This window comes from Microcebus murinus, chromosome 3 (genome assembly GCF_040939455.1).
Source record: "Microcebus murinus isolate Inina chromosome 3, M.murinus_Inina_mat1.0, whole genome shotgun sequence".
Classification (NCBI taxonomy): Eukaryota; Metazoa; Chordata; class Mammalia; order Primates; family Cheirogaleidae; genus Microcebus; species Microcebus murinus.
This window is the reverse complement of record NC_134106.1, coordinates 100,554,165-100,626,253: the sequence shown is the minus strand read 5'-3', so window position 1 is coordinate 100,626,253 and position 72,089 is coordinate 100,554,165. Positions and strand designations below refer to the sequence as shown.

Sequence of the window (72,089 nt, the reverse complement as noted above, 5' to 3'; positions counted from 1 at the left end):
TGTATGCTCATCAACCCTTTAGTGTTGCCAGAATGTTTAATTTTTTGCCAATCTGATGGGTAGGAGATAGATACTCATTGCTCAGGACTCTAGGATGCTGAGCGCTAGGAAATGTTTGGGAGGGAAGGTTGCTGACAGTTTGCAAGGACCTACTGTGGGCAAGACACTTCAATATCATCTGCTTAAATCGTGTTTGTGAGTATATACGACACTGTGTATCCTAGAGCAAAATCATAAACACAAACTTGCAATGGCCTAAGTACCCATCAGCAGGAGAATGGATAAATAACTTGTGGTGCGTTAATCCAGTGGAGTTCTCCACAGAATTCAGACATGAACCGCCTGGCCCACAGCTCTCTGCCTCAACACTGGCAAATCCACAACACATAACATTGACCAACAAAGAGAGCAGCTTGCAGAGATGACATAGAGAGTGATATAACTTCTAATTTATATATACATCATTATATATTATTATGTACTAAAAATTTTATATTATGCATGTTACATCAACTTTAAAAACATATAAAGTAATATAATTATTTATGGAGACAATATTTGTAGTGACAACATAAAATCACGCGCCTGGGAATAACAACCAAGTTCAGAGGGAGGGAAGAAAGAGAAGGAATTGGGGAAGGCACATCGGGGACTTTAAATGTGCCTATAACACTTTGCTTCTTTTTCCAAAAAAGAATCTGAAGAAAACATGGCAAAATGTTAAAATGTCATAAACCTGGGTAGAGGTACGTGGTACTCGATATATTACTTGCTATGCTTTTCTGCTTGCTGAAATCATACCTAAATTTTCAAGGTCTCTAAATAACTTATGAATTTCATTCTGGGATCCTTAGGCTCAATATTTTAAATCACCCTTTAATTAACTAACTTGATTAGCTCGTTTCTAATCGCTTCCAACCTGCTCCCCAGTCCTGCCCTGCCGGTCTGCAAGAACACTCTTGGGTTCTCACCTCACTTCCCTGAAATCCTGGCACATCCACGTGGTCCTCACCCCACACCCCGGAATCTGGGAGCGCCCACTCCAGTGCAGGCGAGTGTTTGCTTCCGTTTGTTTTAAGAACCGTCTGCCACAGGGCCGGTCCCGAGGACATTTGGCACGCTTCTCCGTCACCTCTGGAGGGGCTTCAAGTACTGTAAACGGAGCAGGAAAACACTGTTTTCCTCACAAGGTGGCTCTTCTCAGCCACAGGCACCAGGAAGCCTGAGGACACTTGCCCAGAATCAAGGGCTTTCCCGGTAAGTGCCACTGAGCCACTCTCAGAAGGCCTGAGACACTTTGTCCAGCAGCCCTGGCTCCTCTCAGGGTCCTGCCTGACACCCCAGGAGATTTCGGGGGGAGGAGCTGCCTGCCTTTGCCAAGAGCAAAAATGGACTCCAGGGGGTCTCGAGTTGCTCAGGAGGGGCAGGGAGCCGTTGCCCCTCTGAGTTATTGCCCAAAATCCACACTAAAAGGCATTTAAGGAAATAGCTAACCAGCTTGGGACTTGATGAGAAAAAACAAAATCATCTTTCATTTTTTTCTATATTAGAACTGCCCCCGCCCATGCACAAGGAGCTCCCCTCCGAGTCCCCAATCCCTTCCGCCAAGTCAAGTCTGGGAAGACTCAGCTGGAAGCCTGGAGGGTGGGCAGGTGGTCCTGGTCTGGCCACCCCTCAGCACTGGTCTCCACTCACTGTTCCATGAGGGCACCTCTGCAAGGCTGGGCCCTACTGTGCCCCACACCGAGCACCCACAGCGGAGCCCTCCGTGCCGGCCAGACGGCAGCGAGTCGGGCAAAGAACCCCCTGACCACACCAAGCTCACACTCTGGTCAGGGAGACGGATGATTTACAAGTCAACCAGCGATCACACCATATCATTGCAGGCGGACATGTGCTAGGCGGAAAAGCAAGGCGAGAGAACTGGGGCGGGGAGGCCAATGCCTCATCTGTAGGACCAGCAGGCCTTTCTGGGGAGGCAGTTCTGAGCAGGGAGGCATCTGAGCACAGGGTGAGAACCAGGCATGGAGATGTCTGGAGGAGAAGAGGTCCGAGAAGAGGGACCTGAAAGGAGGTGGTAGGAGATACAGGGGGTGAGACAGCCAGGGGTGGACCTAGTTACAAAGCTGTGAAAGCAATGTCATGGCTGTCATTTTACAGAAGAAGAAACAGAGGGTCTGGGAGGTCATGGAGCTCCACGCCACCAGCATGTGCTGGCTGAGCCAGGTCATCTGCCTCTGAGAGCTGCACCTCAAGCCACTCCCCTCTGTCTCCCTGGCCTGGGACACACACAGGTTCATGGGCCTCATGCCCACCGTGGACCGCCTGTGGGCTGGGATCCAGAATGCTCACATTTCAGAACGCTCGTGCAGGGCGGGGGCAGCCGGGTCTGCGCGCCGCCGTTAAACATGCTAATACGTCTGCAGCAGGATGCAGCGTGCTCCACGCTCAGCGGCAAAACGAGTAATAGCCTCAGTTCACAGGAGGTGTTGCCACTAAATTCAGGCTACGTTTTGCTGCCGAACGAGTTACCAAAACAAATAAAAAACAACTTTTGGTCTTTAGAGTCTTCTGGATTTCCACTAAAAAGCACCTTATATCAAAGTTAGAAATTCTGAAAATGATGGCTTTGTGAAAACAAAGCCAACTGGAAACGAGGTCACGCACACTTGACATCCTGGCAGTGCCCAGGATGCGGGAAGAGCGGCCAGGGGCACGGACCTCTCGGGTGCCAACTTCCTCCTTGGCAACAGAGGCAGCGGCAGCTCCCGAGCTGCGGTGACAGGCCATGCAGAGGTGACGCGGAAGTCCAAGTCCCCTGGCTGGGTTAGAAAGGCGGGGTGCAGCCCAGCCACACAAAAGAAGCCACTCAAATAAAAGCCTCCATTTCAGTTCTTCTCGGACCCTTGCTAGACCTGGGTTGGGCTTGAAAACGTGGCCAGAGGCAGAGAGGTTATAGGTGGGAAAGACAGAAAAGCATCTTAATTTTAAATTAAAAAGAAAATCACTTTAGTGCTGAGTCTTGTATCCCTTCTGAGAAATGCAAACCAACTCAGAGGCCCCTTCCTGGGTCCCCCCTCCCGGCTCTGCCTTGGCCCCCTGCTTTCCTCTGCTCGGCCCTTGGAGGGGCCAGAACCTAAGTTCTGGGGGACCCGGGGGTGCTGGGCAGATGAGCTGGGCTTGGGGCGACATAGCTTGCTGGGGCCCACCAGATCCAATTCAGCACGTGTGGGGCCGGCCTGAGACCCCGCATTTCCAACACGGCCCCAGGTGGGGCCGGTGCTGCTGGTCCCGCAACCCCGCTGACCTGGAGGATGAGGACGCAGAATCTGACCGCCTCGCATGGCTCCTCGGCTTCCAGCCTGCCCCGCCAGCCAGCTCGTGGGGATCAGTGCAGCGGGCTCCTCTCGGAGGGCTCCCTCCTCCCGCCCTTTCTCCCGACAGTCGGTCATTGACACAGCCGTGAGTGCGTCCTCCGCTACGGAAATCAGAGCATGTCCTTCCTCTGCTTGAACTCTTCCAGCGGGGTCCCGTCTCCCCTAGAGAAACCTGCAGGCCTCACCATGTCCTCCAAGGTCCTATGTGATCTCCCCTGCCTAGCCCCTCCTCCCCTCTCCCCTGCACACGCCTTCAGGAATAAATCTATCCCAGATATTCTCCTGGCCTCCTCTCAGCTCATCCAGATCCCTTCTCGAATGCCCTGCCTAACCTAAAACGATTTATTCCCCCCTCCTTCCTTCCTTCCTGTCTAGCTCCCTAGCCTGCTGCACTTCCGTAGAAGCTGCACCGTTGCTGAGATCAGCTTGCTGCCCACGTGTTTGTCTACTTGGTCATCGTCTATCCTTCCCTGGCCATCAGAGTGGGAAACCACAAGGGCGAGGACTGGGTGTTGGTCAGTGCCCACGATGACGACAGCACGTAGGAGGCCCTCACTCAGTGTCTGCTGAAAGAATAAATGACATTGTAACCTCCTAGTAGGGCACATGGTCTCCCCATGACCTCTGCCCACTGCTCCAGCCGGGTTTCTTGTCCCTCTCCCCAAGAACACTCCAACCATGCTCAGTCCAACGTGCGAGTCGGGGCAGGTGACCCAATCATTGACACCTCCAAGCCCTTGCACACAGTGCTGTCTGTCAGAAATGTCCCTCCTGACCCTGTCTGTCTGGGAATGACTCACCCCTACTTCCAGACCGAGCTCCAGGGCCACCTCCTGATGAAGCCTTCCCAGCCCCCCCCCCCCCCCCAGGCAGAGCTGCCCTCCGGCTCCTTTGTCTGTCCCCTCTGCTCTGTGTCCTCCTCAAGTCACTGCAGCCTAGGGTCCCTTCATCTTGCATCTGTGGGAGCCAGCATAGGGCCCGTATACAGCACGTGCCCGGGGAATGTTGGCTGAACAGAGGACAGAATCAGCAAAAACCAGCCAAATCTCCTGAGCTTTGTTTCCTCTTAATATGACCCTTAAAATTGTAGGAGTAATACTTGTGAATTATTTTTAATGCCGACGCCTGAGTACAGATAATGAAAAGTGAAATCTCCTAGATTTGCTAGGACTCTCTTGAGCTGGTGCTGACCTTCAAGCGCTTGCTCACAGGCAGCGTGGTGGAGACAGGCAGCGAGCTGGGAGGCCAGGGCAGCGGGACCATACCCAGCAGCTTCCCTGCAGGGCCCACCTGGGTGCCGGGCAGAGGCGGGAGGGAAAGGAGAAAGGGAAAGGGAGAGGAGGCTTGAGGCTGACTCAGCTGACTCCAGGGTTGACCCCTTCCCTCTACGGGAAACCTCTGACACCCTCTGCCTTCCCCTCCTCCAGGAATTGAGAAAATATGTGAGGATACCGCTTTCTTATCACTGCAGAGTTTGCGAAAGTCGGACTTTTCCAGAGAAGTTGGTAACATTAATATCGGTAACATGAATTTGTTGAATGTTCAGTCTTGGGTTTTTTTTTTTTTCTTTCTATTTTTAGCCTTATCAGAAACTCTGGAAAATAGACAGGCGCTTTCTCAAGCTGGCCCCTCTCTGCGGCCTGACAAAACCAAATGCAGTCACCCAAGCGTGCTGACGGCTGGGCCCCCACAGCTCAGCTCCCGGCATGGCCCCAGTGGGTGTGGGTGAAACAGCCAACTCAGGGGTTAGAAGTTGGCACCTCGTGTAACTTCACTACAGAGAAAAGACGTCCTGGTTGGTAGACGCTGGCTCTGGGTTGTCAGAAAATTATATTTCTGATTGTAAATTGTGATTTTTAAAGGCAATTTTTTCACCCCTAAAAGAGGGCAAGGAGATAACAAGACTAACAGACAGATAGGTGAAAACTAAGATTAAGGTAATGATGAAGAAGATGATTTTTTAAAAGCAAAAGAAGTAATGTCAGGCTTAGTTGCTTTTCTCAGGCCTACCGATGGGAATTAGAGCTGCAGGCACCATGAGATAAGCTAAATATAATAGGGACCAGTCGGCTACCCAACCAAATGTATGCCTCCCTCTAGCGGCCAGAAGAATTTCTGCAGTGGCCGCCTTACTAACAGATATACAGCTTCCTGCTTTTGCTGCAAGTCAGCCAGGAATTGAGACGTGGTTACTGGCTTTGCAGAATCTACTCCTTCTCACTCTCACCTCCTTCTCTCTTTTACCCAACCTCTGGCTCCAAGCTCAAAACTTTACCAAGATCCTCTTGTATAGGTTCCAAACCTTAACATAAATAATAATTTGCATGTGTCTAGTAACCTAAAGTTTACAGTTTGCTTTTGCATCAGTTATCTGAAACCTATCCTTGTGGGGCAGTTATACTCATTTTATAGGCAAGAAGATTGAGTCTCAAAAAAGGCAAGAGACTTACTCAAAATTGCACAGCTAGTTAAATATAGCACTGGGAGTTAAACTTGGATAGTCTGAGCCCAAATCATGAGCTTTTCCATTTACACTGCAGCAGTTTCCATTTATACTTCCCTGCCATCCTCAAGCTAAGACAATAAGCATTCTCTGAAAAGGGGAAATTATCTAGTTGATTTGAAATACAGAGAAGTAGAAGAGCGGTATTACATTTCATTACTTTCATAAATGCCACACAGGGGGCTAAATAGGCTTAAATGAAACTAAATGTAAGTAGTGGGAATTACTCTGCCTCCTACCAAACGTGTGACTTAGGCCCCAAGGAACCGATTTATGTAGGTTCAATAGTGCTATAGTCTACGGCCTATAGGGTGTTATACAGCCAAGGTCTGCTAAAACTGGAGGTGGGAACTAGAAATTCAAATGGCCCATGGCAAACAGCAGCCTTCTGTGAGCCAGACTAGGCTCACTCCCCGACACATTCCTTGTGTTTCCAGCATACCTAAGAGATAGAGAGCTCCTGGCAGGCACTGTGTCATATGAAGGAATTTCTCAGCTGTGCACATCTCAGAATAACATCCTAGTGATCCCAGAGTCAGTCCTGGCAGGTACCAAAAGTCTTCAGTAAAATGGCGGCCACCAAAGTTCTCTCTGCTTCACTTGGGTCCATCTCTGGCCTTCATCCCCTTCCTACTTCCTGGCAAAACCCTTGAACAGGCTATTCAGAAAAGAGGATTTACAAATGGTCAATTAACACAAGAAAATGCGCTCAATTTCCTGTGTCATATGGAAATGCAAGTGAAACCATACTGTGCACCAAACAGAATGGCCAAAATGAAAGAGACAGGCAATACTGAGTCTTGGCAAATAAATGGTGCAAACTGGAACACTTACACACTGCTGGTAAGAGTGTAAATGGTGCAACCATTTTGAAAACCAGTTGGCATACACCTTATGACCCCCTCCTAGGTATATAACTAACAGAAATACTTCTATATTTTAACCAAAATAAAGGTACAAGAATGTCATAGAGTTTATTCCTAATAGCCCCCAACTGGAAATACCCCAGCATCTATCGATAGAACAGATACATAAATTGTGATATATTCAGACAATGGAATATGATAAAGCAGTGAGAATAAACAGATTGTTGCCACATATAGCCAGATGAACCTCACAAAGACAATGTTAAGAAAGAAACTAAACACACAGACACAAAAATACATGTGTAGTAGATACAGATCTACTTATATGAAGTTCAAAGGCAGGCAAAAGTAAAGTATGGTCAGCATAGCAGTTTTCCTCTAGGAAGGGGCTTCTGGGATACTGATAATATTCTGTTTCTTGACCTGATGGCTCATTATCTGTGTGTTTTCACTTTATGGGCAATTTGTCAAACTATATGATGATAATTTGCTTACTTTTCTTAATGTATATAATACTTTGATGAAAAGATTTTAATACTCTATTATTTTAGCCTGTAATCCTAGCACTCTGGGAGGCTGGGGCAAGAGGATCACTTGAGTTCAGGAGTTTGAGACCAAGCTAAGCAACAGCAAGACCCTGTCTCTATTAAAAATAGAAAAATTAGCTGGGCGTTATGGTGCACGCCTGTGGTCCCAGCTGCTCGGGAGGTTGAGAGAGAAGGATCACTTGAGCCCAGGAGTTTGAGGTCGCTGTGAGCTATGATGATGCCACGCACTCTAGCCAGGGTGACAGAGTAAGACTCTGTCTCAAAACAAAAAACAGGCTGGGCGCGGTGGCTCAAGCCTGTAATCCTAGCTCTCTGGGAGGCCGAGGCGGGCGGATTGCTTGAGGTCAGGAGTTCGAGACCAGCCTGAGCAAGAGCGAGACCCCGTCTCTACTATAAATAGAAAGAAATTAATTGGCTAACTAATATAGAAAAAAAAAAATTAGCCGGGCATGGTGGCACATGCCTGTAGTCCCAGCTACTCGGGAGGCTGAGGCAGCAGGATTGCTTGAGCCCAGGAGTTTGAGGTTGCTGTGAGCTAGGCTGATGCCACGGCACTCACTCTAGCCTGGGCAACAAAGTGAGACTCTGTCTCAAATAAAAAAAAAACCTATTATTTTAATAGGAACACAGGATAAATATTATTTTAAATGGCGGTGTGTCGGAACAGTATGGACAATCTGGCATATTTCAAGTTGGCTGAGTAGCCTGGTTGATGACTAGAGTTACTGGTAGCTGGAAACAGCTATAGACCTATGAGCCAGGGTATTATAAATAGGAACAAATAGGAGTTCAAATAAGAGTAAATAATTAGAGAGGATGGCAAATGGCAGGAACAGTGTGTGGTTGGCTGTCGGCCTGGACCAAGCCTGCACTTGTGGATGTGGACCACAGTCATGAGCCTCCTCATCCGTCATAAAGGAAGACTTTTTAATGGACCCCACGTAAGTCTCTGCCAAGGCAGGTGCCTGCTGCCATATCATATTCATTTACTCATCTTGTATTCACCTATCCATCCATCTGATGCACTGTTTCTCAAACTGGGCCCAAGGATATCCCAAAAGTTCACCGATGGAAGATTCTTTGGAGGGGGGTCTATGAAATTTTTCCTGTAGAGGGGGCCATGAACAACTTGAGAGACCTTGAACAAGAAGCTCAAAACTTTGCTCTAAACATCAACAAGAGATACAAAGATATCTAAGATAGAGTATCTGGGAAATCATGTCACAATATACTGTTAAGTAAAAGAGCAAGGTATGAAATAATATGTATTGCATAATCTTAATGTTTTTAAAATATATGTGCATAACAAAAACTGGGCGGAAACATATACAAATGTGTTCTCTCTGGATAACAGGATGGGGGGCCATGATATTATTATTGCTTTTCTGTATACCAAATATATATTACTTTGGTAATTAGGAACAAATTAAATGCAAATTATTAAAGGAAGCAGACCATCTCTTGCTAGAAGGTATATAAAAATCACACAGCTCCTGGCTAGATGTACTTATGCCCTCGTGTAAATAATAAAAAAGACTTAGACATGTGCCTTTTTCTATTACAGCTTTTTAAATCTTCAGTCTTATCTTCAGTCACTGGAATGGAGGGGAGATGAGGCCACTAATCCTATACTGCACCCAGCTGACTGCCACCTAAAGGAAGACCCCGGTGTGCAAAATAACCACCATCATGGTCGCAGAACCAGCCGCTAACCTCGGTGTGTCTGGCAAATGCCAGGTTCTGTTATAAGCACCTTACATTAAATGTTTTAACTCATTTAATATTCACAGCAGTCTTTGCAGTAGGTAGTATTATAGTCCTAAATGCACAGACGAGGAAACTGAGGCATGGAGAAAGTAAGTAACTTGCTCAAGGTCCCGGGCACCGTGCGGTGGAGGAGAGGTTGAACCCTGGCAGTCTGGGGCTCAGGTTCTCTCAGCCTCAGTTCGCAGTGGCTGTTCACACCTCTGAGCACCCTTCTTGTAAGTGCAAGGAGCCCTGCTAAAAGCTTTATGAATATATCCATTATTTCATCTAGTTCTCTGAAAACCCTGTGAGATTCTGTTATTGGTCTTCCCATTTCACAGTCGAAGCAGCAGAGGCTTCACGATTTACCCCAGATCTCACAGGAAGTGGGAAGGGGCCGGGGCTCACCTTGGGACAGTCAGGGTCTGAAACCACCCACACCACAGCCTCGCCTCGCGTTGGCTTTTGCGTACCACTTGTCCAGGCGGTGGGACTTCCAAAGCAAGCCTAAGGCCAGCTCTTTTCACCCAACTTTTTTTGGAGGGGAGGGGAAGGGACAAGGAAAATCTTGGGACTGTAGCTGGGGAAGGGAGTGAAGGGAAGGGACAGTCTAAGGTCCCTCTTTAGCTCAGTCTATAATTACCTCGAAACCAAAGACCGTGACTTCCCAGCTCTGTGACAAACCCCCGAGGAATTAAAGTGGGTCTGAGAATGCAAAGCATTTGACATTTCCTCTTAAAGCCGGACAGGAAGTATTAAGCCTTGTGACTCAAAGCAGCGGTGCCGAGCTGCTCCGTCGGAGTGAGACTCCACGTTCATTACGAGCGACAGTGCGGTATTGAAGAGGAAAGCGGCCCGCGCTGGAGGCTGCTCAGGTGATGGTGGGGTCCTGCGGAGCCTCTCACCAGTCGTGTGGCTTTGGGCAAGTCAGTTTACCACTTTGAGCCTCAGTTTACTCAGTTGTGCTGTGAGGATCACAGTATCGTCATGAGGCTTAAGGATGGTGTTCACAAAGTGCCTGGCACCCAGACTGACCCCCAAGAGGCAGGCAGTAAATACTGTCAGCGGCAGCGCAGTGATGGGACAATGAAGGTCGCAGCGCCCGCAGGGGTAGATGCCCGAGTCTTACCGGGTGTATGGAGGAGGGGCAGGCGGCGCGTGGAAACGAGGCACGCGTGGGTACAGGCGTCTGCGTGTCTCGGCAGCCTAAGCCTGACTGTCGTGGAGGAAAATGGACTTGACAATGAGAGGCAGAAACGTGGGCTCTGCTGATGAGCCACCACCTGCCCCTTAGGGTCACTCACTCCCACCTTCCCGGGTGTCCCAGCATCTGCCCTGTCAACCACTTTTCCTCCCGGCAAAGTGCTTTTCTGGCAGCCGTGCCCGAGGGCTTTCCCTTCTGGGTCTCCTGTATGGGTTCACCCCTTTTCCCGGGTCCCAGTCTGGGAGGCCTGTGGCCAGGTCCTACCAAGGCCCTTCTCACTCTCTGCTCTCTCATAAGGTGACCTCATCACACTCAGAGGCAGGTCTCCAAATTTATATTCCAATTTAGATCGGCGTTCCGAGTGCCCCCAGGTAGCAGCCACCGCACTTGGGTATACGAGAGACACCTCCAATCCCATGTGCCCAAATTTGAGCTAAATATTTTTCTGTCCCCATCCTCACTGCTAAACAAAATCAACCTCAGTCCACTACCCTGCCCCACCCCTCCCAATCTGGGAGTCATAGAAATCTCCCTCCCCTTTCGCCAGCTCAATTCTGCCCCTGGATACCTCTCAGATCCGTCCCCTTCTCTCCTTCATCTGAGTCCAAGCCGCCATCTCGGCTAGACTCTGGAGTAGCCTTCTACCTGGCGGCTCCACGTGCACTCCTGACTCCCCACCTCAGTCCCCACAGCACACCCGGAACTCTCTAGAGAATGCCGATCCGATCGTCCCTCTGCTCCTCATAAATCCCTTGTTAACACTCTTAGAAGAAAATGCCAAATCCTCAGCATGGCCTGCAAAGTGCCCTCCCCACCCCCCCATCACTCGCCGTCTCTCTTCCCGCCCCAACCACAGAGCTCCCCTTTCGGTTTCTCAGGCCAGCCAGTCCCCCTGCTTATTATGATGAGAAAAAAAGAGTAATTGCGAGACTTCTGGTTTATAACGGTGGCAGGTTAGGCATATACATTTTCCTCTATCCTGTCTAAAATCCCACTAAAATGACAGTATGAGGAGTTTTAAACAAACACATGACTTCACAAGGCCAAAGGGGACAGAGCCAAGTCGTCCCAGCCAAGGCCATCCTAGACCAGCCAGGCCCCAGCCAACCCATGGCTGATGGCAGACACGAGAGTGAGCCCAGCTGAGATCAGCCACACTTGGGCCTGATCACAAGAGCCACCCAACCAACCCATAGACTAATGAGAAATAATAAGTGGTGGTTGTTTTAATCCATCACGTTCTGGAGTGGTTTGTTACACAGCAATAGCTAATAGCTGACAAAGGGCTTCCCCAGTAAAATGGGGAAGATCGTACCACAGTGAGGTCCACACCAACAAGCCTCCATGCATGCAAAGAATGTTCCAATCAGATTTTTTGTGCTTCCTTCTCAAAAATGAGCAAATGTCAGCAGATATTTGAAGGGAATTTCTTACATGAAAAGAAAAACAAACAAACAATAAAAGCAACTTGGAACCTGACAAATGCACAGAGATAAAAACTAAACACGCACACAAACACAATTCCGCATATTTTTAGGAACATTAGACGAGGTATTGCACCACAAAACAAGATCTATAAGAAGAAGGAGGAGAAAAATAATAATCGTAGTCAAGAAAATTTTTTTTTTTTTTTTTTTTTTGAGACAGAGTCTCGCTTTGTTGCCTAGGCTAGAGTGAGTGCCATGGCGTCAGCCTAGCTCACAGCAACCTCAATCTCCTGGCTCAAGCGATCCTCCTGCCTCAGCCTCCCAAGTAGCTGGGACTACAGGCATGCGCCACCATGCCCGGCTAATTTTTTTATACATATATATATTAGTTGGCCAATTAATTTCTTTCTATTTATAGTAGAGACAGGGTCTCGCTCTTGCTCAGGCTGGTTTCGAACTCCTGACCTCGAGCAATCCGTCCGCCTCGGCCTCCCAGAGAGCTAGGATTACAGGCGTGAGCCACCACGCCCGGCCTAAAGAACAAAGGTCCCACCAAGATAAGAAAATTGAAACTTGAAAATTGAAACTAGAAAAAATAAAAATCAAAAGATTAGAAGACAAAGTCAAGGAAATCTTTCAGAGAACAGAACAAAAAGACTAATAGAGTAAAAATAGGAGAGAAAAGATAAAAAATAAGATAACCACTTCACACAAATTTCGTGAAAAAAGAACAGAGAAAGTGAAGAAAAAAAATAAAAAAATAATTTTTAAAAAAATCCAGAACGGAAGGTGATCATTCCAGTGGTGAGCTGGAGCTATCTAGCTCTGGTTCATAAGAGTCACTTTTTCAATTTTCCAGATTTTTTTCAAGCTGGTTATTAGACACAGCTACTATTAAAAATTATATAAACTTATAATTAAATAAATTATATTAAAAACAAATGTAATGAATATGTAAAATCATAACTTCTGAACTATTTTACAACGTTTTACTACATTTAATAGCACGTTAATATTATCCATGTGTATCTGTGAGGGCTGAGATATGTCACTGTTGTTTCCCTTTCACCTTACTCCTTAACACAAACAAAAATATCAAGTAACATTCATGTCAGAAATCCACTCGTTCATCAATGACATGAACAACTTCTTTGCTGAATTGGATAGTAAACGGTGTTAATAAATAGCATAATCTGTGTCAAATCATGCTTGAATTGCAAGCTTAGGTTCGTTACAGTACAGGGCTTCAATAGGAAATAAAACAGGAAAAGAAATGAAAGCAGTATGTGAGACTCCATTGGCCATAGAGAACTGACAGCAAATATACAGGATTGTATATCATTATTATTTGTAAATTGTGGGCACAACTTTTTAGACTGAGATTCACTAAGGGCCCAGTAAATAAACAAAAATAGGCCCACAGGAAGAAACATTATTTTGAAATCTCACAATACTGGGAAAAAAGGCATGGTCCTAAATACATCCAGAGGAGAAAACAAAGACAAGGACAAAAATGAGGAAGCTGAAGGGCAGGACTGGGCCACACTGGTAGCTAGGGTGTAAGGGAACAACGCCTTCAATATTCTGAGAGAAAACGATTTATAACCTCAAAATGAGCTTAGAAAGTAACCAAACTCCCAGTGAACATAAGAACAGAATAAAGACATTTTTGATGACAAGGTATCTCAGAAAGTTTATGGCCCATGCACCCCTTCTCAGGAAGCTTCTGGAAATGTGCTTTCCCAATCAGGGAAGTTGACTTACAAAGAGGAAGGCCCGGATCCAGGGACAGGGGAGGCGGAGGGGGGGGGTGCCAGCTCTGGCAGCTCCCCTGCCAGAGGCAGCAAGGCTGCCCGCCCGGGGCAGGCCAGAAGGCTTGCCTTGTTTTGTAATAAATTTTCTATGGTTTTCTCCCCCAGGGATTTTAACAAGACAGTAATGTCTGAAAAACACTTGGGTCAAAAAGTGGGGTTTGGTTCCATCCAAAACAGTGCATTTCCATCTGGCGTTCTGGCTCCCGACTCAGGCGTGCTCCGGGTTCCTGGCGGCTCTCGTAAGGGTGGCAAGCACGGAAGACGGCGACGCTGGGACCAGGTTACCAGGAAAGCAGGGCAGTGGGGCACGCAGCCAGGCAGAGCCCTTTAGTGAGCGCTTACTGTGTTTCTCTGGCCACTGTGAACCAAGATGAGCACCAATTGTTTGCAAAACTAGCACAAATGCATTGTCCCATGAGTCACCCACGTGGGTGTCTGCCAGGCCCAAGAGTCTTTAAACTGATGGGCGGAGTAGGGAGGATGGCGGGGAGAGTGAGGCACAGCGCCCACGGCTGTGGCTGCTGCTCAAGGCCATCTACCGTGTCTGTGGCTGCTCCCCAAACGCTCTGCTTTAGCACTGCAACCAGACAGCAGAGGGACTTCATCCAAAAGACCCTTCGGAACTGTGCGTGCAAGTGAGCCCTTCACCTTGCAAATAGCCACCTTGGGAGGCCACACGCATACACACTCCAGCCCATCCTCCTGTATTCCAAACGTTTGGGAAAGGCGTCCTTGGCAGCTGCCCAGGGCCCCTGCGGCATATTCTCTTGAATAGCCTCAGTGAAGAAAGTTCTCATCCTTTGAGGGGTTGGAAGGGATTCAAAGCCAGAGCGTACGTCTTTGGTGATAACTGAACATGGAAATTTGCTTTAATCAGAAAGAAAAATTTAACCAGAGCAATGAGGTGTGGGCAGACACAGGGCTGACCATGTGAGTGAGCAACAGCAACACTGGCCGAGTTTCCCAAGTGTGGTCTGGGCCCTCGTGTGCTAATCCCTTTACATGGATGTTATCTCGTGTCCCCATTTCACAGATGAGGAAAATGAGGCTCCGAGAGGTTAAGCAGCCTGGTTAAGGTCTCACAGCTACTAAATGTCAGTGTTGCCTCGGTGTCCTGTCCCCAGAGCTTTTGGTTGAGACTGGGAGCATGGGGGACATGAGGGATGGCTCCAAGATGGCTGCCCTGAGCACGAGGTGACATGCACCTGCAGAGGGACTGGTCTGGATGGAGGGAGGAAGGGAGTGATGAGGGGAAGACTGGGCGCCTACTGTGCCGTGAGTGGCAGGGAAAACAGAAGTACAGCACAGCCTCAGCACTGCAGTCTCAGGGCTGAAAAAGCCATGCTGCTTTTTGTAGTGAGCCCAAATTAGCAAATCTTGATAACATGATTTGGTGTGCTTGCTTTTGAGTATCTCAGGGGACACTGACAAAGCTAAGGCTCGAAGTAGACAGCTGGAAGAGCCACTTTCATGAACAGCAAAGTGTTAGGTTTGTTCTGGGTGGGAACCCAAAAATTATCACAAAGCCTGTGAAACAAGAGGCGCAGGAGTCTGGAAGGTCCACGGTTGTAAATCTAACTCCGACCACAGACAGCTGCAGCCACACCGGCATTCCTATCCCCACTGACAGGGACAAAGCTACCCCCTCCCCATCTCTGCAGGTGTTGCTCACTCCCCTCCCCCCAGAAAAGAAGTTCTATAAAAGCCAAGGCTTTCCCCTCCCTTGGGGTGGACACTTTTTCGCCTCCACCCATCTGCACCCAGATGCTCAAAATAACCAGCATTTTGCTACACGTGAGGCTTCGTGTCTCTCTTTCTTGGCTCCAGACCTAACACAAAGAATGCACTGAAATTAAATTTTATACTTAAAAGGCAATTGGTTTGTATAACATAGTTACCTTTAGGTCCTTGAAAATATTGCTCTTGACAGATTAAATATTGGCCACGCCTCTGCAAACTTTTTGCACAGTACATTTACTTAGCAGGTATTTTTTTTTTTTATTTTTTCAAAAACAGATCAAAACTTCCCTATTTAAAATTAACAGGATGTGAATTTGTGAGATTTGACTCGAGGTAGACATTTGTTTCAGCCTGCGTTCCCTGACTCCCCGCACTGCCCAGAGGCCCTGCCACGCCGACATGGAACAAACGCAGCTCCCACCAAGGAAACAGGCATGTTGGCAAGGCCGCCCTTAGGGAGGTTCTCCAGGATGTTTGACCCCGGGTGCCACTCAGAGGCCCTAGGTATTTGGTACAAACCATCTCCCATTCTAAGTAAAAGTCTGAAAAAGCTGCAGCCAGATCGAGCTGCAGCCCAATGCTACCAAGCAACAGGAAAGTTTCCTCCTTCATCAGCCTCAAGGGGACCCCAGGAATGCTACGTCATTTGCAAGGCCAGATGTAAAAGGAAAATGCGGGCCCCTTGCCTTGCTAAGATCTCCAGACAGTGACAGCGAGTGCGAGACTGAGCATTCAAATGCACAGTAGTCAGACCTTACATAAGAGCAGAACTCCCACCCATCACTTGCCCAGGAAAGCCACTCTTCTCTCCTGTGACCAGCCTGGGAAGCCAGCCTGCTGCAAGTCATTCTTTAGGAAATCAGGCTGTTACCTCCAGGAACAACCCAGGAAGCTAAACAATAGCTTCTGTAGCAATCGGCCCCAAATGCCCAGGACTTGATGAATAACTGACAGCTTCCCTAATTTTTGCCCCCTTTCCAACTTAAGGCCAGCCAGAGAAAGCCACATACAGAGCCCTAACCAATCACATAAGGTGCCCTGATTCCTGCTAGCCGCCTCCAGCTTGCCCCGGCCAACAGCCTCCCACCAGGGCACGCCTGGAGCCTTCCCTTTGCCCCCTTTCCCACTGCAAGGCTTTCCCGCTCCTCTGCTTGCCTATAAGTCTCTGCCAAAATACAAGTGATCATGACTGACTCCCTCGCTGTCACAAGCTCTGAAAAAAGAGCATTTGCCTGTCCTCATCTGGTTGGTCTTCACTTATTTCCAAAGAGCATGAAACCCAGCATGGGCCCTGGGAGCCCGGCCCTGTGTGACTGCACAGGTCTGTGTGGCCCAGGAAGCCGACCTTGCAGGAACAGCACAGACAAGCAGGCTGCTGCCCTCTGCAGGGAGTTCCAACTGTCCTCCAACCTTGCAAGCCAAGACCTCAGGAATCCCCGAGTCTCTCTCGCTGGGGAGCCTCCCAGACGGGCTCGCTCTTTGGGATGTGCTCCTCCCTGCCTCCACGTCCAGACCTGGACTGCTGGGCCTGGTGGAGCTCCCCAGCATGAGCCAGAAAGCCTGTGTCATGCCTGGGTTCTTGGAATGAGGCATTCTCCACTGCCCCCTGCCTTCTAAACCTGCCACCAGCCTCTCCCACAAGCCCCCTCCGAATCCAGCACGGCTGCAGCTGGGAGGGCGGCTCCCTCCTACCTTGGGCAGCGCCCGCTGACGGGGCCCAGGGGCTGGGGAGGCTGTGGCATCGGCCTGCTCAGGGCTAAAGGTGACTGCTGAGGCACCAGGGGGCACTACGGCTCCCAAAAGGGACTCGGGGGGCACAGACTCATCAATTTGGGGAGCAGGGTGCCCACAGAGCACAGATATTAGTGAAGATCTACAACTAGGCACCCAGGGTTACCTGTCCTCGATTCAAGGAGTTCACATGCCAGAAAATAAATGTGCCTTATCCGTAAGTCAAGGGAGCAGGTGATAGATGTCCGGAATGTACAGTGTATGACTGAGAACTTGGGCTCCACCTCTCACTAGCTCTGTGACTTTGGGCAAGTTACCTAACCTCTCTGCGCCCCTCTGTCCTCCTCTGCACAAAAGGATCAATTAACACCTCCTTCCTCATGGGAGGTGGAGTGGGGGCCGCTGAACAATACCTACCCTCCTTTAGCCTAGGCCCTCGCCCATGGCCAGGGCTCCATGAACACGGTGGTTACGTGAGAATGTTTAGGCACAGATGTCCCAGCCAGGGCTGAGGTGGCGTGCTCGGAGGAGTGAAGGTAGGCTTCTAGGAAGCATTTGAATTGGACTCTCGGGCAGGTGGATAGAAGGCAAGGGACAAAAATATCTTTATTCTGGACACATTTCGTACACTTCTCCCAAAGCAGCACCACTCCTGTTCTACTTCCATCCAGAAAATATGACCATCTTCCTTTTCTAATGATTTGCATAATGTCACCTACTCAACCACCTTACGGCAGCAAACCATCATCCATCCCCTTTGGAAATGGGCCGGACCAGGCAGTATGTGTCATCTGCCTATTGCCCAGCCCAGAGCAAGACTAGTCGTAAATTAGCACATTTAATTAAACATAGATGGGGCCTTGCAATAACTTTGAAACTGCAGGGATTGAAAAGTACTGGACTAGAAATTCGAAAGATCCAAGTCTCATCATTTAGCTGCATTGCTGAGTTGACTTGCAAATTTGCTCCTTCAATTTCCATTTCTCAAATGGAAACTAAATTATTACATTTCTTGCTCCATTCCAAGACTGTCTCACCCCATCAAGTCCCTTTTACATGTTGGATGGATAAATACGGTATTTGGCTTCTGATGTTCTATTTGGTGTAAAAACACAAGATGTAAAATTATTACTTATTTTCTCACTATGTTATCATAGTTCCTAGTTCCCAATTAACAGACCAAACGTGTACTTTGGTAGTCTGTAAGTCAGAGTCACACAGTCTCCTTATGGTGTTCAGGGCTTAGCATTCTCTGATTTTTAAGTTTCTCTGTTGCAAACTGCAAATTTGCCATCTTCTTCACCCATGTATTCATTTTGAAGATTATTTCTTTTCCTCTCTCCAAGCTTAGCATCTTTCTTGTGAACTATTTTACCCAATGGAAGTTTATAAACGAACAAGATGCAGAATAATCCGAAATGCAAAACTATGGTGGGAAACCTCCCCTTCGTTTTGCCTGACGAGCTGGTAGCCTCTCTGGGGGGAGAGCAAATCTGGTCCCAGCTCTACCGAAAACCATTTCCATGACTGCAGGGGGGAAAAGCACCACTCTCTCTCACGGCCTGTTTCCTCACAGAGCTGAGGGTGACTAAGAAGAATGAAGGTTTGCTGTCACCGTTGGCCTGTGCCACACAGACACTCGGCAGCCGCAGGGAGCCCGTGCTCAGGTCGTACGGCCCAGGGCGAGGCAGCCGGGCGGGCGGAAGAGCGGTGGAGCAGGAGCACAGACCAACAGTGCGGGTCCCGCGGCCAGACCACCTGGCTGCCCATCCCAATCCCACCCTACTGCCCTCGTCATTATCGCGGACAAGCTGGGAAACACCTCTGTGCCCCAGTCGCTTCACCTGCCTAATGACGTCAATAATAATAGCACGCACCTTATAGGACTGTGGCGAAGTTTCAGTAAGTTATCCGGGGGCTGCGCTTGGAATGGTGCCTGGCTCTCGCTAAACAGCCAGTGTTGATTAGCAATTATTGACATCTGCTCTGCATCCTGGCCCTAACGCCTACCAGCTGTGTGATGTGGGACACATCAAACCCAACCTCTCTGAACTTTTTTTTTCTTTTCTGCAAAATAAGGTTAGTAATTCCTTCACTGCAGGGTTGCTCAGAGAATTATATGAGATATGAGAATTATATGATAATGTACATAAAGCATCTTGCCATCTCTCTCATGCTCATTTCTTTTCCATGAGAGACTTCTGCATAGGACAACCTTAAAAAGCCAAATGTAGACAAGGAGAAAAGGAGAAAGTATTGGGGGGCGGAGCAGAGGTAGGTGGGGGGGGAGGCAGAAGCAGGTGGAGACCCTTTCGTCACCAAGAGCCATTGTCTGGCCTGACCCACAGGATTTTCAAGTGCAATTTGGCAGATCCAGAGGTTCCCAGGTCCTGGGCCTACTGAGGAGCAAGCTGGAACCCAGTGCCAACTCCAAGGGGCCTGGGAACCAGGGCCAAGCAGAAGCCTGTCCTGCCTCATTCCCCAAATGGCCAGAGCCACCAGCACTGGGCAGGTCCCCTTCACCAATGCTGCAGACAATCTAAGCGAGGCTCACCGATTTGGACCACACTGACCCAGAGCTGGGGAGGCACGTTCACACGGGGGAAACTGGCCAGTTCATCCTGCCTTGGCCAGCGTCCTGACCTGGGCCTTGAGCAAGGGCTGGCTCGGGCCCACTCTCCTAGCTGTCACCTTGGGCTGTCTGCACCCTGCGCCACACACAATTGTTTCTGTGATCAGCAGCGCACTAACGATCAGCAGGACAGCAACCACAACCACCCCATTCCCAGTGCCCTCAGGGATCGCCGCTGATTCCAGATTTAAGATCAAGTCAAAATGGATCTCCACCTCCAGTCCAGCCTTTAACTCATCTCCCAGATGTAAGAGTACCAACCTGTGGTGACCACATTGAAAGGCACTGCCACGCTTGCATATTCTGCTGTCCTTTACAACCACAGGTGTCTGGTAGGAACTCCTGTAGGGCCGTCCGCACGCGGCTGAGGAGCAGGGCTCTGTCTCCCACCGGGGCTTAGATCCCAGCCTCGCTACCCACTAAGTGACCTCAGTGAGCGCCCCGCCCTCCTCTTGGCTTTTTGAAGTCAGGAGTCTTGGAAGCACAAGCAGCTTTCCTTCTCCTCCCACCCTTCTCACTGCTGGTCTCACTGTGACCTCAGTGTAGGGGACCCAACTCACTGTTATCTTCTCCACCTTTACCGCTGTCAGCTTTTTTGGAGACTGTAACAGCCACACAGATGAGCCACCCAGAACCCTGGCCGTTAAGTTCTTAACCTACCTGGCTCCGGTGCCTTACTTCCTCCTGCACCCAGCAGCAGCCGCCGACCGCCATAGCTAGTTACGCCCGCCATCACCGACTCAGCGCCTCTGCCATAACCCCGGCCAACGTCCTTCTCTGGCTGTAGCCTCTGCCTGTCTTTCCGTCCCTCTGAGTCTAAACCTCCAGAGTTCTCCCACCTTCCAGTCTGACAGTCACAGGCCTCCCCGACTCCCATGCAAACACCCCTTGCCAGTCTCGCCTTGTGGTAACGGTTTGACAAAACTCTAGCCCCAATTAAACCCAACGTGCCAACTGATTCCCTACACCTGAGCAGCTAGAGAGACTGACACCGTTAATTGGACTCACTTTAAACGTAAACTACAAATCTCCAACAGGCCCTCAACGCTAACGTTTTGTAAATTCACTCTCCGTTCTGGGGCAACTATTTCACAGCTCTCCACCGAGACCCCATCACCTCCTTTCCTAGGGAAAATGCACCTGCCGCGAGGGAAGGCAGGCCACGCCCACCAAGCCCTCCAGTGGCCACTGGGTCTTCACCTTCTGCTTTCAAAGATTTTCCACTCTCTCATATTTTCCCCTTTTCTCTACAATGGCCAACTTCGCCCCCTGTAGTGGGTCACTATATTGATGAATAAATATGCCTAATATAATCTTTTTTTATAAAACCTCCCTGGCACCATGTCCCCCCACACCATCTCTGTGCCCCTCTCACAGCAGAATCCTCTATAAGTGTCCTCCACTGCCTCACCTCATGTCTGTCCCACAGCCCATCCCAATAGGGCTCCTGCCCTCAAATCTCCAAAAGTGTCTATCAGGGTCACTAATGACCTGTAGCTTTTTCAAAGAAAATAGCCAGTTCTCCATCATTCCTTTTCTCGGCTTCTTGGCAGCACTTGACACACCTGACAGGCTTCCATTGAACCAGTCACTTGGGTGACCTCCTACCACCTGGCCATTCACTCTCCTCTGATGGCCCCACACTTTGCAGGGCCTTAGAACGGTGGTCCGTGCTCCTTTGCTATCCATACCCTAATTACTCAATCTGGGCTTTACATCCCAAGAAAACAAGGACCACACCATACGTATTTTTTATCCTTCATACCTCTTTCTGCAATAATTTGGCAGGACAGAGGAAGTGGTGGAAAGGAAGAAGAGAAGTGACATATTATCAAGGTTACAAGGTGTTGCAGTATCATGAAAATGTTGACAATCACCATTATAGTTTATAGCAGTTGGCCACTCTTTCAGTTTGGTCTCCTAAACACTCAGTTTTACTATCTGAACAGTGGATAGAAATATTATTTAAAATAATAATGTTCACTCTGTAAGAGGAGTCAGAAATGCAGAAATAAGAAAAACGGTCCCTAAAGTTTTCAGTAGTAAAGTTGATGACAGGAGGCACAGATAACAAACTTGGCTCATTTTAATGTTTAAAACACATGCAGCTGGTAAACGTAAGTTTCATTTATAGTCACGTCATGGGACAGATTTATCATCCGTACAGCTATAACTACACATTACACCTCGTGTCTTGGGGCAGCCAGTTCAGTCTGACTGCACGCACCAGAGGAGAGGTGACACTTACGAACCGTAATGGCTTATTACCAGCATGGTCCATACATACCCAACCTGGCATCTACCACTTGGCTGAACATAATCTCGTTAGGGCTGAAATGCGCCCCGAAGGGACTCATTTCTACATGCTGCAGCGCATACAGAGAGTGGGGCTACAATTATGCTCACCACCGTTTAAACAGATTTATGGAAGTGTGGGCATCTTGCATGTACAATTAACCACCAGTTAGGGGCATTTTTAAAGAAAAAAATACATCAACTGTCAATGCATCTAAGGGAACATCTTATGAATGCACAACTAAAAAATTATAACCATCCAATTTCTAAAAAACAGCTTTCATAGAAAACAGTTCTAAACCTTCATGGGCATAAGAATAATCAGGTGAGTTGATTAAAAATGCAGTCCTGGGTCCCACTCTCAGATTCTGACTCAGTGGACTTAGGGTGGCATTCATGAATTTGCATTTTTAATTACGGGCCCTTGCAATTCTGGTGTGGTAGTGCATGCTTCACTGGAACTCCTGTTCTAGACATTCTCATTTGCTCAGAACAAGGAAAAAGGTGTAAACACGGACTATCCACCATACTAACAATTCATTTCCTAGAACTATTTGTAACAATTGAGAGTTTTTAAACTGAATATTCCTCATAAGAGATCATTTCTGTGCTAATATATTCCTTGCTCTCCTAAGATTTCTGTGACCTTGACTTAATATAATCCTAAGTATTATCTCCCTATGCTCAGTGAGAACTGAAAATACGTTGGACAGTCAAATGTAAATTCTAGTAAACAGTCTATAGACAATTGTCACAATATCAAAGTGTCAAAAAAACTGATTTTCTCCTGATAAAATCATGCAGCCCATGATTTCACTGGTAGCAGCCTCTATAAATAAGTATTTAGCACATACTTGCAAGCTGGACATCTCTCAAGAATGCAAAAATATTTAGATTAACTCAGATACATATATATAAATTCTCCTAGTTATAGCATCATAAACTCAAGGATAAACCATAATAGTTTTCTTCACATTTATATTCAAGCACTCTGAATTAAAAAATAGAATGTTTTAGCATTTTGCTGAGTGTAAATTTTTATTTTGGGGGAAAAAAAATCAAGAACAACAAAAAAATTACAAAGCCAGAGAATTAGAAAGACTACTGTCACCATTCTATTAAGTCTGTCAAAAGAGAAACGATTTAAATTTCTAGAACACAATTTACCTTGAAAAACAGAATATTGTAAATAAGAAGTGCTTGTCTTTATCAGGTATCTCATATGTGCCAACCACAATGCTCTACAAGCACCCTCATTTAGTCCTCCAACCCTGAGCAGGCACTCAAGGCGCCGTGCAGTCCCCAGGGTCTTCCATATCCCCACATTTCACTTTCCATCCACTAAATTCAAAACTCAAATTCAGCATGTGCAGCTAAACATACTAAAAATAAAGTAACAGTCTGTAATGATCAGACTGACCCTAAATATTAAAAGCAAAGTATCTAATGATACAAAAATTATAGCATATTTCTAAACAGCAAATAAACAGAAAATGATTTGTTCTACACACCTTAAAACTTAAAAAGATATTCAGATATCAATTTAAACTTTTTTCAGTTTGATATAATTCTAGTTCCTAAATATTTGCTATATACATTAAAAGTATTAATGAAAAACAATTCTCCCATTATTAGGAATGAGTCACAGTACTTAATTTATTTAATTCAACGTTAAGGGAGAGCTAGTATATCCATAGAAGTATTACTGATGCCTGGTCAAGACAAGGGAAGAGTCTGAGAGTCTCAGTTTCAACTTATGTCTGTGCTGGAACCACAGAAAGCAAATGTGTACATATTGAAAAATCTTTACAAATCCAATGCTGAAGTCACATGGGCCAGATTACTAATAAAAAACTGGTTGCTTATTGTAAAACTGTATATCATTCTAGGAATAAGCTGTAATTATTTGCCCTAAGATCCATTTAAGCTCTTTAAATGTTATATGGTAAATTTGTACAATTCATTCATTCTCAAAATGGCATACACACCTATAACCTATAATTTCTCCGTAATATCATCTGACAGTTCACCTTTCTTGCTCACAAAGCTAATTCAAGACATCCTGCACTATCCCATGAACAGTGACCAACCATCAGTAAACATCTACATTACTATTAATTGGGTCTAAGGCCTATCACATGCAAGGCTGCAGACCAACACAGCCTCCTGCGGATCAGCACTGAATCCTATGCACATGCACATGGCAGTGGTTTCCATTCAGTCTCCCCTTCCCTGGAATACCTAAATAGGCAGGTACCTAAAATCCAAGTGTAACAGCTACCTACCCACTCACCTGGTTATAGTACATCTTCCTGCCTAAAGATACTTCAAGCTTTAAAAAGTGATCTGTTCATTTATCAGTGAACTGATATTGGGATTCATACATAAAATAGAAACTCTTTGAAAAGTCACATGAGAATACTATTCTGCTTTAGGAATGAGCACCAGGAAATCAATAGCAGCTTATCTACACTAACATGGATTGTGTTTAGTTGATCCATATTTCTCATGTTCCCAAGTAGTCAATCAAACAGGTAATGACTATATATCCTTGATCAAGTCAAAACAAGGAAAAAGACACATCTAAACTCTGCTGATTCAAAGAATTCAGAGTTCAAATACAGCAACAAAGAAAAGATAATCATGTAAGTATCAAGCAGTGTTTTTGCTATTTAAGACATAAAAGACAGGATCCATCTTTGGCTTTGCATTACAGTAAATCAGTATAATTTATTTTGAAACATAATTTTTAAAGCATCCTGGAGACCTAATATAAACTTGAAGGGGAAGATAAAAAATAGGAATAAATGTTGTCTATGGTTTAAAAATACTAAATGCATCAAAACATCCAGTGATGAATGACTATTTAAATGTAATTTCTTCCTTATATAGGAACAACTTCTGATACCTACCTTTTGACAGAAAAGTTTGAACTTTTTCTTCACATTCAATTTATGTTTTCTTTAAAGACTAGTTCTACACAGTATTAAAAAGATATTCCAGCAAAAAGAAAGTCTATTATAGTGACTATATCACTGAGAAGATGAAACAGAGTATGAAAAAATAAAATTTACTGTTTCTTTGTTACACAAAGAAAATTAAAAGTGGTCCAAGACGTCTTAGTCCATGTCCCATGCCCGTGATGCTATAATAACATACACAAAAATGGCAAACTAGATTATGAGTCTAGCTCAGGGTCAAGTTTTTCCACTTTAATGACTATCTCTGGAGCTAAAGCAGCAGCGCCAGATGGCGGGTTCTCTGCCTCCGACTCGGACAACACTTCTTCCTTTATTTTTACAGGCTTATCACTGGCCGCCTCCTCTTCATCTGAAGACTCATCGAGCTCCCACTCATCATCTATGTCCATTTCAAATACCCGCACATGACGGAGATTTGAGCTTAACTATTAAAAAAAGGCCACATAAAGCATTTAAAAATTAATGTCTTAACTAATATATCATATATAAGGAATTAGAACTCAGAAGCTTGAATCAAAAAATGGTTTTACAGGAAAGTTACATTCCCATCAATTTGCAATAAAATCACTAAACTCAGCCTTCATTTTGAATAAAAGGATCTCCACATAAAACAGTAGCAATTTCCTGAGATTAAAATCTAGAATTATCATTAAGTAAGCTTTGTCAGAACAAGAGAAAAAAACAGCTACAGCCACTCCATGATCATAATCAATAAAAGCTATAAATCACAATTAAGTATTTGCACAAGAGGACCTTATATATCACATATTTGATGAAGTAGCCACAGAAGCAATGTCACTTCCTGCTATATTTCTTAGTTATTGAACAATCTGTAAATACTTACCACACAAGACACTTTTCGAAAACCATTCCCAGCAACATACTGTGCTTTCATACTTTCCAGTAATCTCCAATGCTTCTCAAAATGCATGGTACGTGTGGGAATAGCACTACATTGTTCATCTAGCCTAAAGAGGAGATAAAAGCCAACCCAGAAATGAAGAGGGGATGTTCTCCATAGAGGAAGTATCATAGGATCAGCTATGGGGTTGACTTCTATCCAGTCCCATTTCCAATACAATTTAAGCAGCCACTGTATAAAAAAGCTGTGATATGATATTCTACAAAAATATTGCAATTACAAACAGAATATCATCTTAGTAAGGTTTTTTATTCCCTTTCACAGAAAGAAAATAGATACATTTTCAAATTAGAGATCTGGTTACTCAAATCTCAGTCAACTAAAGTCATCTCTTGGAATTGGGGGTGCACTTTCCACACGGGTACTGAGGTCCTAATTCTGGAAGGAAAATAGTAAGGCAAACCTAAAATAATTCTACTACAAACTAGGGTTAATGCTATCTTTGAAAACATAACTTTAAAATGCCCCATCTCCACTCCAAATAATTCTCCACATTGTCCCAGCAAATACTTCTTGATTAACTAGTAAAGAGACAAAAGGGACAAAAGAGCTATTAAAGTCAGCATTTTTTTAAATTAAAAAAATAGAAGTATTTTGGCTCAAGTACTAACTCCATGGTTATCCCTAGTAACTAAATAACTATTATCTAGCATACCTAAAATATTAGAATCTATAATGTACATTAAAAAACATTTAACTGTAATACCAAAAAGACAACTTTACTAATGAGTTAGTTACCTGGTAGAGTAAGTCCCAGTGAATTGATAATCTGCAGAATCTTCACTGTTGTATACTAAAGACAATGGCAACTGGACTAAGAGTCTGTCTCTTCCTTCACGTCCTACAGTGTCTTTAAGAACTACCGTTACAGTTTCATCATCATAAAACTGTGCATCTAAACAACTGTAGATGCTAGAATTGAAATAAATTTGTTATATCAAAGATGATCATGACTATGGAGAAAATACTGTATAGATAACATCATACTGGCAACTTAAAAAACTTAAATAACTTAAAAAAATTAAGTGACATTCTATGTAACATTTAAAATATACATTAATTTGTAGTAAAATCACAGTTATCTGTTGTACTGATTATTCACAAATATAACTAAGCCTTAAAAATAGGGAATCATTAAAAAAAAATCTGTGAAGTTAGTTCACAATTCTAGAAAACTCTTGACATTGATGGTTAGGCCTTAAGCTCGTGGAAACTCCATGAATGACACCTTATATATAACTTGAGCAAACAGAGGTAACTAGACTGAAAGGTAAAAACAAAATTTTACACATAAAAAAAAGACAACTCCAAAGACTTTATCATAAAAACAACTTATGTGAGGAAAAAAAGAGTGAGAAAAAGATCAGCCTGTGATTAGTGTCAGTTCTTTCTCCTGCAAAGCCTCAGGTATGACTTAGGTACTGTTACCCTTTTGGATCCTAAGAAAATCCCAGATCAGTGAGAATGGTATCACATTTTTTTTTTTGGTTGTAACAAGAATGTCATCCCTGTAAGCCATCTGTTCCCCCTGGAACCACATTACTTTCTTAGCACACAGGGAGCTCAAAAGTACTAATTATAGGGAACCATGTTTTGTAAACTCCTACAGGGCAGTAAGGTTCTAATCAATTATAAGTCAAATCATTTTCTATGTAGAAAATACATAAAAAATCCTGCCCCCTTTGTTGGAAGTGACAAAGCCCTTTTACCTATATCATCACTATAACTGAGTATGATCACATACCCATCATTCCACTTACTAAACATACACACATATCACATGTATCTACATTTCATCCAGACAAGAATTGAGACTTACCTTCTTCGAACTTTTTCAGTTGTGGCATATGTAAAGCTTCCAAATTTAATAGCAATTAGTCCATTACTTACAGATCTTGAAGAAAGAAGGGGGAAAAAAGAGACTTTGTGGAACAACCTGGATAGCCAATAATCTAAATGCTTGAAAGAACATGATTGCCATTGTCAGTACATTTACCTAGATACCAACTCCCAAACCAAAATACCACAACTCTTCTCTAGAATACTTATGTAACTACTTTAAACACCTAGATAAACCAATTTGGTTTAAAATCTTACAGTCACTAAAGTAACTAGATACCTTAATTAAGGACATCTGGAATAGAATAACCAAATTATTTCTATTTTGCTACATTTTGGTCTTAAAAATTTCCTTCAAATTCAGATTAAAAATCATTTTTAAAATACTAAATGGCATTCTAAATAAAATTTATTTTTCAGGACTTTTACTGTGAATTCTCAAAATGAGTCTGCTAGGCAAAGCCTCTTATTTAATGAAAGGCATACTTAACTCAAGGTAAAAACCCCTTCTATAAGGTACCAAGTAATATCGTTTTAAGCTTCTAAAAGTTCATGAGATATAATATAGTCCTGCGCTTTCTGCTTTCATATTTTTCCTAACCCTAAAATAAAATCCCATATATAATTACTATATACCAATACAAACTAAATAATCTAGAACAAGAAGTGATCATATAGCTTCCTAAATTAATGTTATCATCCTAATGACATGAAAACCAAGACAGTACAGTTAAATGACAAACCAAAAGACACAAAGTAGCTTAACTAACACCTGAAATATTGGAAGGGAAGCTGTAGGTTTCACTATTAAAAATAATAAAATCTTATCTCTTCGATTCAAACTTCAGATTAATACTTACTGGGAAATATCAGTATGCCTCCTTAAGATGCACATTTTATAAAGTGAATCTTCTAAAATAGTAAAAAGAAGATAATGTAGATTTGAAGTTTTATTATTCCACCTAAGAAAAAAAAATGAATGTTATAATGGTTTTTAACTAGCAAAGTATAGAACAAAATTGTATTGTTCACATAAGATAGGGAAGAAACACACTTACAGAAAAGGAAATTTGAATAATCTACGTGTAGAGTCCTCACTAAAACAAAAGAGAAACAAAGGTGAGAAAAATTTAAATTGGCTGCTGAATTATACCACCCACTGGGTAAATAGAATTACCTTCTAGTATCTCTATATAACGGAATACAGATTGCTTGATTCATCGATTTTCCAATTACATCCTAGATAAGATTTAAAAATATAATTAGAGCATTTATATGCACACAGTCTACATAAAGTGACCGTCACTGTTTAAGTGTGGTAAAAAATCATCTATATCACCAAACCTTGTACACAAGAAACTTTAATGACAGTTATAGCAATAAGGAAGAGAGAAAATTCTGCGCTGAAAAGGACGCTGGAACTAATAAGCACATGGTAAACTAAAGGCCACCTCCCTCTACTCCTATTTCAACCATTCATTTACTCGCTTTGGTTGCAAACATGAGACACATCAATTTTATAACTAAAACAGTTTCCAATGAATTTGTTTGGGGAGAAGATAAAATATTTAAGACACCAATGCATTCAATAATCTAATATTTTAAAATGTATAAAAGATGGAATATTAGGTTGAACCATATGAAACTACTAGTTTTATTAGTCAAAAACAGATGAGTAGCAGCATTTTCATATAGGTCATTCTAATAGTAAGATCATTTATATTAGTGAGCCACATATTGTATACATTGTTCCTACGCAAAGACATGCATTTCTTTCACACTTACTGCTGGCTTTTGCAAACACTGATCAATAATTTTCTCCATCCGCCTTTTCACAAAATGCAATGATTTTCGAGGATAATAAGGAAACAGCAAAGGACTTTCTGGTTTCAAACAAAACAGAAACAAAAACAAAAAAAGTTATAGCAAATCGTTGATGAGGAGAAAATAATCTGTTAGAGCTATCCTGCAGTTTACCTCACAGTGGAATTCTAACTGATCACTTCTTTATATAATACATTCACACAACCTCATTAAAAATGACCATGGCCTCCTGCCTTTCATCATTCTCCACTGATGGCCCTCTAAAAAACTCTTAGTCCCACCAAAATCCAACTGTATCTTTCTGTTGGCTGTAAGAAGAAAGAAATGATTTGAGAACCATAAGCTATATAATAAAATAAAGTTCATTCTTCTCTATTCTTTGCCACAGTGAAATGAAAACAGCATGGACTGTTTTGCAAGAGTTTCAAAAACAAGACACTAGAAACTAGCTCCATGTAAATAAGCTCTTTACTTTTTAAAAGGCTACTTTACCAGGAGAAAGTAATATATAATTTAGCATCTATTGACACCTACAATACTAGGTTCTTTTTAAATCTGTTATTTCTATTGCTTACAACAGCCACACAAAGTGTCACATTCTCCAATTTACAGATTGAAAAGAAAAATGAAGCTTAGCAGGTTTAGGCAAACGCTCAGTGTGAAAATGACTAAGTATCTAGATCTATGAATCAGACCCCAGTCTGGCTCTAAAGCCCATCTTCTTCCACTGTGCTTTGTAGGCCTACCTTACATAAAGCTATGCTGAATAAAATGGGCTTTAACCATGTTAACATTTTAAGCTACCAACAGGTGACAGATGCCATGGTATCACAGAAAGATACCTGGTCTTTGTCCCCAGTCCCTAGAACAGAACTCCTAAAACCCTTGGAATTTCTGAGTGATGAGGGTGATAGGAGCATCTTTTGTTTTAATGAGATGACACCTGGCTGACTCCTAGATAGCTTCTGGACAGGGGCTGGTCACCAGAAAGACCAAGTCTTGATTACAAGCTTAGATCTTTCAGCTCTACCCCCAATCTCCAGGGAGAGGAGAGGAGAGGAGCTAGAGGTTGAGCCCAACAATCAATGGCCAATGATTTAATCCACCACGTCTACTTAACAGGACCTCCATAAATATCCCAGAACAACAGGGTTTGCACAGATTCCTAGCTGGTGAACACGCTGAGGTGCTGGGAGGGTGTGGGAGCTCTATGCCTCTCCTTCCACACCTTGCCTGATGCATTGCTACTATTCGGCTGCTTCTGAGTTGTATTTTTTATAATAAACCAGAAAACATATGTGTTCCCCTGAGTTCTGTGAGCCATTCTGGCAAATTATCCAACCTGAAGTGGGGAGGGTTGTGGGAATGCCTGACCTTGCAGCCAAGTCAGGCAGAAAGAAGTGAGAGTGACTTGGGGACCTGACACTGGAGAGTGAAGTCTGATGTGAGGGTGGTCTTCTATGACTGAACCCTCTACCCCTAAGGAGCAGTCTGCACTGACTCTGGGTATTTAGTGTTGGACTTGGCTGGTGTGAGGAGGGGAAAAACATCTCTCATTTTAGCATCAGAAACACTTGAGTAAAAGCAGCACAGATGCTAACATACTGACTAGTTATATGCTAAGTGCCAGGCACTATTCTAAGTGCTTCATCTAGATTAAATCAGTTATTCTTCACAACAGCTTTTTGAAGGAGTTGTTATTATTATCCTCATTTTACAATGAGAAAACTGGGCCACCGAGAGGTTAGGCAACTTGCTCCCCGACATGTTACTAGGGAATCTGGCTTCCATAGCACTGACTGTCGCCCATTATAGAATACTGACTCTCATGCGCCCTAACAAAGTACATGGATCAAGTATTTAGCACTTGATTTTTGCAAAGTATTAGAGACAAAAGTTTCACTGATGTTTTGTCAATAATTCTATAATGATAGCTGGCATTATTTCATACTAGACTAAGAAACTGGGAAATTAACACACTGACTTGCCACACTAGGAAAAAAAAATTTTCCATGGGGCCATGGTGTTTTATGATGAAAACAGAATAAAAACTTTGAAAACAAAATGATCCTTTCTATTTTAATGAAAAATGAAATTTACTGACTTCTATTCATTTAATCCACATTTTTAGAATTAATTTGTCAATACTGAGTAACAGTAAGAACATCAATAAGTAAAATTTTCATAAATCAACTACAGGATTTTGCCCAGGTTTTGCTTCATGAGGCCCTTGGCTCAAAACTAGCCTGAGTTAAATACAACTCACATGGCAGTTAATGTGATAATGGACTTGTCCAAACTCTCTACTAGCTTTTTACCTTGAGCATTTAAAAAATAGACTTAATCTGAAGTATATGTGTTTAAACATGAGTTCTGTGGCTGGCTAAGATCAGGCCTTCCTTATTCAGACATAGAAGATCAGGGATGGAAGAAAGAGGGTAGGACCCAAAAAGTTCCCAGAATCAGTATTAGCCAATATGGTGACAGAGTCCAGGTGCCACTGCTCCTGATACACTGCCATCACCCCTCCCCTGGCATCCTTCCTTATTCCTTTTGCATCTTAATACAGTAAATGAGTGGAGTCAACTATACTTGTCCTCCCTCCATTCAATACCTAACTTTCATCAACGAATCTCTCTACTGATCTTAAGACTCTCCAGCAATACAAAAATAGGTCCTGCTCTGAAAAAGAAGTTGGACTTCTATGGTTAAAACAAAAGCAAAGTTCTAGGCATCAAAGAATTCTCTCCCTCATGCATTGTCATTCATATAAGCAGTAACCAAATAGAAGTGGGTTGCGTATCCAAAATGCACAGGATCAGAAGTGTTTTGGAATTTTTTGGACTTTGGAATATTTGTACATATATAATAAGATTATCTTGAGAATGGGACCCAAGTCTAAACAAAAAATTCATTTATATTTCATATACATCTTATACACACAGCCTGAAGGTATTTATACAATATTACAATATTTTTATACAATATTTTATACAATATTATACAATATTTTTATAAGAATAACAAAGTTCTTGACTGCATTTTGACTTGGGGAATGGTCAGGTGTGGAATTTTCCACTTGTGGCAACATGTCGGCACTCAAAAAGTTTTGGATCTTGGAGCATTTCAGATTTCGAATTTACAGATTAAGATGCTTAACCTGGGCCGGGCACGGTGGCTCACGCCTGTAATCCTAGCACTCTGGGAGGCCAAGGCATGCATGTGGATTGCTCAAGGTCAGGAGTTCAAAACCAGCCTGAGCACAAGCGAGACCCAGTCTCTACTAAAAATAGAAAGAAATTCATTGGTCAACTAATATATATAGAAAAAATTAGCAGGGCATGGTGGCGCATGCCTGTAGTCCCAGCTACCCGGAAGGCTGAGGCAGCAGGATTGCTTGAGCCCAGGACTTTGAAGTTGCTATGAGCTAGGCTGACGCCACGGCACTCACCCTAGCCTACGCAACAAAGCAAGACTCTGTCTCAAAAAAAAAAAAGATGCTCAACCTGTACTGAGTCTAGTTAAAACCTCAGACTTTGACATTAACAGAATCCTAGCTCCACTGCTTACCAGCTTGTGCAATATTGGGCCTTCTCTAACCTTCTGCTTCCCCATTAGTAAATGGGGATAACAAGTATCCACCCCATAGGTTCTTGTGAGGATTAAAGGAGGCACAACATATACATGGCAGAGTAAGCACTCCATAAAAGTTAACTAGCTATTACTCTAAGGATCTAAGAAATTTCTAATCTGTGGTCAGATTATTTCTTGAAAAAGCAAAGAAATATGTGCTTTAAAAATATTTTAATCTTTTAATATTTAATCTTTAATTTAATCTTTAATCTTAATATTTAATCTTTTAATCTTTTAATAATTTTGCTTTAAATATTTTAATGGTGAAAAGTTTTGACATATTTAATCCTTGTCATTATGTGTTGCATCCCTAATAATGCTAGTTTCATTATATTAATTTTTTAAGGTCCTAGAAAAAGAAAGGCATAACAAGTATACATACCAAAAACTACAACCTCAGAAGAATATGGTTAAGGATCATTGTTAAACCGGAGTTAAACCGGAATTGACAAAATAGATTTCTCTCACTAGTTAGCTCTATAGTTTTCCTTCAACATTCTATTTTTTATAGGGTACAAAATAGACAATATAAGAATACTTAAGAATAAGCAATCTTATTACTGCACAGTTAATTTCAGAATGTTTTCTATCACAGTAATGTTTTACAATATTGGTTATTTTGCTGTTTCTCTAATCAAATACAATGGACATAAAAAATAAGTCTAATAAACTTAGGTAAGTATTCAGCAAGTGTTCTGCAAAACTGTTAGCTGATCTACTCAAGATCTGGTCTCAAATAAATACAAATAGGGCCAAAGTCTACTAGGGTCATGAAATACCTTTAAGGTGGCTGCTTTTTTGAAGAAAGTCATACCACTGGTTTCCCTCTTTGTTGGGGGGTGACACAAGATCATCATCTTCATCTTTCAAGTACTAGAAATACAGAATTAAAAATTTAAATTTAGTAAAATAAAGAATTAGGCCCCCAAAACTATTTATATTTAACATTTTTCTATTTAATAAGTTATTTCGTTTTATTGCCAAGTCCTCTGACAGTGCATCACTATTATTCTAAATGACCAGAATTTGCTAAATGCTAAGCATATCAACAAACTGAAAACTACCAAAAGATTACAATGTCATAGATGTAGAAACCATAGAGTTTCAATTTTGTGTTTCATTTTCATGAACACATTCCAAATTATAAGTTAGTTTTACAAGTATCAACTATTAATATACTCTATGGAAACTATTTTCCAAGTGTGGTCTGCAGACCACTAGAAGTCCCCAAGATGCTTTCAGGGATCCACAAGGTCAATATTAGTTTTATAATAACACCAAGATGTTACTTGTCCTTTTACTGTGTTGACATTTGCATTGATTGTGGGGAAAATTACTGGTGCCTTCACCAAGAGTAAAGGTAGTGGTCCCAAATCATACTAGCAGTCATTATATTCTTTGGGATTTTTTGCCACATAGCTTCCTTAAAGATAAATGGAACTATTAAATTATTAATTTTATTAAACCTCAACCCTTAAGTATAAATCTTTAATATTCCGGGTGACATAATTGAGAGGTATAGATAGGCACTTTTGCTGCCTATCTATGATGGTTATCTCAAGGAAAAAGCACTTATAAAATTGTTTTGGTTGTGAGTGAAGTTAGGCACTTTTTAAAAAATGGAATTACATTTTTACTTAAAAGAAGGACTGGCACTTGGTTATTTCACAGATATTTTCTTGAAAATAAAGTGACCCTGTCACTTTGAGCAAAACAACTGGCAGTATTTGTTGCTAATAAAATTTAAAAGCAAAAATTAAAATTTTAGAAAACCTACATTTGCTACTGCTTGCTTGACAGCATCACAACACTTCAAGACTTTTCTGATTAGACTGGTGGTGCTATTAATGAAATCTGGCTTTTGGTTACTATATAATGAAAGGCAGCATTCAGAAGAGCTACGTCACTCAGAGAACCAGTATTTCCCAAAATGACCAATGTATGAGGTTACAGAATCATGCATGGACAAAGATCCATACAAAGTGCAAGGTAGATGACTAGATTTTAATGGACAGAGTATGAAAAGTTTATAGGCGCAATTTTAGCTTCCACATTGAAAATAACCTTTAAGGTACTATCACTTGTCAAGATTTTGTATAGTATAAAAGAATATCTATAAGCAGCTAAAAAAGCTAGTGTAATACTTTTCCCTTTCCAACTATACACTTGAGACCAGATTTTCTTTATATACATTAACAAAAACATATCAAAACAGACTGAATGCAGAAGCAGTTATGAGAATCTACCTGTCTTCTATTAAGTTGAACATCAAAGAGATTTGCAAGAACCTAAAACAATGCCCCCTCCACTAAATTATTTTTGTTTTGTAAAATACCATTATTTTTCACTAAAAATATTTATATTAACATGTAATGGTAGCTGAATTTATTGTTCATTTTAAATGAATTAAGAAATAAATAATGTTTTATTCTGTTTAATTTCTAATACCTAATAATATCTACCAGTGATACTCCACAACAACAAAAGCTTTTTTTGGGTCCTCAATAATTTAAGAATGTAAAATGGTTCTGAGATCAAAAGTTTAAAAATTGCTGCTTTTTGGATATTTTACCAAAAGGATAGGGTTGCTATATAATTTGGTATTGTATTACTTTCCATAAACTTTGGATAATAAAGATTACCACTGCTAAGATTTTAAAATTAGTTCTTAAAAGTCAAAAAAGAGTAGTGAAACTAAATTCAATCCAAAGCCCATACATACCTGACCAACTCTTTCAACATTGAAGTATTTTCCTTTTCGATTATAAAGGTCTGGAGCCTACAAAAATAAACATAGTTTAATTCTTAAGTCAACTCACAAAAGAAAAAAATCTTAAATTTAAACCATAAACTTTACTTTTTAAGAGAGCTGTTAGTGGCAGTTACTCTTTTCTTTCACGTATTGTAATTACAACACACACACACAAAAGTTCAATTTATAGATTTTTTTTCTTTAGAAGCAGCTTCTTCTGAAAATTTATAGACTTTATGCTTAATAAATAAGTGCTACCATTAACTAGTTCAATTACTTGAGTAGTTTTAAAAAAAGTAATGGCTAAGGACTTCAATTAAATTGGGTTAAAGTTAATTATTTCTTATCATTACCCAGGTTTACTGCAACCATTTCCAAAAACCTGCACTACAGAAATACCGATTTCTTACCTCATTGAAATGTTCAGTAAGAAATTCAGCAACAAATGTGATATCTTTTTGAGTCATCTGTCAACAACAAAAAGAAAACAAATCAAAATAAAAGGAAGCTTCCTAATAAAGTAATATTGTGTAATAATAAATGTGACCTTTTTACTATCTACTAAAAGTCTTGGGAAAATAGGCATAGTTCCTTCAAGGAAATATAGATCATGCAACTATGAAATATGAACTCTTAGGGCTCTGAGAAGAAAATAACTAAATATTTAAACTCATTTTCCAATCAGCTAATCCAATAGCTACATAACTCCTCATGGCCCATGGTTGGTTGTTTATTATTAGTACTTTTAGGTCTTGTGCTAAGACTATGTGTTGGAAGGGTCCACCCTTTGGCAAGGGGAACTGTAAGCCTAGAAAAGTGGCCTCAACTTCAGTTAAAGGCTGCGCATAAACAGCCCTGTTCGCTTCAGTGTTAGCCTGTTTCTTACAATAACCTTGCCTTCACCCCACTCCAGTTCTTCAGCCCTCAAAAAATTACACATTAAAGTTTCTCCTAACAATTAACATATTTTATCTCCCAAAATAATGCTAACAGTCACGTCAGAAAAACAAGTACTATGAAACTTTCCTGGTTTCCAAAACCAGTCACCCATACTGCAAAAGACCTACTTAGCATAAAAGTTATAGAAAGTGGGGCATCTCTTACTTAGCCAGTATACACAGGCTAATTAATTAATTTTAATGCTCTCTATTCTTTAAGGCTCAAAATGACCTAATCTTTCTGAATAGACAATTTGGGTAGGGATGAGGAGGACTGAGCCACAGGAATCAAATGGGAATTTTGCCATCTTCTATAAGATCTCCTTGGAAGAAGATTCCATTGTCACTTTCGCAATCCTTAGAGTTAGAAAGACATTTGCTTATCAGACATCAACATAAGTACTTGACTTCCAAAGAAAATAATCCATTTAAGATTTAAGGAAGTCAAAGTAAGGAATACAAGGATGCTACCTTATATAGATTATAAAACCTTATCCAAACATGAAAATTACAAAATTTAGATAGTCATAATAAAGTCTATGTGATGAAAAACTACAGAACTGCAAATTTCTTTAAAAAAAAAGGCTTAAGGGATCTAGGGATCTAATATCTACAGCCTGATATCCTGTTAACTAGTAACTGAATAACAGTTCTAAGATAACCAGCAAAGCTAAGCTCAACCAGGACAATACCAATACCAACACATTATGAAAATATACTACTACATATTACCTTATTCAGCTCAGGAAGCACATGGTCTTCTGTCATTCTCAACATTGCTGGAAATACAAAGTTAGAAAACTATCTTTAAAGTAAAATTAAAGATATTTTAATTATAAATACATTTCAAAAACTAAATGTGTTTCAATGGACTAAATCTTCAATTTTAAACAGCTAACAAAACTTATTTCTCTTCCAAAAACTAAAAGGTGAAGAATTAAAATTTGATTTATATTTTCAGGTTGAAAACCATAGGTCTAAGCATTCTAAACTATTATTTTTCTTTTTCTCCCTCAATTCAATCCATTGCTACTCAGGACAAATAAATCTAACTATTGTCATTCTTTCTTCCAAAGTCTTATCATACCAAAGAAGTGTTTATTTCCTTTGACCTTCTTTGCTACATGAAGACATGTGCACTAAAATTTATATGCATATACACACACTCACATGTATACACATTTATATACTTATCTTTGATCTAGTATCTGTGGTTGATTCTTTCTGTCCTTTCATAGGATTTTCCTCATCGGTACTAGATTTTTTGTATTATGTCCACTTCAGACAAAACTAAGTACGTCACATGTGCTTCTGCATAGTGTTTGAATATGTATCTTAACTGTGTATATTCAGCAAGAAAAAGGTCAGAAGTACTTTGGCAAATACAGATTATTTCAGAAACTGTTTTTAATTAATTCAAACTTCAAAATTATCTGAAAAAGGAGCTAAAATTTAGTTCCATCCATACCAATCCAAAAAGACACTGAGTATACTTTAGGTGCTAGGGATACATAAGCATAAAAGAAGTCCCTGCCTTTATGGAGATTACATTTTACAAAAAATAAAATCAAGGTTATAGAGCTACTGGTAGCAAAGCCAGAACAATATCAGGTCTCCAGTTCTCTAATTCTGTATGCTTTTTACAATGTTCTGCACAAATGACAAAGATTCAGCAATAATTCATTTTTCTTCTAATGCCGATTATTACAGTTAGGACATACAATAAGAATAGAAACTTTAGCTGGGCACGATGGCATGCGCCTATAGTCCCGGCTATTCTGGGTAGGCTAGTGCAGAAGCATTGGTTGAGCCCAGGAGTTTGAGGCTGCAGTAAGCTATGATAATGCCACTGCACTCCAGCCCAAGAGACAAAGCAAGAGCCTATCTCAAAAAAAAAAAGGAATAGAAACTGCCTCAATTACCCTCCAATAATTATAAGTAAAACCGAACTACTTCCTCTGTTAAAGAAAATGACTTCTAAGGTCTCATTCAGTTTTATTATAATTTATTCTAATTAACAACTTGGATCTTAAACAGGCTGGCTAATAAACACCCTGGTTTCTCACTACGGCTAACACTGGTACAGTTTTCAGAAAAATCTAAAAATTTTAAGTATTAACATCTGCAGATCACATTCAGTTTTTACATAAAAGCAATTATTTTAGGCTGATAAATATAAAGTCTAGTTTTTTTATAATACTACTAATAAAATTTAAGATTTGGACATTTGTTTATAAGATGTTAACGCATTACAGGTAATCTACCTTCTGTTTCCTCTTTAGGGATTTTAAACAATATGAGAAATTCCATTGACACTAAATTTGCACATACTGGACAGACGTGTATGCTGGATTACTTTAAGGATATTGAGAGGTTACAAAAATAGCGGTAGAAATGGACCTAAATAAAATATGCGTATACGGCAGAGTGAATATGAAAACATTTAATATCAAGTCAATAAATATTTTTAACTACCTATCCAAGCGAAAAGACACTGTGCAGGTACAAAGAAACACCACCAGTGGTCTGCATTCTTTTTAGCTGGGGCATTACTGCCCAATAGAAGTGATAACAGAAATGTTCTATTTCTATGTTGCCACTAACCACATGTGGCTAATGAGAACCTCAAATGTAACCAGTATGACTGTGGAACGAAATATATAATTTAATATATATTTATATTTATTTAATATTATATTATATTTATATACATTTATATTTATAATTATTATATAATTTAATATATAATTTATGTAATTTAAATATATTTAAATAGCCACATGTGGCTAGTGGCTACTGTACTAGACAGCAGAGCTCTAAAAATAGAACACCAAAGTATCAAAGAGGACACCAGCTTCCCAAGGGCAATGGCAGTCTCTTATTTTTTACTTTTTTAAATCTAGCACCTAACAGTACCTAATACATAGCAAGGATTCAAAAATGTTATTTTAACATAAGGAAATATTACAAAGTAAAAAAGGGTGAACTATCAATAAGTGACAGGGACAACAGGTGCTACAAATTAGCTGATATTTCTGTGGGGAATGTTTTAGCCTGAAGACAAATGTTTAAGGTGATGGATATCCCAATTACACTGATTTGGTCTTTACAAATTATATGAATATATTAAATTATCAAGTTCACCTCCAAATATGTACATTATCAATAAAAAATAAAAACTAAAAAAAAAAATATTTCTGAGGGTAGGTGGGGCTGGGTGGATATACAGATGAAATACGACTGGCCATGTGCTGACAGCTGCTGAAGCTGCATGAAAGGTACAAGGTGTTCCCTACACTATTCTATTTTTATCAGTATTTGAAATTTTATTAGAGTAATTTTAATAGTCTAAGATGATATTCCCACAGTTTTTTACAAGTGTTAAAATAAGAATGCTTCAATCAATTAACTTACCCACATACAGCCACCGAAAAAATGCTTTGAAGTTTTTCATACTACTATCTATAACTCTAAAAAGATAAAAATAAATCAGAAATAAGATTATTATGTAGGGCTGATATATCATTGTTTAACTGTCATGGAATATAATAATCCCTACCATTCTCTTTTATCCTATCTGGATGACATTTAAGTCTTTAGGACAGCAGATTTTACAAATCAAACACACACCTAAAAATAAAACTTGAAAAAAAGCAAATCCTGATTCTTCTCAAAAATAAAGCAAATAGCTCAGAGTCTAGCTGGTTACAACAGCGTTGCTACAAAGTGTGTAATAGTCTTTTCTAGCCTTTGGTAAAGTGTGAAATCCTTTTCTAACTTTGCAAATAAAAGAAATCAGAAAAAAACAGTCATCAGCATTATTCTCAGCTTAAAAGAAAATACTCACTGGTCAGTAAGAAGAAAAAACATCAACTCCAACAGAAAATCGTTATTATAAATTTGTACTATGTCATAACCTCTAATAAGTGGACATTACTTTTGGAAGCTGATTTTTGGTTCTGATAATAACTGAGATTGCAAAAATTCAATTTCCCTGGGCTTTATACAAATATACCCCCAAAATTAAATGTTATAAATGGAAGTCATCTTCATTTTGATAAAACTGTTTCTGAATAAAGAGACGGGTACCATTTCTAAAAAATCTTTTTACACTCACATCTATAAGATAATTACTCTAAGCAAATAATACCTGCTCTTTTCATTCTTAAATCTCAAAGCCCTTCCCAAGTATTAAGTTTCATAATACTGCTGGAGAGGTAGGTCAGTACCATTAACCTTTCTGTACAAAGTAAAACACTTGAGATAAAAGACGGCAACATCCCTTAGTCAAGCAATATAATTGAAACTCTCCTGAAGCAATAATTAAAAAAAAAAGTTCCTTTGTGTCTTTTCCAATCAATAACCTCACTCTAGCCCAGGCAACCAGTCTAACACCAAAATTCTCACTGCCTCAGTTTCTTCATCTGTAACCTATAATAATTCTACTTACCTGAAAAGAACAAGAAGTTAAACTACCTTTCATACTGAAAGGTGATCCCAGAAAGCTTAATATTTTATATTTGCTCTCAGTAAATATGTTGAACCAAAAAACACTTCAAAATCCAGGAAAAGCAATGTCATTTCTCCTTTTGTCTTCTGAACACAAGCGCCTGTAACTTTCTAAAACTCTATGAAAATGGCAGTGGATGGGGAGGAGTACATGTTAGAAACTCATAAAAATGAAGAGAACAATAGAAAGAAACTAAATTTCAGAAATGTCAAAAGCCGATGGGGGACTTATGACTAAGAAAGTCAACAGTGCAGGCCACAAGCCAGGCAGGAGGGAGCCACCCACCCTGGAGAACCCAAGGATGCTCAGACACTGGCAACATCAGGGTCAGCAGTAGATACCAGGGCAATGTGCACGGCTAGACAGAGAGGACAAAATGAAACTCTCACACAGTGTGGTCAATATGTTCTTTCCCTACAACATGAAGAATGCCTAGGGGTTTACCTTCTAATCGAAAACAAAGAAACAGAGGGTTCTTAAGAGAAAAACTGAAAAAACTGGGAAGAACTATGATACTTCCACGTGGGCAGCAGCAGCAGCAGCCCAGAGCACAGCTGTACACTCTGGCACTCAGGTTCTGGCTCCTGCCACTCTGCACGCAGAGATTCCAAGCAACTGTAAATGCCTCATGAATACACATCAGTAAACAGCCAAACATCAGGTATTTGAAGAAAGCTTGCAACAAGAGCCCAAAATAAACAAAAAAGTGACCCATCAAGTGCAGATAATTCAGAGAACAACAGAGACTTTTTAAAAATCTAATATCCTCAGTGAGATTTGAGAAGATGCCAGCCACATCCACAGAATGAGAGGGTTAAAGAAACAAGAGAACACTTTAGAAGATTAAAAGACAAGAGGGCCACAATAAGAAATTCAACAGTTCAATGATCTTGTCCTACCATTTTATCTAAGTTACTTATTCCAAAGATCACACCCTAGACTTTCATTATCCACTGCAACCCTTCAAAATCTCAATCTTAAGCATCCCACTGACCAACCAGCCTCTATCTGTCCAGTGTCCCCTCTCCAGGGCCCCAAACTGCATCCCACTAGGATGCACTGTCTACGGGTTCTACCACCTTTCACCATCTCTCACCCCTGCACTTTCTAAACTAGTTCAGGTTTGAGGGTCATTTTAATCCAATCCTTGCTTCAATTCTCTTGACACTCTTGCTTCGCTTTTATTCACCAAGCCTGATACAACTGTTCACCTGCTCTGCGTCCCACTCTCACAGCAGGTCCTGCAGCCATGCCACTGGCCCCACGTTCCCGCTCTCCTGAATGCTCAGGAGTCCTCCTCTGTCCCATTAGTGCACTCAGCCGCCTGCTCTCGCTGTATGTCTGGGACAGCTGCTTCACAGTTTTTCCTGTACTCTTAAATCTCCAATACCACCTCCCCGTCCTTACTCTAAGCTGATGACAGAGGATTTCCTAAGATAACAAAAGCACCTAGAAGGGACATCCCCAAGCTCCCCATCATACACTAGCCTCTGTCCCCCTTTCCTTGGCCTTCCCTCCTATAACTGGGGATGAACTTTGGCCCCTGCTCTTCCAACCTGTCCCTACTGCACTAGCATATACACTCTAGTACATATACTAGAGCATACTCTTGCTCCAGCAACCCTCCCCTCTCTCATTATCAGTTTTTTCCCTTCTAGAAGATCTCTTATATGCTCTAGTTTCTCCCAACATAAAAATAAAAAACAAAACCCAACAATTCTAACTACTGGCCATTCCCTTTACAGCAAAACTCCTCAAGAGGCTGCACTTGCTGGCTTCTCTGCATCTGCTCTTATTCTGTATCGTACCAGCTCCCACCACTCCACCAAAGAGACTCTTGTCAACATCACTATTCTAGTAATGTTCTAAGACTCTATTCCACTCTTGGGGTTTCCTTTACTTGACTCAGCAGCATCTTACAACCGATCCCTCCTTCCTCCTTGCAATGCTGCCTTCACCCAGCCTGCAGGACACCTGCTTCCCTGGCTGTTCTCCCCCACTTCCTGTGCTGGCTCCTCATTGCCCCTGCCCGTAAACCAGGTTGCTTCTCTTCTGTAAGCACACCCTTCACCTCATCCAATCTCACGGCTTTAAGAACACCAATGAGCTGATGGCTCCAAAATTTACATTTCTGGCCTGGATCCCTCCCTTTAGGTTATAGTCCCATATAACCAACAATGTGCTGGACAGCTCCACCTGTGGATCTAACAGATGTTTCAAATTCAATATGCCTAACACATGGACCAAGTGACCAAAATTAACATCACCAAGGACTGGGTAGACCAACACTATGAGCCAGTGGATGTGATGCCTTGAGGAGGACACATTAATTATGCAGTATTTCTGGCCAGGGATATAACATAAATCATGAAAAAACATCCAATAAATACATGCTAGGCGCGGTGCCTCATGACTGTAATCCTACCACTCTGGGAGGCTGAGGTGGGAGGACTGCTCAAGGTCAGGAGTTCGAAACCAGCCTGAGCAAGAGCGAGACCCTGTCTCTAACAAAAATAGAAAGAAATTAATTGGCCAACTAAAAAAATATATATATATGAAAACTAGCCAGGCATGGTGGCACATGCGTGTAGTCCCAGCTACTCGGGAGGCTGAGGTAGAAGGACTGCTTGAGCCCAGGAGTTTGAGGTTGCTGTGAGCTAGGCTGATGCCACGGCACTCTAGCCTGGGCAACAAAGTGAGACTCTGTCTCATAAATAAATAAAATAAATAAATACATTTATATACACACATACATACACATTACTATCACCTGCTTTCCTCTAAAATGTCTATTATCATAAGAGACCAAGAAAATTTGAGAAGCTGCTCAAGATTACAGACAAACAGCAACTAAAACAAATATGTGATCCTGAACTACATCTCATCATGCTGGACATTTTTGGGATAATTGCAAAATTTGAATTGACCTTTAGAATAAGTACTGCACCACTGTGAAAATTCCTAAATTTGGTAACTGTACTATAGCTATGTAAGGAAATAATCTTATTCTTAGAAAATATGTATTAAAGTATTATAGAGTAAAGCCACGTGATTATACACAACATACTCTCAAATATTTCCAAAAAAAGAAAGACTATGATAAAATAAATCTAGCAAAATATTTTAAAATGGTGAATCAGGGGGAAAGTATTAATAGAGTTATCTTTATTATTCCTATAATTTTTCTGTGCAAAATTATTTCAAAATAAAGTTTAAAGAAGAATCTATTAATACCATGTCCAAACCAAACTCTTGATCATACTCCACCCCCCTCCCCAAACCTACCCCCTTCAACCCTTCCCTAGGTCAGTGAATTACCAATTCTACTCTTCCCAGTACTAAGGCCCTAAACCTCTAATTACCTGTGACTCCTTCATTTATTTCACCATCTACACACAATCGTTCAGAAAATATTATTGATAATACTTTCAAAATATAACCAGATTTGAATCACCATTTCTCTCTGGGCTTCTGTCCTTGCCTGCCTATAATCTATTCTCAAAACTAACTAACTAAGAAAGAAAGATCTTAAAACGTAAATGATACCCTCTCACTCTCTTAACTCCCCAAAGGCCTCTCACCCAAAGTAAAAGCCAAAGCCCTAGCAACTGCCTACAGGCTCTATGCAACCTGGCCATCCTCCGTCACCTATCACTTCATCCCTACACCCCTCTCTTTTTCATGCAGTCCACTGAAGCTACAGTGCCCCTTGAACTTCCTAAAACAGGCCAGGCATGCCCCAGACTTAGGGCCTTCACACTTACTGTCCCTTCTGCCCCCAAACATCAACAGGGCTCACTCCTTCCTGTCTCCTTACAATCCCACCTTCTCAGTGAGGCCTCCCTGACCACCTACTTAAAACTGTGTCCTCTACACTAGCATGCCCTAGGTCTTCCTTCCCTGAGTGGGGAAGGAAGTACTTCTTGTCACTATCTGACTTACTATAACATTACTATTTTAATTATTCATTTGTTGACTGTTTGTCTCATGTACATTAGAATATAAGACCCACGAATGCAGAGATTTGTATCAGTTCTATCCACTCTTACATCCTCAGCATCTGGAACCCATTTAAAACATAGTTCAGTGCTCAATAAATGTCTACTGATGAGTGACAGCACTGAACAATAAAGTAAAAAAATTTCTCAGAAAACAAAAAGATATGAAAAATATGAGAGAAAAAAATAAGAGACATTTTTGACCTATTCATGGATCAATCCATGAATTCTAATATCTGACCAAATAGATTTCTAGAACAAAAATCTAGTTTAAAAGGGAGACTGAGAGAGAAGAAGAAATTATTAAAATAATAACATAAGAAAATTCAGGTTAAAATGACTCTTTCTTATTCAGTACAATGAATGAAAAGACCCATATCTAAAAATGCTGTTATGAAATTTCAACATATCAAGGATAAAGACTAAAGCTTTTAAAGATAAGGAGAGGAAAAAAAAAAAAAGCAACCCTAAAGGAATGAATCAGAAGCACTAGGCCTTCTATCAACAAAAAGTCCAGAATACAATAGAACAATGCTTTTAAAGTTCTGTAAGAAAATGATTTCCCTCTCAGAATCCTAAATCCAGCAAACCCATCATTTAAGTGTAAGAATAGGAGAAAAGACACAAAAGGACACAAAAGGTTTATCTTCCACATCTGCTAAATTACTGGAGGATGTTTTCTAGCAAAATGGTTAAACATGCCAAGAAACAGGCGATCCCGGAAATCCTGGATCTAACGCACGAAAGCGATGGAGATGTCCGTGTGGTGGCCATGCAGAAGAGCTAGAGCACAGCTGCAGACCAATACAGGAGGGAGGGAAGGCTAAAGGAGGCACGTGGGACATGGGGAACTCCAGAGATAAGACACTACCCTTCACACAGGAAAGGACAGAACAGTGTGGAAAAGATAGAATGCAAGAAAACAAGAAAGCCAAACAGTCTAGGAAAAACAAAGCAGGCCAGGCACAGTGGCTCACACCTATAATCCTACCACTTTGGGAGGCCAAGGCGGAAGGATTGCTTAAGCTCAGGAGTTCAAGACCAGCCTGAGCAAGAGCGAGACCCCATCTCTACTATAAATAGAAAGAAATTAGCCAAACAACTAAAAACAGAAAAAATTAGCAGGGCACAGTGGCACATGCCTGTAGTCCCAGCTACTTGGGAGACTGAGGCAGGAGTATCACTTGAGCCCAGAAGTTTGAGGCTGCTGTAAGCCAGGCTGATGCCACGGCATTCTAGCCCAGGTAACAGAGTGAGATTCTGTCTCAAAAAACAAAAGAAAAACAAAACAAACAGAATAATTTCTAAAAACTGATAAACAAAAAATGCAGCAGAGTCATAAGATTTAGAAATATGGAGGTAACACACGGAAGAACTAAAAACAGAAATATTTACAAGAGTTACATGATTCCCTCTGGAGAGAAGACATGGGGTACGGATGGGTGGGGCAGGAGAATATAAAAGCTTCAGCTTTACTTTATAAAATCTCTGTGCTACTGGCTTGTTTTAATCATGTAAAGGCATAATTTTTATACAATTTTAAAACTTGCTTTAAGAGAATTTATACAACTTACTAAATTCTTATTTAAGTAAAAAGTGAGATAGTCTCAGGTCAGTGATTCCAGGTACCCCCAATACTTACTGAAGAAGTTCATTTGCCTTGAGTATAAAAGAACCCACAGCAGTAATAGCATCTAAAGAAAAAAAGCAAATGTCACTTATCAAACAAGTAAACTGTGCTTCATGTATTCTAAGAAATTAAACCACTACCTTCAATTCCTGCAGCATCTAGTCCAAGAGGTTCATATTTTTGCTTCCATGAAGCCATTCCTTTCAATTCACTCAAATGGTATAATAAAGACTCCGAGCCACTATCAAAACAGAGCAGAAATAAATTAGTATCATTACTATCATCAAGGTACTACCTTGCCTGAACATTCTAAATTTTCAGAAATAAAAACTGAAAGCAACTTTAATTTTCTTTCTATGAGAAGTAATTATTTCTCAAAATGATTTCTAAAATCTGAAGCAGAAACATTTGGTCATCATGACTACTGAAATAAATACATGACAATATGATCAAATTATGTTCCACAGTTATTCTGGTACTTTTAAGATAGTCATATAGCCATCGTGTTCACCAAAGAACTACATATTCAACAAATATTTACTAAGCTCCGACTTTAGGTTAGGCACTGTGCTAGTTACCCAGGACATAATGGTGAACAAACCACAGGGACCTCATGGCATTAACAATATAATGGGGGAGATAAATATAACCACACATTCATACAGTATATTGTTCTAACTACCATAACTACCTTGAAGGAAATACACAAGGTGCATGTGTAACAGAAGAACCTGATTTAATCTGGGGCATTAGGGAAGGCTTCTCTGAAGAAGTGAATTTGAGCTGAAAGCTGAAGAATACATGTGAAGAGCAAGGTAGGAGTCTTCCAGAAAGCAACAGGGATGTATAAAAGCTCTAGGTGCAGGCCAGGCGCGGTGGCTCACACCTGTAATCCTAGCTCTCTGGGAGGCCGAGGCGGGCGGATTGCTCGAGGTTGGGAGTTCGAAAGCAGCCTAAGCAAGAGCGAGACCCCGTCTCTACTATAAATAGAAAGAAACTAATTGGCCAACTAATATATATAGAAAAAATTAGCCGGGCATTGTGGCACATGCCTGTAGTCCCAGCTACTTGGGAGGCTGAGACAGAAGGATCGCTTGAGCCCAGGAGTTTGAGGTTGCTGTGAGCTAGGCTGACGCCACGGCACTCACTCTAGCCTAGGCAACAAAGCAAGACTCTGTCTCAAAAAAAAAAATAAATAAATAAATAAAAGCTCTAGGTGGAAGACAAAATGTCAAGTTTGAGAAATTACAGGGCCACCAGTGTGGTGGAAGAAGAGAGGCAGGTACACTAAAGGCCATGCAAAGGTCTCTGTTCTAAGAATAATAGAAAGGTTATAAGTTTTTAAGTAAGAGAGTTAACACAATTAGATGCAATAGGGAACATACATTTGAGGGACAGTGTGGACTGGAAGAGAACAACCAGTCCAGCGGGTACTGCAGTGGTCTAAGGGAGAGGTGAGTTAAGGCCAGGGACTCAGCATAAAGGGATTTATAAAATTTAAATCACACACTCAGCATCCACTTGCAAACTGCTTCACTGAAGTAGCTGTGAATATAAACAGCATAAGACTTGAAGATCTAGTCTCGGCTCTGACACTCAGTAACTCTGGGCCAGCCACGTAAATAAGTCTGAATAAGTTTCCTCTTGTGTAAAATAAGGATTATCCTAATCCCTACCTTGCCAAGGTGTTAAATGAAAAAACATACAGTATGCTTTATAAACTGTAAAATGTTCATTTAAATGCTCAAAAAAGGGGTATATGCCGTATTTCAAAATATATCTCATTTCAAAATATGCCAATATACCTCATGGTTAAGTGAAAAATGCCCATGTCTAGCCTGGTGTAAAGATGTTGGAAAATTACTTCATAATACAGAATTATCACTACTGACTCTCTATATTTTGGGTACACCAAGATTCTCTCAAATGCCTATGCACAGTTTGAGATAGAAAAGGCTCAAAAAGAGAGTGCCAGATGATGAAAAGAAGGCTGCAGAAAGAAGACTAATGACATGTGGATGCAACACCAAAAAATTCTACATCACCTTCATACCTCTGTAAGTGACTTATAACCAATTTTTGTATACTGGAATATGATGACTCTATAGACTGGCCAAGCTTTTTTAAGCCCTAATTAAGAGAAGAAAATATATTTAGCAGACAATCAGGACACTATATGCCACTTTAAAAAAAGTTAAGAATGTGTTCATAGCCATTTAAATATATGGATACTTTAAATGTACCTTTACTGTTAACTGGTTCATCAAGAGAGTCTGAAGTTCAGCACTATAATGAAAAAGAAAGTATTTTTAGTCATTTCTCTATTCAAAAATCTATATGCATTACTTAAAACTTCTAAATATCAAAGCATAGATTTTAAAACACAATAAACAGAAATACCCCAACAAAAATTAAGACTTTTTCTACAAAGAAACAGACATAAAACAGAAAACGAAGTCTAAAAACAGACTGAAGTGTATATGCAGCTAAAGTAGCCTTTCATATCCATGAGGAGAAGGTATAATACCCAATAACCATACTGAGCAATTATCTAAATGTTTAAGGAAAAAAGATATTAGCCTTCTACAGCATATAACCAAACAAAACACATCTGAAACATGTAAATGAAATAAAACATAAGCCATAAAAGAGCTCTAAAAATAATACAGCTCAATCTTTGAATACTATAACGATAGGAAAGGTCTTTTTAAGAATAAAAGCAAAAGCAGATACTATTAAAGGAAAAGAACAGTTTGGCTACATAAAAATCTTAAATTTTTTATAAATTTAAAAATACATACACAGACACATACACACACAAAATGATCACATTTATGTTAAAAAAACACGTGCACAGGAAAAGCCTTGAAAGATACATACTATTTTTCTTTTTGGTTCTATGTACCAACATTTTCTTTTCACAATGAATATGAATTACTTTTTTTTTTTTTTTTTTTTTTTTTTGAGACAGAGTCTCACTTTGTTGTCCAGGCTAGAGTGAGTGCCGTGGCGTCAGCCTAGCTCACAGCAACCTCAAACTCCTGGGCTCGAGTGATCTTTCTGCCTCAGCCTCCCGAGTAGCTGGGACTACAGGCATGTGCCACTATGCCCGGCTAATTTTTTATATATATATATATCAGTTGGCCAATTAATTTCTTTCTGTTTATAGTAGAGACGGGGTCTCGCTCTTGCTCAGGCTGGTTTTGAACTCCTGACCTTGAGCAATCCGCCCGCCTCGGCCTCCCAAGAGCTAGGATTACAGGCGTGAGCCACAGCGCCCGGCCATGAATTACTTTTGAAATAAATAATTTCTGTAAAAAACAGGAGCACCTAATCTGAGCATATTACCTTGCTTTCCCCCACAACAGCAGGTGCATGAATTCATCTTGCACCGATGTGGTTGTGTTCTTTTCCTAGATAAAATGAAAACAATTACGATGTATATTTTTTAAATTATAAGCCTATTTATTAAAACTTACAGGAACATGACTTCCTTTTTGAGTCTCAACCTTCCTTCAAATCTATATTTGGAGTGATCATCTGAACATGAGGCTGCAAGATAGCCAGCCAGCTATTATGCCCCTAGCCCCACTTTACAATCCTGTCCCCACCTCCATTGTACCAATGGGAAGAAAGCCCTTTTTGCAAATCTGAAAAACAGGAGCTTAGACCAAGTCATTTAAAAGAAATCATCATTGTAGCCTTCTACAAAGACTGATTTTTCTCATGTACCTCATAAAGTAAATACATTTTATATTCTTTAACTCTCTTCATGGAAAACTTCACAAACTGCACATTACCTGCACAAACTTGGTGAGACGAGAATCCATCTGCATCAGTATTTCTTCCCATGCTTCACACATACATGTTAGTGACAAATTAATATACTATTAGCAAAAAGAAAAAAAATTAAAAGTGTAAAATATTTAAACCTACTTGCTGACTAAATATGTGCTTATGATCAATTATCTCAAAAAAAATCTAGAATTTACTTTCTAATCACTCTTTTAATTCAGTTAAAATCTGAGAAAAAGATTATAGCTTATATTTGGTGATTACATAAACATTCCATAATTCTTAGAACTTTACAAAGATATATTAACTGTCGAATTGCTGTTTTGGTCAGCTATTCAATATTCAAACAGGATCTTTTTTTTTTATTTCAACATATTATGGGGGTACAAATGTTAAGGTTACGTATATTGCCCATGCCCCCTCACTCGAGTCAGAACTTCAAGCATAACCATCCCCCAAACGTTGCACATCTCACTCATTGTGTTTGTATATACCCATACCCTCTTCCCCCCCCCAACCTGTCCGACACCCGATAAACGTTATTTCTATATGTCCACTTAGGTGTTGATCCATTAATACCAATTTGCTGGTGAGTACATATAGTGCTTCAAACATGATCCTTAAAAAGATACTGATCTCTAGAAACCTTTGACAGTAAATTAATGACTGTGGTAGAATAACAAACATGGCTGCAATTCTTTGTAGCTCCTCTATGCAGAGACAGAGTCTCGCTTTGCCTAATGGAACACAGCACAAACAATGCTGTTGAGTCCTGGGCCTCAAAAGTCTTTGCATGCTTCTACCTGAACATTTTTTTTTTTTTTTTTTTTGAGACAGGGTCTCGCTCTGCTGCTAGGACTAGAGTGCGGTGTTGTCATTATAGCTCACTGTAACCTCAAACTTCTGGGCTCAAGCAATCTTCCTGCCTCAGCCTGCTAAGTAGCTGGACCTACAGGTATGCACCACCATGCCTGGCTAACTTTTCTATTTTTTGTAGTGACAGGGTCTCACTATGTTGCTCAGGTTGGTCTTGAACTCTTGGCCTCAAGCAATCTGTCCCCACTTGGCTTCTCAAAGTGCTGGGATTATAGGTATGAGCCACTGCACTTGGCCTACTTGCACTCTTGATGCCCTTAGCCGACCAGCATGTGGACAAGCCTTAGCTGACTTGCTGGAGGATGAGGGATATGGAGCAGAAACAAAGCTATTACAGCCAAGGGACACACATCAGCTGGCATGACCAAGTGTAGTCAAGACCAGCTAACCCTGTCCCAGATCACCAGACCCTGCTGGCTGAGCTCAGCCCAAATCACCAAATTGGGAGCTGATCTGGGGTGAGTTTATTATGAAAACTAACTCATAAGAAGACTTTTTCCCACAATACTTTATTTTCAATAAAATATAAATGATATTTTACTTATGAGAATATTAAAAGTTTTAAACTATTTTCTTCTTTTCTTTTGGCAGTGGTAAATAGGATGAGTAGGAGTAGATTCTCAAATTTTCTTTTCTTGCTTTAATGGACATTGTAAAATTATCTATAAGTAGACTAGACATATCTACTGCAGATGGTTTTACAAAATAAAATCTTGAATTTTTTTATTTATAGAACTTTAGAAGCTGATAGTAAATATCCACCAAAACAAGCTATAAATAAATACCTGTAAAAGAGCTGAAATGTGAGTAAATTTTCTGGCCATCCGAGTTACTTCAGGTAAGAAAGAATACAAGAGATTGGTTTCAAGCTATAAAATTAAATGAATAAAGTGAGTCATAATCAGATGCACTTGCTTCTTTTAAAAATAAATCAGTCCTGCTCAGCTCAAAAAAAAAAAAAAAATCCTCTAATTTAAAAGAGTCTAGGTCTAACTACGTATCGGAAAGACAATGTCAAAATTTTGCTCCCTTTGAGTGTAACAGTTTGGGGACTAATAGCACACAACCTTAGGATTTCCTAACTTGTGCATAACTATGCACAGATCACTCTAAGCCATCAATCTCTTCTATGTAGCTAGAATAAATGTAATAACCTATTTAAGTAACACTATTATAAGGAAATTAAAAAATGATGACAAACACATGTACAAACTTGAAGTAAAAGAAATTAAAGGCTATTAATAAACATAAAGAAAATATCTATTGATGGCAGGTGAGTTATATCTCAATAAAGTGGTCATCAAAAAATATCTATTACAAACGTCACAGTGGTAGTGAAGCCCAAAATTGTATTATAGCCCAAATACAATCCTGGTGATCATAGTTTTAGAGAACCTTAAGATGAAGAGCAAATATGAACATCCACTATTACAGTGAATCGTAAGTTCAGAGTTCTCTAACACTCTGAATACCACAAGAGAAAGTTCTCTGATGCTCTGAATACAACAGAGAATGCTGGAAGGCAACACACATGTCACATCCTGCATCTTTTTTGCTCTACTTTTGTTTGAGAGTTCACACATACTTACATTAGGTGGCTGAGATATTTAAGATGAAAATTTGGGGAAGATTTCTTGGCAAGCCAAAGCTACAATCTAAATATTCTATGGGAGCCCAGTCCAACAGTTTCCTCAGTTTATAATGCAAATAGTACACAGTTTTAAAAAAGGTTTTTCCCAGTATTAAGTGATCATTTTACACATGATGCAACGTGGCAGTTAAGAGCACAGACCCTGGAGCCAGACTGCCCAGCATCACTTTCCAATTCTCTTATATCAAGAAAGTTCCAGAGTATCTCTGTATGCCCAGGCACCTATCTACAAAATGGATATAATAACACTACCTATTAGGATGCTGTCAGGATTCAAATGAATTATTCTGAAGTACTCAGTACTTGCCATAAAGTAAATGGTCAATATATATTAGCCTTTATTATGATCAGGGACAGAGTCCTAAGAAAACAGTACAAAGTTGAACTGATATAGCAACTAATTAATATATTCATTAATAGGTTATCAAAACAGTGTTTTAGTAAAAACTATACTGGAGCATAGGGAAAATATGGTATTCGCTATATCATCATTCAATATATAGGATTTAGAAACTACAAGTAGATTTTTTGTTTTGTGTTTTAATGACCATTAGAACACAGTGAGATATGAATAATAAAAACCTATAAAACCTATTAAATATATATTTATGTTTTACTGCTATCAAGTTCCAATACTCACCTGAAAGTATGAAACTTCTGAAGCACCGCTGCTAGAAACCTCTGTGACCACTGACAATGATTTCAAATCACTTGATAAACATAATGCCAGACAAGTACCAGCAATCTGTAAAACAGTCAAATCCCCCAGCATATTTAGTATTACTGTTGGGTGGTATCTGCTGATAATACAGAAAGCAAAAATTCACACAGAGCTTTAAAAAGTAGACACACATACTCTTGGCTCTGGCCCACATATATATCAGATGAAGGTAAGTGTCTGCCTGCAGGGGCCTTTCTTGTCACAAAGACACAAAAGCACCCTGGTTTCCTACCTCCTTCCCATCAAAAGTCTCAAATCAAGTGTTGGAAAACCAACATATTCCAAAGAGCCTACAATATTTTCTACCCCTTTTAGAAAACGTAAGAGTCAGATGAAAAAGCTATAGAGAAGACCAAGACTTAGCAACTGTAGTGGATTCAGTACTAAGCTTAACATTGCTTCTGATGACTTCCAATACATTCCAATAAAAAATTATAGCTCTTTTCCATCACAGGCTAGAAAAATATTAAATCATAATTGAGTGTAACATACTAACCTTTTTGTTAAAGAAAAAATGAATAATTCCACCAATGGCCCCCAATTTTATGGCTATATCACTACTATTTTAACTTAGTGTTTTATTGTTTTTCCATAAATGAATTAGCTACCATATTCTAAGAGGAATAATAGAGAAAATTTTAAAGAAAAACTTACTCCTGTGACTCGAGCAATTTTGAACATTCCATAAGCATAAAGCTCAATAAATCCAGAGCTTCCTCCAAGGACAAGAATATTAAGCCTATTTAAAAATAATGCAACAAGCTGAGGACCAATCAACAACAGAGATGACTGCATTCTTAAACCAAGATATAAATCATTACTGTTTTCATATAATCTACATGCTAACGCTCCCCTACAGAGGGAACTGAAACATCAAACAAATCCATTCATGCTCAACTGCTCAATTCAATCATTTTGGATTTATTCCTTTCCCCCCTAAAAAGAACAACATAATTTTCCTCTAGCCTAAAAAAAGTCAGTTTACAACAAAATAAAAATATATTATTTTAATAAAAATTACATTTATACACTCAATAACAAAACAATCTTTGTAGTAGCTAATACAAAGTGCCATCAATTTTATCATGGCTATGATGCTAAATATATTAAAATGGGCTTAAAGAACTTGTCTACTTAAATTTCATAAACTCTAGTATCTATATCCTTCTCCTTATTAAAATAAACATAGGTACATTATATTATTAAAACTTGACAAAATGAAAGACCACACAATAGATTTTAACATCTATATATTGTTGGAGGTTTTAATATCAACTCTGAAATAACATGACAAAGGACTTGCTCTTGAAACTTCTGAAAACTGCCTCAAATACGAAATAACAAGTTTAAGAAATTAGGCTTAAGAAATCTATAAGATTTACCTGACATCTCCCAAGAGCTTAATAATTTCATCAGAATTTTCTTCACTAAAATATGAAAATAAATTGGGTCATCTTTCAAGTATATTTTTTAAATAATAACAGATTATTCTACTTGAAAACAAAAAAGGCATATCTTACCTAAATATTTTTGATGTGTTGCTGTAACTAGAGGAAAACAGAGATTAGGGTAAAAAATACTTTTAACAAAAATACATTTTAAAAAAAATGTATGAGAAAATTGTCACAGTGTTAAAAGTCTCTAGAGGAAAGAGAAATCTGCAAGATTAACTCCAAAGAAATAAAACTGTTACACTTACTTTTTTGGCAATGTAGGTAGTTTAGGTAAGAGAAGATTTGATTCATCTTCGGCATTATAAAAGGATGTTAGAACACTAAAAAGGAAAAATTATAAAAACACCCAAGATTTTACTTTTCTATTAAAAAATGTTAATTTGTCAAAAAAGATACTCAGTTTTATATTACCAAGTAAACAGATGTCACAAATATTTTACCATTATAAAACAGTCACTATAACAATCACAAATGATAAATTTAAAAGTAGGAAGTTCTTTGTTATTTCTGCAAGAAAAATTTAGCCTACCCATTCATTTTACATTTACAGGAATGAATATTAATAAACAATTTTCTCAGCATATGAAATATATTTATATGTATGCGCTATTCAGATACTGACTGAAAATTTATCATTTCTTAACTCTCACTTAAGAACCCACACTAAGCAGAGGAGCACTAAGAGTAATTTTAAAGAACAGCACAATTACTGTATCATTTAATTATTGTGTGTTTTTTTTTAATTTTTTATTTCGGCATATTATGGGGTACAAATGTTTGGTTACGTGTATTGCCTTTGCCCACTGGAGTCAGAGGTGCCCACCACACCCATTAGGTGTATATATATCCATCCCTTCCTCCTCACTCCCATCTGCCTCACACCCGATGAATGTTTTTTTTTTTTTTTTTTTTGGAGACAGAGTCTCACTCTTGTTGCCCTGGCTAGAACTCCATGGCGTCAGCCCGGCTCACAGCAACCTCAAACTCCTGGGCTCAAGCGATACTCCTGCCTCAGCCTCCCAAGTAGCTGAGACTATAGGGATGTGCCACCATGCCCGGCTAATTTTTTCTATATATTTTTAGTTGGCCAATTAATTTCTTTCTATTTTTAGTAGAGACGGGGGTCTTGCTCTTGCTCAGGCTCCTCTCGAACTCCTGAGCTCAAACGATTCACCTGCCTCAGCTTCCCAGAGTGCTAGAATTACAGGTGTGAGCCACTGTGCCCAGCCCAATGAATGTTATTAATTATTGGTTCTATGGCTTATATTACACTTGGGCATTTGATATCCTAGTCGATATGAGACTACCCTGCATACTTTGAAACAGTCTTATTTATTCCCTTTTCTCAATTCTACATCCAAATAAGGTTTGAAATAAATAAGTAAAAACATGGTGATTTGGCAAGAATTTTTTCCTACTTTACAACAAAACAGCTGATTTGAGAGACCCTGGAATCTCCACATTTCTAAACTGTTAACAGAAAGTGTGTTGGGAATACACTCTAGCAGGTAACGGGGCTGGGACAGGAATTACATGGTACGCTTTGCTCCTCCAACCTTCTATAAATTCATTTAACCATTTACAATCCTTCACTATCTGATAATGGAATAATCGCTCTGGTTTATCTATAGAGAATTTCAAACTCCAGCTAAATCCCTATCATCCTATTCTTTTAGGTCTCTCTTAGGAAAGTTGCCAATTAATATTCATGATTTTCAAATTCAATTGATAGTAACTTAGTGAAATTTAATTAGAAAGGAAAAGCCAATGGAAAGAAAATTATATTTCCCCAAAAAAGAAAAACAATTTTTCCCCCCAGTATTAGCCAAATCCACTAATTTCTTCGGCCACCTTTACTGCAAGCCTGGTGTATCACTTGACTTTATAAACTAAGGCAAAATTGTTTTTATGAAACAAGAAAACTATCAGGACCATGGACAAAGAAAGAACTTATACAGCATCAGAACAGAATGTTCAATTTAGCACTTTTAGAGTTTAAAGTTTCAATTTTAAAGTTTAATTTTAAAGTTTCAAGTAATATTAATTAAGTTACTGATTAGCAAATTAAAGTTCTTTTCTGTTTCACCATTTATTCCATCTGGAGCTTTGTTTTTTGTGTCTTAGGAAATACTCTTAGAGTATGAAAAATGGGCTGGGCAACTCATGCCTGTAACCCTAGGACTCTGGGAGGCCAAGGCGGGAGGATCACTTGAGATCAGGAGTTCAAGACCAACCTCAGGAAGAGTGTGACCCTGTCTCTACTAAAAATAGAAAGAAATTAGCCAGACAACTAAAAATAGAAAAAAATTACCCAGGCATGGTGGTGCACGTAGTCCCAGCTACTCAGGAGGCTGAGGCAGGAGGATTGCTTGAGCCCAGGAGTTTGGGGTTGCTGTGAGCTAGGCTGACGATACAGCACTCTAGCCCAGGTAACAGAGCGAGACTCTGTCTCAAAAAAAACAAAAACAAAAACATTGGCTCTAAGTGCTTCAGGAGCAGTTAAAAAAAGAAGAAAAAATGACTAAGAAGCGGAGAGAAATCTGCAGAAGAAAAGCTGGAAGCTAGCAGAGGTTGGTTCATGAGGTTTAAAGAAAGAAGCTGTCTCTATAACATAAAAGTGCAAGGTGGGCCAGGAGCAGTGGCTCACACCTATAATCCTAGCACTCTGGGAGACTGAGGGAGTAGGACTGTTTGAACTCAGGAGTTTGAAACCAGCCTGAGCAAGAGTGAGACCCCATCTCTACTAAAAAAAAATAGAAAAATTAGCAGGGCATGGGGGCACACGCCTGTAATCCCAGCTACTTGGGAGGCTGAGACAAAAGGATTGCTTGAGCCCAGGAGTTTGAGGTTGCAGTGAGTTACAATGACACCACTGCACTCGATCCAGGGCAAAAAAGCAAGACTCTGTCAATCATCAATCAATAAATCAATAAAAAGTACAAAGTGAAGCAGCAACTGCTAATGCAGAAGCTGCAGCAAGTTATCCAGAAGACTGGCTAAGATCACTGATGAAAGCAACTACACTAAACAAATGATTTTCAATGTAGACAAAACAGCCATATATTGAAAGAAGATGACATCTAGGACTTTCATAGCTAGAGAGGAGAAGTCAGTGCCTGACTTCAAAGCTTCAGAGGACAGGCTGATTCACTTGAGAGGGGCCAATGCAGCTGGTGACTTTAAGTTGAAGCCAATGTTCATGTACCATTCCAAAAATCCTCGGGTCCTTAAGAATTATGCTAAATCTGCTCTGCCTATTGTCTATAAATGGAACAAAACATGGTTCACTGAATATTTTAAGCCACTGCTGAGACATACTGCTCAGAAAAGAAATTCCTTTCAAAAGACTACTGCTCACTGACAATGCAACCAGTCACCCAAAAGTTCTGAAGGAGATGGTCAAGGATATTCATGCCTGCTAACACAACATCCATTCTACAGCCCATGGATCAAGGAGTAATTTCAACTTCCAAGTCTTATTATTTTAAAGATACATGTCATAAGGCTGCCATAGATAGTGATTCCTCTGATGGAAGTGGGCAAAGTAAATTGAAAACTTTCTGGAAAGGATTCGTCATCCCAGATGCCTTCAATAACATTTGCAAATTCATAGAAAGGGTCAAAATATCAACATCAACAGGAGTTTGGAAGAAGTTGACTCCAACCCTTATGGATGACTCCGAGGGGTTCAAGACTTCAGTAGAGGAACTAACTGCAGATGTGGTGAAAATATCAAGAGAACTAGAAGTACAGCCTGAAGATGTGACTGAATTGCCATAATCACATGATAAAACTTGAATGGATCAGGAGCTGCTTCTTGGGGTTGAGCAATGAAAGTGGTTTGTGACAGAATCTATTCCCAGTGAAGATGCTATGAATACTGTTGAAATGACAACAAAGGATTTAGAATATTACATTATCCTTATTGATGAAGCAGCAGCAGGGTTGGAGAGGACTGACTCAAATTTTGACAGAACTTCTACTGTGAATAAAGTGCTATCAAACAACATTATGTGCTACAGAAAAAGCTTTCGTGAAAGGAAGAGTGTATCAATGTGGTACACTTTGTTGCTGTCTTAGCCACCCCACCACAGCCACCCCAATCTTTTAGCAACCACCACCCTGATCATTCAGCAGCCATCAACATCAAGGCAAGAAAGCAAAATAATTATGACTTGAAAGTTCAGACTGTCAGCATTTTTTAGCAATAAAGTATATATATTTTTTATTTTTTTATTTTAGCGTATTATGGGGGTACAAGTGTTAAGGTTATGTATATTGCCCATATAAAGTATATTTTAATTAAGGTATAATGAATTGTCTTTTAGACATAATGCTAATACACACTTAGTAAACTACAGTATAGTATAAACATAACTAACCTATATATGTACTGGGAAATCAAAAAATTCATGGGACTTGTTTTATTGCAATATTTTCTGAACTACAGCGGTCCAGAACCAAACCTGCAATATCGCTGAGGTATGCCTGTATATTTTTTCCAGAGAGGAAAAAACATCTGGCCAGATATGGTAGCTCACACCTATAATCCCAGCACTTTAGGAGGCCAAGGTTGGAGGATTGCTGGAGGCCAGGAGCTCAAGACTAGTCTAGGCAACATAGTGAGACTGTGCTTCCACCCAGCCCCCCCCCCCCAAAAAATCTAACAAAATATTACAAAATTTCATCTTGATAAACTTAAAACGAAAACTTAAATGCAACGTACATATGCTCAACACTCAGATACTTCTACCTTTCCATTTAAAAAAATAAAAATTGACTACTTAAGTTTTCTTTTTTGATTACCTGCTTTCTACAGTCACTTCCATCCAATGCATACAAGAAACTGGAGCCTCTACAGAAAAAGAGTGCAAACTTTCAGGTTTTTCCACATCACACAAAACAATTTTCTTGGTATCAGCAAGAGCAAAGGCCAAAACTAAAAGAAGAAAAAAATAATCAGAATTAGTGTAACATTTGAGAAAAACAAATGCGTATTTCACTTATTGCCCAGTTTTACTCTTTTAAATACACCTTAATCGTAAAATTCATTCAAAAATCTTTTACTATTTTAAAAATTAAAAAAGAGATCTTTGCATATACTGTAGTTATGTTATTATCTAAGCTTACTTTAAATTGCTCAAACTTCATAAATCATCTGCTACTTTCTCACATATTATACTTAACATCTTATATATCAAAGTCCCTAGTGTGGAACCCTGTTGTCAAGCTGAAAATACAGAAGAGGTCTCAACATCAAGACATACAGGTTCCATAAACATGTCTAAAAGGTAAGAAGTGATTCCATCTGCTTTGTTCTTGGAAGGCCTTTTATTCTCCTTTATGTTTCTAACTCATAATGAGACACGAGACCATAAAATACTGATTAATCTTCTTCGAGTGTGGCTGAATTATCTAGTGCAGTTTCTCTCCATAAGTTATTAATTTCTTCCTGCCACATCAAATTTAAGAATTTCCAAATAGAATGCAATGAGTTTCACTGCATACAACCACATGCAACTTTGTTAGATGTGAGGGAATCCTGGCTTCTATTCATAACAACAATTTTAAATGATCTTGGAATGAACATTACCTAACAAAAAACATATTTTACTGTCCAAAAACATAAAACTTTTTTTAATGATAAACACATCTACTTAAACACATTTTAACACACACTGACTTTCATGATTTATCTTTGAGGTCCTGTGTTTTGGGATGAATGCAAGATCTCAAGATGTTATTTACAATTCTCCTATGTTCAACATACTCTACACATATTTAGAGCAAAATGAGTACAGAAGGAGTATAGAATTTTAAAAGCATTCTTAGAAATTCCACTTGTGGGAATTAATCTAAGGAGCTAATCACACAAAGTTCTTCCCAGTATTCAGAATATTTATGACAGCATTGCTTATAAAAGCCAAAAACTGAAAACAATCTAAATGTCCACCAAGGAGGGACAGATTTAATAAATTATAATAACATAGGCTGGGCACGGTGGCTCACGCCTATAATCCTAGCACTCTGGGAGGCCTAGGTGGGCTGATAGCTCAAGGACAGGAGCTCAAGACCAGCCTGAGCAAGAGCAAGACCCCATCTCTACTATAAATAGAAAGAAATTAGCGGAACAACTAAAAATATACAGAAAAAATTAGTCAGGCATGGTGGCACATGCCTGTAATCCCAGCTACTCGGGAGGCTGAGGCAGAAGGATTGCTTGAGCCCAGGGGTTTGAGGTTGCTGTGAGCTATGCTGATGCCATGGCACTCTAGCCCAGGTAACACGGCAAGACTGTCTCAAAAAAATAAATAAAGTACAATACATAAATACAGTGGATTTAACTTTAATGCAGTCATTTAACATTAATGTGGTAAATATAACCACCATGACACGAAAAAAGTGAGGAAAAAAATAAGAAGCTATCCAACAAAATAGCATGTATCTTTTTATAAAACTGTATACATAGATCTCCATATGTATGTATTTTATCAGGAAATGTTGGAAAAGATGTTCGCCAAAATAGAAATCAATGTTATCTCTAAGTAATATGCTTTCAGGGAATGTTAAAGTATTTATTTATATTTATCTAGAGAAATTACTAAGCAATAAGAAGCATATATTTTACAAAAACAATCTTTTTCTTAAAGCATCAATATAATTTTAAGTACTTTTTATATTTATCTAGAGAAAAAATTAAGCAAAGTGGAACCCATATTTTACAAAAACGATTTGCTTTATTCTTAAAGCACCAGTGACATAGATGAACTTTAAGCTGTATGATTTACAGCATTTTACTGTACTGTGTACAACAGCTCAAATAAGGACTGTCATTGAAAAAACATCACATGGAAGAGTTCAGCAATCAGAGCCACTACAAACTACAACATAGGTACCAGAAGAAAAATCACACAGAAATGGAAAGAATGGGGTCAGAGTGACTGTCCCTCAGGTGAGGCAAACATGCATGCACAGGGAGAATATTCAAGAGCCACTCATTTAATTCTAAAATACAGTTTAGAAAGAAAAAGGCCAGGATGGCACTAAACTGACTGATGAGTAGCATGTGGTACTTGGGATAAATGGTACAGGAAAAGACAGAGGAAAGAACAAAACCAAAATATTTTATATATTCCACCAGATTTCACTTCAAAGTTATCTTTGCCAAGAAGCCAGATTTCAATTAAGAGAGATCTTTGCCAAGAAACAAAATAGCAGAATTAATCTGAGTTCTATAAAAAAAAAGTTTTAAACCATTTTTTCAAAAAAGTTCCCAAATTGGTATTTATAATTTTAATATATAATAAGAACAATAAATTCTTTCTGAAAGGGGGCTTTTTTTTAAAGGAATACTCTTTGTGAAAATAAAAACCTATTTTTTATCATATCATCATTACGTTTGCCATCTGGTCTCCAAGCCAGACAGGTCACTTCCTTTCCTGTATTTTCATTTGGTGGGAAACTCCAAACTCGATGAAAACTTGCAAGTCGATGAAGTAAAACCTAAGACAAACAGATATAATGGCAGAAAATAAAAAATATTTCCAAAAATAGAATAAACTTAGATTCCCCACTACAAAATGTTTAAAAATTACCATCCCTTGAATATAATAATTAGCCATCAGAAGAATAAAGACAAATGTCTGAATGAACATAAGGTATTTTGAGTAAGAAATGGGCAAAACAAGGTCTAATTTAACCCTGTATTTTATACATTTTCCTATCTTTTGTTAGGAGATTCACCTTTTAGAAAGAATGGAGAAGGCTGTCCAAGAACACAACAAAAGAAATACAGAACACAGCACTAAAAAGGTAGCTGTAATACAGCCAAATAACACTAAACTTGGAATCAGACAACTTGGCATCAAATTTCAGTTGTGTCACCTACTAGTCATGGATCTTAGACAAGTCCCTTAGCCATCCTAAGGGATGGCTAAATTTCTATTTCCACACCAGTAAATTTCTACTTTCGAGGGGCAGAATGATGCCTGGGGGCTCTTTGTGCTTCAAAATTAGACTGCCCTACTCCTGCCTCTATATAACCACTGAAAATAAGGAAGAGGCCTCAGAATTGTACATGCTCCTGAAAAGACTCCTCCCCACCTCCTTTGTCCCCACACTCAGCCTCACCACCACTCCCTGCTTTATCTCATTGCTCAGGCACCCTTCCCTCCTGGTTACACTGGTCACCAGGAACCCAGGACTCCCAAGGAAATGTTCATGCGCTGGACTTGACCCTCTCCTCTGAAATCACATCTGCTTTTCCTTTCTCCCGAAACCCTTCCTCTGTGCCTTCTGAACTCATGGTCAGGTACTGTTATGATCCTGTTTTCATTCTTCGCTCTGAAATGTGCCTCTCACCTGAGAACGCTGCTTCCCTGCAGCATTCTCAGGTAGTGGCAATTTTTTTTTTTTTTGGAGACAGAGTCTCGCTTTGTTGCCCAGGCTAGAGTGAGTGCCGTGGCGTCAGCCTAGCTCACAGCAACCTCAGACTCCTGGGCTCAAGCAATCCTCCTGCCTCAGCCTCCTGAGTAGCTGGGACTACAGGCATGTGCCACCATGCCCGGCTCATTTTTTCTATATATATTAGTTGGCCAATTAATTTGTTTCTATTTATAGTAGAGACGGGGTCTCGCTCTTGCTCAGGCTGGTTTCGAACTCCTGACCTCGAGCAATCCGCCCGCCTCGGCCTCCCAGAGTGCCAGGATTACAGGCGTGAGCCACCGCGCCTGGCCGGTAGTGGCAATTTGTATTCCATGGCCCCTATGCTACTACAACTACCAGGCTACTACTGAGATGAAGTAGGTATCTTCCTTGATGTTCAATGCTATTTCTAGACAATTTTTCTTCTCTCCTCTAAAAACTCCTAACTTTGAAGCCCATGCAACCAGACCATACCACCTGCTATCCTTCTTAACTGCAGTCCTCTACAGACCCCTCTGCATTTTCCTCATTCCTTGAGGATATGAACTCCTGGCTCACTTATGCTTTCCAACAACACTACTCATTGTTATCCTTGGTAATTTCAAGAGCCAGGATGTCCTGGCTTTTCAGTTCTCAACTACCTCTCCTCCAAAGATCACATCTTCTCCTTCACCTCAGCCAGAGTCATGCCATTGGCCTGGTCATTGCCAACAACTGCAATGCAGTCATAATCTCAATTTCAAACTTCCCATGTTCCATACACCACCTCCATCTCTCCAGTTCAACTATATAAGACTTGATTCCAGTTCTTCAACCTCACCAGGGCACATATTCCATTGATTCTACCGTCTATTCACTCACTGTCCCTTACCCCGCACATGTCCTCACTCCCCTCCTTAGTCAGATTAGAATCCAAGGTTCATCATTACAATCACTCCCCTTGCATTTAACTTCAACTGTTGCATCTCTCTTGCTTTGTCATACTTGCAAAATGACAATCCCAGTTTAACCCAACCATGCCTGCACCCACATGACCAATCAGAATAAAGAGACACATACAACCACACTCACTGGTTTCTCTCAAACTAAAAGACTGCTAACCTTGCATGGCTCTTAACACTGACTGACACTCCTATTAGGTTTCCCTAGTCTCCCTGCCTTGTCAGTTTTTTTATACTGCTTCTTTCTCTTCAAATTTCCAATATTTTCTTCTCCATCTTCACTTAGACAACACCCTTGCTTCTTCCTTCACTGCAAAAATTAAAGCAACAGTGCCCACTGTTACACCTGCCACTCTGACTGCAATGATGACCCTATTCTCTACCTTCCCTCCTATTGCTATGGCTGTACCATCTACTGCTCTTTACAGCCATGACAGAGTTTCAAAGCCCCTGGCAGAGGAGGTAGACTAGAAGACTTCATGGAGGGCTCTGAGAAACTAGACAACCAGACAACATGGGAATGCAATTTTACAGGCTACTAAGTTTCCCTGGCTAGGGACTTCCTTACCACCTACTTTCCAAACTTGGCTGTACACAACTCTCACCTGGCCAGATAACTATCAGGAAAACTATCGAAAGGCAGAAAGATGCACAGGTGAAGGTTTCCTTACAAAATGGCTGGCAGGTAAAGGACTCTCACTAGAAGTTGGGTACAACTGGTTTATACCTACTGAAGTATAATATGCACTAGAAATGCTAACTGACAACACTCATGCATGTTCTGTCGCAAGCCCAATGATGCATCACTCCCTTGTTCAATTTAAAGGTATTTTTAAAGGGAGGTTGCTCTCCAACTCATACCGTGTTTCCCAAAAATAAGACAGGGTCTTCTATTTATTTTTCCTCAAGAAGACACGGCCTACAGCTTATTTTCAGGGGATCTGTTATTTTTTTTTAAGTACGGTACAACAATCTACATTTATTCATATATAGTTAAGTCTTCTTCTGGAACATCATCATAACTCTCCAAACCCCAAATTCCATCCTGAATTTCTTGTGACTATTTCCTTTAGAACCATTGGCCCCAATCTCTCATGTAGAGCAACAGAGCTTTCAAGGGGCAGATGAGAAGAGCTGCTCGCTCATCACTAGGTCTTATTTTCGGGGCAGGGCTTATATTGTGCAAATGTTTAGAAATCCTGCTAGGGCTTCTTTTATGGATAGGTCTTATTTTGGGGAAACATGGTAGTATGAAATATGGACAACAGAAGCTAGGTTCTTAAATATATCCTCTGTGTCATCTACAGGCATGTACACTTGCAACTAAAGTTTGACAAAAACTCATCCTTCTGCTACTTAAGTGTAAGCAAACTTAGAGCAGGGCCTCTGAATCTGTTATGTCTAGCTCACAAGTGGCAGATAGTGGGCTTTTAAAAAGCCCATTTAACTAACAAGTCAATGAATGAAGGAGGCCTGGGAGTGCAGGATTATGTGACTGCATCAAGCTGTTTGAAAACTGTTGCTTTAGGCATAAAATACTGAAAATGGGCACATAAATCATCTTTTGCATATTTGGTCCTTTATACTTTCGCCTATAAAGTTTACAGCCGTCTTAAGAGGCAAGGGCGGGGTAGACAGGTGGTCCGCCAGGTCTGCAGAAGGAAAACTGAGCCTCTGGCAGTCTGTGGCCCCAATGAACAGGGTCGGGTTCGGGGTTCTTGGGCCCACAGCGAAGCGACGCGGCCCAGCAGGGCTCCCCGCCAGCTCACTTACCTCGCCCGCTGTGTTGGCCAAAGCAATGAGATCCCGCTTGGGCGACCAAACCAGGAAAATAATCTCCTGCGGTAGCTGCTTCTCTCCCACCACCCGGAAGGATGGGAAACAGGTCGGAAAACGCAACATGGGGGCGGCCCTGTAACGACAACCCAGTCAGAGACCGGCAGGAACCCCTGACCACCCGGCCCTCCGCTGGCAACCCCGACCTCGGCGGTACCTGCGAGAGTTCCCCTGGGCAGCCAACGCGGGCTCAGCGCCCTCTGCCTTCCCTCGGCCGGCCGCGCGCCGCAGCCTCCCGGCAACCCCGCCCCACCGCCGCCGCGCGCTCTGAGCACTTCCGGTGCCGGGACAGCATCGCGAGAGGGAGGAGGGCGTGAGGGGCGGGGCGAGGGCGCGATGGGCGGGGCGAGAGCGCGATGGGCGGGGCGGGGGGCTGGACCCGGATGCGGATTGCGCGCGTCCCTGCTGTCGCAGACGGGTCTTTGGCTAAATGTGTATACACGGGTGAGGGAGGGCACGCTTGCAGACCTTTTCTGGGAAATCTTGCTGTTGTGGATGAAGGGACAGTATAGGTTTAGGGGGAAGGCTACAGGGACGACCGGGAGACGAAAAAGAATGTAAACTTCAGCTCCTAATCAGCTGGAGCCACCTTTGACAGTCTCAAAACAAATAATTTTCCCGTCAGTCCTGGTTGCTCAGTAGAATTTAAAAGTCTTCCTGTCCAGGCAGCGTCCCACGCCAATTAAAAGTGAATTAAAACTGGATGGGACCCAATATTTATTAAAACTCTTTAGGTGATTCTGTGACAGAGTTAACGGCCTGAAATAAGGTAAAATCTGGGCAGAGGTCACAGATTGTCTGCATGTGAGATACTATAATTAAACAGAGATAGCCAGAAGCTGAAAACTCCCTCTTTGTATTTCTGCTTAAAGAGAGGACTATGGTACTTTAAGACGAGTTTCTGCCATCCTCCTCATTTCCTGGCAAATTAATAAATGTCTCTTTCCCTTTCCTCAAACAGCTTGTCCCTTGTCCTCAGTTTTCCTTCGGCTGCTAGCACAAGTACTGAATGAACTTTCAGTAACTCCAGTTTGCACCATGAGGGGAGAGCAGGACAGCTGCCCCCAAACCTCCCTGACATAGGCAAATAATACTTTGATTCCTCATCCCATTTAAGCCTCAAAACTTCTTGGTAGTAGTGGCCCCACCATAATAAATGAGGACTGTGGGCTCACCCACAATTTATTCTATAGCTATTTGACCATTTACTATGTGAAAGAATGTGAGGTTACACAAACACATGGGACAAGGAATCTGCCCAGAAGGCTCACAGGCCAGCCCAGGAGACAACATTGTTAGGTCCAGAGCAGAGAGACACAGGAAGCCTCCGGTCTAGCAAAATGGTGTTTATTTTGAGCATCTGAGTGCAGATGGGTGGAAGCCAAAGAGCGTCCACAAGAGAAAAGGGGAGAGCGTTGGGTTTTTAGAGGGTTTTTCTGGGGGAAGTAAGTGGGCCAGAACAGCCGTTTGTAATTAATTCTTTTTCAAACAACCAGCTCCTAGGACCCCTGCCCCAGTCACATCCATCCTTCAGCTCTGGCATCGTCCTTATCAGGAGAGCTAGGAAGGGATAAACTTCATCTCTGTCAGGGAGGGAGGGGAAAAGGAATGCTGGCTGCAGCTGTCTGTTAAATTTATAAAGTCCAGGGACTCTCCAGACTCCTGTCACTATTGTTTCGCATTAACCACATTCTGGCCTATACATACTTTTCAGGTTCCAACCTGGAACAAACCTAACAAACATGTAAATCAGAACCCATCTGATGCTCCTTTATATTAGGACACATTTAAATGTGTCAACATATCCACCAGTTCCACAGCTATAACTCAGCCTAAGAGAGTGTGACAGTATCATCCAGGGATTCTTGAACTTAAAATCTATGGTAGAAAGCAATTCATCTACTACCTTTCACTTCTTTTACATGCTCAAAGGAGAAACAGGTGGCAGGACCTTCAATTTTCCACAACTCCCATCTTCTTGCCCTCTGTCTGGATCTAGTCCCTGAGAAGTAGATGACAAAGGGAGATTAATTCATTCAGCAAAAAATATTCAAGTAGCTGAATATTCACTGTGCCCTTGGCACTATACCCTTGACTTGATACCTACCCCACTTCCTCTCAGAGAGGGGTTTGTGCAACCTTTACCTTTGTTGCAAAAAACAGCATGTCCCCCAAATTCTTCCAGAGTCAACATTTTCTAAGGTGAAAATGGACTTGCCTTTGTTGTTCATGAAATGCATTTTCAGGTGTTATTTAATGTTTGGGGGTGGTAATGGATAATCATGATGGTGGGGTCCAGTTTTGTGAACTAAAATGAAATCCTGAACCCTCCAGCTGATTGAATGGACCCTCTCTTGGCCAAGGGGACCCCAGAAATACACTAAAGCTGAGTTGCTGACCATGAGAAGGGAGGTCAGACACATGTGGTTATATCCCCCTCCCTTCTTAGAGATATCCTTTGTAACTCATTAACAGGCTTTAGGCTATGCAAGACAAAGCTTGAACCACACCTGCAGGTCCTCAGTTTACTTAACAGATCACTGATCTGGGTATATGTCCGGTATATATCTAGTGGTTTGTCTCTGATCAGAAGACTTCTTTATCGTAACTTAAAACATTCCAAGCCTTTAGACAAAGCTTAATTTCTTTAACCAATTACAAATCAAAGAATCTTTAAACCCACCTATAACCTGTAATCCCCAGCTTCTAGATGTCCTGCTCTTAGGGCCAAACCAATGTATACCTTCCATGTATTGATTTGTGACTTTACGTGTAATTCCTGTTTCCTTGAAATGTCTAAAACCAAACTGGAACCCAACCACAGCAAGTCCACTTGCTCAAGGCTTCTTGGGCATAGCTCCAGGCCAGTCTTCATACTGGGCTCAGAATAAACCTCTTTAAATTTTACAGCATTTGGGTTCTTTCCATTGACAGTATCTATCCACTAAACATTCTATGGAAATTGAATGTCCATTTTCCTGGAACTTATCCTGAATGTGAACCCCTAAACAACAGGTGAAAATGACTGTTCAGAGAGGTACAAACAGTGCTACAAAGGATAGAGAGCCTATAACCACCTACACCTTAAGTCTTTACAGAAGGGTATGAGTTTCCTAGAAGGCCATACGGCATGGGAAAGAACATAGATGTGGAGTTCCAGATGTGCGTAGGAAACAGCAGGTTTTATGTTGCTATGGTACTTCATGTGTGTTGGTGGGGTGTGGAGGGGCAGGGATTTTTACCAGAAATGATCCACAGTAGCCACAGGACAAGAGCTTTTAACACATAGTGTTTCCAGCCTTTTCTTTTTCCCACTACCCCATGAAGGAGATTTTAGCTTTACTCACTCTTTCTTTGCCTTCCCCATCCTGAGGAAAATACTGCTTTGTCAAACTGATTCATTGGTGCTTTTGTGGCACAGAATAAACAGGAAAGGGGAAGAAGGCCCAGAGGTCAGGCTTCAGTGCTTTATAAGCAGGCAATGGCAGAGGACTTTTCATATGTGTGTGTGTGTGTGTGTGTATATATATATATATATATATATATATATAGAGAGAGAGAGAGAGAGAGAGAGAGAGAGAGAGAGAAGGTGGGGTGGGTGAAATGGAAGAGAAAATAGACTTTAATTATTTCCATGCCCCATATAGCTTCTTTCTAGTGTTTGCAAAAAAAAAAAAAAAAAAGCAAGAACTCCCTTTTTTGCAATAACTTTTTGGTTACTAGGCTGTTTCTTTGATCACCACACTCCTCTTGGGCTAGCTCATGCCTATGGCATCTTTTTACATTCCGAGAGTACGGGGTTGGGTTTTGAAAGATCAAGCAACTGCCAACAGAGATTGGGAGGGAGTGGGGAGCCTGACAGCATCACACTAGTTCACTGGTTATTTAGGACCTTAATTCTTGTGACAAAGATGATGATGGGTTAGAAAGGAAAGGACTAGGGGTGTAAAGATGGCAGGAAGACTAGTTAAGGGGGTGGTGGAGCAGATTTCAGAAACTTTCTGAAGTATACTAACAACTGATTATTGGCTGGATTGGGGTATGAAAAGCAAGGGAATAGTCAAGACTGAGGCTGGGATATTTGGGTGCACAGACTCAGGGAACAGAGAACTGGTTGCTGCTGGATTGAGTTGGGGGACAGCGGCAGGGGTAGGTGGAATTGTAAGAGAAGGAAAGTAGACCAGAGCAAAGAAGTTCTGTGAAGAATTAACTATGTTAAGGTGGAATATGGCATGAAATCATTCTGTCATGGCCAACAGGCATCTGGAAATGCAGGTTGAAGGGGAAAGGTCAGGGCTTGAGCAAAGATTTGGGATCCCAGTGTACAGGAATGGAAGATGGAATTGTGTGGGATGTGACTAATCTATGTGAACAGCTATTATTTTGAAAGGTCTATTTTGATGTCATAAAATAGGCAAAACATACAAAATAAGCAAATTGTGAATTTGGTGGAAAGAAATAAATGTAGATGGTTAGTGTTAGACCCTCTCTGCTCTACCACAGTTGCATTCATTGGGCACAAAAAAACCTGACTCAAAGTGGCACAAGTAATAATTAGAATGTATTCTAAATGTCCAGCAGTAGGGTGGACTTCAGGGCAGGCTAGATCCAGCAATTCACTAGAGACCCAGCATCATTGTAAGGCTGGCTCCCCATGTTGTCACTGGAAGACTGAAAACAGCAACTGGAGCTACATGCTTTGTCATTCAGAGAGAATGAACCCCTCTTCACCAACCAGCAGACAAAAGCCCTGAGCCTCACTGTGATTAGACCCACCCCCATCACAAGCCTAGCTGCAAATCAATTGCTGGTAAGGGTGATAGAATTATGCTGACTAGTCTAACCTGTGAAATGCACCCCACCCCCAAGAGCTAGAGAGGGTGTCAGTCATCCTTTCCCTAAATCCCATGGCAGGCTCTCCATGGGGAGGGTTGGGGTGATGCTGCCCAAACGATCAACAATATCCAACATAACAATCAATCACAACTACTTAAAGGGGTAGTTTGAAGTATGAAGCCCATTTTACAAGATGGGAGATGGCCCACCTCTGCAGAATGAGTCTAAATTGTATCAATTTATAGTGTTTTTGTTTGTCTGTCTCCCATAACCACTTCAGTTGCTGTTCCAGAAAGAAATCCAGAGACTAACTCATGTGACTTCGATTTGAAGAAATAAGCTCTAATAAGAGCTACAGAACCAGTATTCATATGTGTAAGAAACATACATGTATTAATATGTAACTATTATTATATGTTAAACACATTAATAGTATACTGCATTATAATACAAGTATTTGTAGTGATTATATATTAATTATTAATATGAAATAAATATGTATTTATCCTATGGAAATTAGGAAAGATTTGGTTATAAGCATGCTCATCATAGAGTTGTTTATAATCGTAAAACAATGCAAACACCTTAATGTCCAACCACAACAGAATAATTTTCTTAAAATATATCCATCCTGAAGAATACTAT

The 72,089-nt window shown here is 40.6% G+C and overlaps 1 protein-coding gene across 2 annotated transcripts; it reads right to left on the bottom strand.

Moving 5' to 3' along the window:
* Positions 1–22,902: 22,902 nt before the first annotated feature.
* ANAPC4 (anaphase promoting complex subunit 4) lies at positions 22,903–66,883 on the bottom strand. 2 transcript variants are annotated; one of them, XM_012737457.2, is made up of 29 exons: positions 66,766–66,883; positions 66,546–66,684; positions 62,805–62,910; positions 60,214–60,346; positions 55,653–55,727; positions 55,474–55,500; positions 55,336–55,380; positions 54,608–54,692; positions 53,873–53,977; positions 52,367–52,450; positions 50,711–50,797; positions 50,259–50,323; positions 49,154–49,196; positions 48,964–49,040; positions 47,051–47,151; positions 46,923–46,974; positions 40,187–40,242; positions 37,505–37,551; positions 36,245–36,301; positions 35,805–35,861; positions 33,862–33,955; positions 29,411–29,508; positions 28,803–28,864; positions 28,684–28,722; positions 28,486–28,587; positions 27,606–27,680; positions 26,525–26,698; positions 25,709–25,832; positions 22,903–25,289 (listed from the first exon to the last, which is right to left on the bottom strand). In XM_012737457.2, exons 2-29 carry the CDS (start codon positions 66,672–66,674, stop codon positions 25,062–25,064), a joined length of 2,427 nt encoding a protein of 808 aa, XP_012592911.1. In that variant the 5' UTR covers positions 66,675–66,684; positions 66,766–66,883; the 3' UTR covers positions 22,903–25,061. The 2 variants fall into 2 exon arrangements, with proteins under 2 accessions (XP_012592911.1, XP_012592912.1); XM_012737458.2 differs by lacking the exons at positions 62,805–62,910; positions 66,766–66,883 and having other exon boundaries at positions 66,546–66,660.
* Positions 66,884–72,089: the final 5,206 nt, after the last annotated feature.

Bases quoted from the DNA above. Each gene is read 5' to 3' on its own strand.
- ANAPC4 (XM_012737457.2), bottom strand. From the start codon at position 66,674: ATGTTGCGTTTTCCGACCTGTTTCCCATCCTTCCGGGTGGTGGGAGAG. The intron at 62,911-66,545 runs GTAAGTGAGCTG...TGTTTGTCTTAG, and splicing joins TGGCCAACACAGCGGGCGAG to GTTTTACTTCATCGACTTGC. The intron at 25,290-25,708 runs GTAAGTATTTAC...TTTTTTTAATAG, and splicing joins TTCGAAAAGTGTCTTGTGTG to TTAAGCTCAAATCTCCGTCA.